At 44.4% G+C, this 72,089-nt stretch overlaps 1 protein-coding gene and 1 long non-coding RNA gene across 2 annotated transcripts; one reads left to right on the top strand and one right to left on the bottom strand.

Annotated features, from left to right (window-relative positions):
- The first annotated feature begins 36,512 nt into the window (after positions 1-36,512).
- Positions 36,513-41,065, top strand: LOC144821880 (zinc finger BED domain-containing protein 4-like). The gene is made up of 2 exons (XM_078679037.1): positions 36,513-38,600; positions 40,874-41,065. Exon 1 carries the CDS (start codon positions 36,580-36,582, stop codon positions 38,593-38,595), a length of 2,016 nt encoding a protein of 671 aa, XP_078535163.1. The 5' UTR covers positions 36,513-36,579; the 3' UTR covers positions 38,596-38,600; positions 40,874-41,065.
- Positions 39,098-41,690, bottom strand: LOC144821881 (uncharacterized). Its single transcript, XR_013608488.1, has 3 exons — positions 41,606-41,690; positions 40,224-40,354; positions 39,098-39,497 (listed from the first exon to the last, which is right to left on the bottom strand). It is a non-coding gene; the product is annotated as an uncharacterized LOC144821881 (long non-coding RNA).
- Between the last annotated feature and the right edge of the window lie 30,399 nt (positions 41,691-72,089).

The following is a 72,089-nucleotide window of genomic DNA, read 5'->3' as shown; positions in this document are numbered from 1 at the left end:
TGTCTATATATGTGTCGATCTGTTCAGGTCCTACTGTCCGCGGGAGCTTTTTGGATTGTCCATACTATCAAATACTAATGGTAACATGGGGATCTCTGAAAAATGTAGCTATAATTAATTTCTATATTAACATTCCGATAGTACATGTGGAAACCACAATTAAAAAATTGTCAGGCACCCTTAAGAGGATCGAAGACAGCTGTCCGGGGATTTGGCTCTTATGTGGGTAGGGGACTTTAATTGCGCTTTATGTCCAAGGAGTCTACAGGGTGTGTGTGGCTGGGAAGATGAAAATCTAGGGGTGTCAAGCCATTTTGCCCATACAAAATTAGGGGACATGCTAAACAACTTATTGGTGGACCATTCTATGGTATTTATTAATGAGGCTTGTTCCGTGCCTAAAATATTTACACCCACCTTTAACGCAAGAGGGGAAAAATCAATTATTGATTTCACTTTACTTTCGTCACGCTATGCTCCACTAGTCACTAAATGGGAGACACTCAGAAGTGGTATTAGTGATCATTACCCTATCTCAGTTATCTTTAAGCTAAATCTGGATGCGCCGCTCCTTAATATTGAATGTAATTACGACCTTAACCCCATTCTAGGTCAGCGTAACGGATTCTGCATTAAATGGGAGAAGTTATTACCAGTGAGCTTCCTAAAAAACGTTAGTGACCATTTCCCAAAAGGAAATTAATACGAGCTTGACTCTAGAAGAGGACGAAGAACATGTTTTGTACTCCTTCAATAAAATCTGCTGTTCAATTAAACACCTTTTGACCAGAAACCCGCGCAATATAGTCAAGAGAACCCCTGGGTGGTTTGACCCAAACTGCACAAGGGCACTGACGGAACTCAAACAAGCACTGCATGCTATCCCGCTTGATAGACCACAGGTACAAATGGCAAGGCGTAACTATCACGTCGCCTTGGCTAAAAGAAAGAAAGATATAAAAGCTGAAGCTTGGGAAGCCCTTCACGCAGCCGCAATACAAAAGCACACTGTTGCCTTTTGGAAGGCTGTGAACGCTCCCTTTTACCAAGATGACCATAGCCCTCGTTTAGATAATGCCATTACGGCTCAGGAGTGGGTGTGTCATTTCCAAGCCCTTTATGACACGCCGGTTCTACCTGTACCTTGCTCGGAAACATTAATAATTAGGGAGGTTGTAGATTTCCCGCTCCCCTTAGATATTCACTTCAAACTAGAGGAGGTCTATAAAGCTTTGGGGGAAAGTTCGGCCTCTAAAGCACCAGGACCAGACTCTGTCCCTATCGACGTGTTTAAAACACATCCAGATCTGTGGGCTCCGTTACTCACTAGAGTCCTGAACTGCATGGGCAAAAGAGGTCGGATCCCAACATGAAAGGAGGCTATCTTGGTCCCGATCTACAAAAAGGGGGACAGGAATGATCCTGCCTGCTATCGGCCCATCTCATTGTTAAATGGCTTTATGAAGATGGCAGGCAGGGTCATTCTTGCTCACATAAAGGACTGGCTTGAGGGACAGGAAGTGCTATCACCTTTCCAGTATGGGTTTAGGGGAGGACGGGGGACAATTGAGCAGGGGTTAAATCTATCCCTAACTATCTCTAAATATATACACGCAAAAAAAAAACCTATACGTGACATTTGTGGACCTCAGCTCTGCATTTGATTGCGTTTTGCACGACAATCTTTGGCAGACTTTGAGGGACATTGGGTTGGACAATAAAATAATAGACTACATTAGAGAACTTTATGTTGAGGCGGGTGCACGAGTAAGATACGGCCAGAGGGGTGAATGCACTGAGCTCTTTAGGATTAATAGAGGGGTAAGGCAAGGCTGCATATTGGCTCCCCTGCTATTTAACCTCTATATTAATGGGGTGGGAGTTTGCTTAACACAACAGTATTATGATTATCCTGTAATCAAAGGCAAACCCATTCCCCATTTTACTCTACGCTGACGATGCGGCTATCCTCTCGCAGACAAAGTTGGGTCTTCAGAAAGCCGTGCAGACCTTTACCAATTTTATGAAGAACAAGGGGTTACGTGTAAATGTCTTGAAGATGTTTACCATGTTGTGCGGCCCAAACAAACAAAGATCACCATGTCTAATCACTTTAGATGAAAGGAGGGTGGAGTTAGCCGACATCTTTTGTTATTTGGGGGTTCATTTTGATAGGCAAGGCACGTGGAAGCCTGTGGTGAATGCAAGGGCCCTTGCATTTAATAGAGCAATTGGTGCTCTTATGACCTTTGCAAAAAAAATAAGGAACAGGCCGGTCAGGGAGCTCCTCCAAATATTTAAATCGAAATGTGTGGGCTATTGGGACCTATGGGGCTGGCATTTGGGGCTGGCAGCAAGTGGAGGCGACACAGCGAATCGAGAATAGGTTCCTGCGATTTATAACAGCCACATCGAAGAGCACTCCTATATATGTCTTACATGCCGAAGTTGATCTTCTTGGAACAAGAAAGGAACTCCCTCTTGACCTATAACCACTTTATCATTGGGGAAAGCCTCCAATAATTATTTGGAGGCTTTCCCCAATGATAAAGTGGTCATAGGTCAAGAGGGAGTTCCTTTCTTGTTTCTGGTTATTTTACCCCTCAACTCTCTGACCTCAAAGTACATTTGGGAGGGGGTCCCTACTCTTATTCATGTGAAGTTGATCTTCTTCACATCACGGATATTATAAAACTAGCCCCTGTTTTACTTTGGCACAATGTCTGGACCAACCCTGCCACAGATCTGAATAGGTCTATTATAGAGGATTGCTTAAGTTGTGATGGGATGAAAAACATTAAATGGCTCAGTTACATCAAGAATTTTGTCCGCGAGATTGGTCATCCTGAATACTTTACCGACCCAGCCTCACTGGAACAGCTCTCGCGATCCATGTTCAAAAAGACTTTGTTGGAACATTTGCAATTGCAAAGGTGGAAGGGTGAAAGGAATAAAAAATCTGTCATCAGCCACGACTAAGTGACATCTCAGAGGGGCCCTCAGTTGTATCTTGTTATAGATCATCCCCTACAACATCGTAGGCTCCTGACATACTTTCGCCTGGAAACCTTTTATAGACTTGTATCATTTCCGAACTGTAATGACTGGGCGAGAGTAAAAAGGCGGTGTCCTTGTGATGACAAATCATTTCAATCAAATATACACTGCACTCTTTTCTGCACTTTATATAGCCATTCTAGACGACAAATCTTAAAACCCCTCCTGTTAACCTGGGGCCTAAGGAAAGCAAGAGACGCCTATAATAAACTCAGGTCTTTAGATGATTGTATTACCATCAGCACAGTGAGCCTCTACTTGAACACAATTTTAAGAGTAAGAAGGACCATGGTCATGGGATAGCAAGAGATAATTAAGCATTCTTAGCTACCATGTATTTTAATTGATTGCACTGTTTTATCTTTTTTAACTTCTTTTTATTAATTTTAAAAATCTATCTTTAGTAATGTTTAATCTTGATTGGAAAAGATGGAATTTTAATTGTGATTTTATTTGTATACTTTTATGAATTGTGAATTCAATTTGAATAAAGTCTTTGAACTGAACTGAACTGGAAACGTGTTAGGCCTCTGGAAAGAGTGCCACACAAATCACAAAATCAATTCGGAATCTTGGCAATATTGTAGCTTTCTTATATTTTCTTCCAGAATGGTTGAATATAAATTCACGAAACACCAAGATACTCATTCAGCTGTAATGACTATTTTGCGGATGATCTAAAAAAAATATGTATTGATCCAAGTTAATATGAATATGATACATGGGACTCCTTGTATAAACGCCTGTGTCTAAATCCCTTGTGACAGTCAGGTTGGGATGTCTCTGGTCAACTTTAATAACTAAATGGGAATTGCGAGTCCACACACAGAACTCACTTTTCAGGAATGATACCCCTGATGAAGGACATAGCCCGAAATGCATTGGGCATACCGTTATTCCGATATACCGTCATGTTGATCTAGAAATCATATATTAAAAGCTATAAAAGCAGATCATATGACACAATGAAAAAATGAGAAAAAAGAAAGACTAAAGAAACTGTTAAATGAACGTTTGATGTCATCATTCAATGACCCTTGGAATCATTTAAATTTAAGACAGAGTGCAGACTGGAGACGCTATCCTCTGCAAGAGGAACACGCCTATGTTCAGTCTAACAATCACATCTCATACTCAGGAGATAATACCAATCTACACCTGAGATATACCCACCATTTTTACATAGACACATTGTGAGTGTGCGGATCTTTCTATTAGATTGGTACCCACTTATAGCTACTCAACTGTAATATGTTATTACAGTGTAATTGTGATGCCATAATGCCTGCTAATAGAGCCAGCAGACAAGGTGAAAGGCATTTTACAGAGAATAAACTACAGCTGCAACAACATACACAGTAATTGTTTTTTATAAAATGAACTGTGATCAGCAGAAGGAAAAATTTAGAGCAACAATTATTCTATAAGTCATTAAGGGAAAGGTAGATTCTCTGCATATAATCATATAGTTTGAGCTGCAGCATTTTTCGTTTTCACTAAGCGCATTATTATTAGTTTTGATTACAAACAGGTTTTTGGTGGGTTTAATTTTGCACTACATATTCTACTTTTACTCTTCACACCTTCAATCATATTATATCTTTCATTTGAGAGAACAAGTCACCAAGAATCTAAGCAGTTTGTGCTAAGGAATATGTATTAAAGAAATAAAATACCCTCTGCCATACATTAAAAGTGTATTGCAGTTCACCTCATAAATCCGTGATCTTATAAAGGAATTTGACCTTTAGCCTGATTCCTCTGTATGAGAACTTCTTGGTGAATTGCAATATCTTTAAAATGAATGACAGGGGGTTCTTTATCCCATATATATTTAGCTTTCATGGCATATGATGTGTAGTATAAACATGTGGAATAAGGCAAATATGAAATTATGAACTGTAATGATCGTTTCACCAAGGGAATTCACTGCAAACATTTTAATACTTACATATTGTTCGGAAGCTAGCGAAACAGCAAACCCTTTTTCCTTAAATCTTACAAAAGCCACAAACAATTATTCTGCGCTTTGAACTTCTATGTGATGCATGGGATAATACGTTTTTTTTCTCTACAACTTTTATACCACAGTAGAGTGTCCCTGAGGCAAAGAACTGCCTGGTGTCAAACTTCTTACTTTCCACATACAGAGTGAGAGAAATGTCCTGTGGTTTGAGGTTTGACCTAGAATAGTTTGAGACAATGGTGCTGTATCTGTTGACTACAGAGAATCTAGAATCTTCAAAACACTTGTAAATATGCACTTTTTGCACAGGTTTAATTGTGCCTGTCTTCCACTCAGAGTGGCAGTGAATAGCTAGAGAAGGTGTGCAGTCACATACGCAAATGATTATGAGTTACAGGTGCACCACATGACGTGCAGTGTTCTTCTTATGTGTGCATAATCAGTGGCGGCTCCTCTGTTGAGGCGGAGGAGCGGTGCCCCACAAGAAAAATAAAATGATACTAACATAACGTCATTATAATTTTATTTTTACAATACTGGCACAGTTTTCATTAAGGTGCGGGCTGGGCTGTCAACCAGCAGGGGGAGGAGTGGTAGGTGCACTTAAGTGCACATGACGATTTGGGCGGCTGTCTCCGGACGGCTGAATCGGTATGCACACTGTGCATGTTTTTCATCCAGGCTGCATTATAGCCTTGATGGACAACATGCCCAGGCTCCCAGTGCCGATCTGAGCACCGAGCCACGGCACTCAGACCAATCACGACGCTCCATTGTACCGTTGTACTTGGCTCAGGGTAGCTTAGTTTCTTCCTGTTCCTGCCTTGTCTCAGGAATAAGAATGGAGGAGACCTGGAGATTCTGCTACGTTGGAGGCGGTGGCCAGCTAAGTGTACTTTTTTAAACCCTCCAATCCCCCTGCTTGCCCCCCCTTTCCCGCCTGCCTCACCACAATGGCCCCATTGCAGCCGCCACAGTGTGCATTTCTGATCTTCCAACATCAACAGCACCAGATAGATAGAATCCCTCCTCCTGCCTCCTTATCAATGTGGATTGTCTGCCCTGACTTTCTGATCTTCCCTTCCATCCCTCCATATTTTGAAGGCTACTCATGTTTGAAGATTATGATGATGAAAACATTTTATAACGTATATTGATTACCCCAAGATGGTGTCCTACTTTTGAGGAAAAATCAAGGTAACAAGAGCACGATTATACAAAAAGGCAGGTTTGATAACCTTTTTCCTACATTGTAGGTAGTTAGTGATGTTCCTAAGACTGACAATTGGGTTTGGCTACCAAGCAAGACCTAACTTCTGTCTGACTGTGGGCAATGTGAGTGGTAAATGTGAAGTTTCTGACTGATATAGACAGGACCCAATATTGTGAATAGCTCTGTGAACAAAATGTAGTGCTTAAAAGGCACTTGCTTGTCAATCGATAGACACTGAAGATCTTTTAATTGACTAGAAACAGCGGAACAAGGAGGAATATTGAGAACTAGTAGTGCAGACGCATTTTGCATGATATGGTAGGCTGTGTAGTAAAAATCTAGGCAGTCTAAAGTAGAATGAGTCCCCACAGTTCAGGTGTAAAATAATCATTACCTGAACTATGTTTTTTTCATGCTGAATCAAGAAAACAAGCTTTGGCATAGCCAATAGGTCTTGCCTTAGGGACCTTATAAGTGTTCAGCCAGAGCTATTGGCTTTGGCAATGTCTTTAAGCTATGTTGTAGCATGTTGAAAAGTTATATTAAAACGTGTTAGAACGATTTTTGTTATGTTATATGTAACCAAGAAGACATTGTGTACAACGAACGACCCTATTAAAAAAAGAATGAACATAAAACATGTCCATATTTTAATTTTTACAATGGGAAACGTATTCCTGCTCTTCTAATGTTTTTTCGTTAGAGCTTTTTTTGTGGGTTTTTCTTTGGGGGGGGGGGCAGGGCATAAACAACGTGAGGGTGGAGGTTGGGCATTGCCACCCAAGCAGCAGATGGACAATAGTGGAGAATGAACTGAAGCCAAATTCCGAGGGCACACTGCACCAATGGAGATGGGACATATTAAAAAACTGTGTAGACAGAGTCTGAAATCAGTATAATAAAATATATATAAAAGCATTAAGGTCAGAGATAGAGAATAAAACACTGGGGTAAGAGGGAGAAGGGGAAAGAAATAAACACGTTAGAACGGGAGACTGAGTTACTATGAGAGGAAGGCAACAGAATAGAAAGAATAATATCCACAGGAAGGACAAAGGGGGACTTAGAAAGAGAAACAAGAGAGAAAGAAAGAGCAAGCAATTGCTTGTGTGTATCTGCTTGAGAGAGATAGAGTAAGTGAGACAGAAAATGAGTGAAACTGAGTGGGGGAACAGATAGTGTGCGTCAGAATGAGTGACCACAGGAGAGATTAAAAGACATAAAGTGGGAGTGCCTAGGTGATGGTCAGACAGAAAAAGAGAGAAGACTGAAGTCTAGAGACAGAAAGAAATAAGAGCAGCAAAACTGCTGAGCCATCCCTCCTGAAGGCCAAGCTGGATAGACCTGAATGTGTTCTCCAATAGCTTTTGCAAACCAGATGATTGTGTCCACCCATTGGCCATGACGGTGAGGTACTGTACAGCAGCATAGGTTGGTGGTTCTGGTGCCACTGCATTCCAGTTAGAGTGCAAGATATTAGTCAGTGGGTGGTATAGTAGCAATTAACCCTATGTATGGCATAGTGGTCTACCAGAACAGCAAAGGATAGCAGATTGCCATCTGCAATTTTTTTTCTTAACTATAGAGTTGTATATTCACAGTGCTGTCACAGGCTCTGACCTCATAGCTCTATAAATATGTCTGTCACTATTACCCAGTGCGCCAGTCAAGATTCAAATCGGGGACCCTCCCCACATATGTATATATATGTATATATATATATGAAAAGTACTCCTCCAAGCAATGAAGAAGAGAGGCCACAGCAGGGGAAACAGTGGAGGCACCTTTATTTAGCAGCAACACACCCGGTATGGTGAATGCATTTCGGCGTCTGTATCGCCTTCATCAGCGCCGGGGGTAAGAATCAGGATGTGGGCTTCAATCTGGGGATAAATGCCCTGCCCCATCCTGTTAAGTAATGCACAAGTCCGCCCCCAAGGTAAGTGGTCCTTGCATGCACTTCCTGTTAGTAACCTGTTGTCTGGTTACTACAAGTCCCAGAATGCCTTTGTTTGATGTGGGCCAGTGTTGCTGGGGGTGGATGTTATGCCTGATGACCTTGGCCCCCAAATCGAGTGTATTCACCAAATATCGCTGCCTCCTCAGCTCCCCTACCGCAGCAACCCCCTTGCCGCGGGTCAAATTGCAGCGGGGGCAGGGTCAGAAGTCCAACTAGCCCAGCGTGCCTTCAATTAAAACAACACCGCCTCTTCTCTTCCCAGGCACAGTGGTGGGATTCAGTCATTCCGTTACCACGGATTTGAACAAAATTCCACCAAAGCAGAGACCAGTTGTTACTGAAGCCGACTTGAAACTGCGGGGGCCTCCCAAAGCGCAACTCTGGTACTCGCGCTGTGTATATGAAAAGAACTCCTCCAAGCAATGAAGAAGAGAGGCCACAGCAGGGGAAACAGTGAAGGTATCTTTATTTAGCATCAACACACCTGGTATGGCGAATGCATTTCGGCGTCTGTATCGCCTTCATCAGCGCCGGGGGTGAGAATCAGGATGTGGGCTTCAATCGGGGGATAAATGCCCTGCCCCATCCTGTTAAGTAATGCACAAGTCCGCCCCCAAGGTAAGTGGTCCTTGCATGCACTTCCTGTTAGTAACCTGTTGTCTGGTTACTACAAGTCCCAGAATGCCTTTGTTTGATGTGGGCCAGTGTTGTGGGGGGTGGATGTTATGCCTGATGACCTTGGCCCCCAAATCGAGTGTATTCGCCAAATATCGCCGCCTCCTCAGCTCCCCAACCGCAGCAACCCCCTTGCCGTGGGTCCAATTGCAGCTGGGGCAGGGTCGGAAGTCCAACTAGCCCAGCGTGCCTTCAATGAAAACAACACCGCCTCTTCTCTTCCCAGGCACGGAGGTGGGCTTCAGTCATTCCGTTACCACGGATTTGAACAAAATTCCACCAAAGCAGAGACCAGTTGTTACTGAAGCTGACTTGAAACTGCGGGGCCTCCCAAAGCGCAACTCTGGTACTCACGCTGTGTATATGAAAAGAACTCCTCCAAGCAATGAAGAAGAGAGGCCACAGCAGGGGAAACAGTGGAGGCACCTTTATTTAGCACCTTTATTTACCCGGTATGGCGAATGTATTTCGGCGTTTTTATCGCCTTCCTCAGCGCCGGGGGTAAGAATCAGGATGTGGGCTTCAATCTGGGGATAAATGCCCTGCCCCATCCTGTTAAGTAATGCACAAGTCCGCCCCCAAGGTAAGTGGTCCTTACATGCACTTCCTGTTAGTAACCTGTTGTCTGGTTACTACAAGTCCCAGTATATATATATATAAACACATGTATATCGTAAGTGAATGCCTTAACCAACAGAGCTTTTGTGCAAGTACAAAAAAATGGCATATTAGCAAGAAGCTCCTTAAAATTATCACTGTTTTAGAATTCCAATAGAAGCCCAGGTTAGATGTCCTGCACATCTAACCTGGGCTTCTATTGGAATTCCATAACGCATATTAGCAAGCCCATTATCGCCGTTTTGGTGGCAGTTTCCTGCAGATAAAATGGCGATAATTTTAACTAGCTTCTTGCTAATATGCCCTGTATTTCACAGATTGGTTTACCTGCCATTTATTATCATTTACGGTGTATGCATTATATATAGGTGAAAGGTAAACAAAATAGTTGACGTTTCCTTCTTTTTAGTCATCTTTCTCACCTCGCCCCTGCACTTAGTGATGACCCAAGCCATTGTACTTAGAATCAGAGTATCCATACTGTTGTAATGCACATTGACTGCCCACAGGAAGCACTATATAAATGCTAAAGATTCAGGAAATGAAAATGGTTGACATTCTTATACTTCTCCAGCTATCAACGTGATCCCTTACATTGTAAATGTAGTGCTTATATAGCGCACAAATCACCCCCGAAGGGTTCTCAAGGCGCTGTACACATACCGCTGTGGAACCCCTCCTGGCTTTCCCTGTGAAGTGTCCACTCCTGGGCACCCCCAAGGTGAAGCCAGGCATCCAAGCGCTGTTGGGGCGTTGTGGAGATTACGCAAGCTATTGCCCAGAGTTGCAGAGTGGGACCTATGATTAGAATAGGCACCGAGGCGAGAATTATCAGGTCCAGGGAAATTGAGCTCAAGACCCGCCGAGGCGGGAATTAAACCCTGGTCCGGGACAGACCTCTCTGCATCAGGGTATGCCGCTCTAACCATTGAGCCACACTTCTCCACTGAAATGCACATCCATTTTAACTATCAAAAGTAAATTACGTGATTTACATGATTACATGAAAACTTTAAAAGATAGGAGACTGGTTTAACTATTTAATGTAGTTTAGGAATATTTACCTTTTTTCATCATAACCTTAATCACACATATCAGTGTGATACATAAGGGTAGTTACTTTGGGCAATGTCTGTCACAGTTCAATACAGGCCTCCCTAGGAGAGAGCAGGAAACAAGCAAGAAGCTCTTATGTAGTCTACAAACAGGTTCATGTTGAAGCAGTCTGCATGTGCACCCTTCCCAAGCTCATCATGGATACACAACCTCCCGACAAACCCTCCCTAAAAAAAAAAAAAAACAAGGCAGTGGTGACTCTTTGCTGCTGTGCAGTTGAATATCAACGCAACACACAAACACAGCATTCGATCAGAGATCATTTTGGACAGGATACAAAACATGAAATATGCATGAATTTCTCACCATAAACCAGGTCCTGAGGCTCACATGTTCAGGGTTTGGAAAACTATTCCTTTCAAAGCAAAAATTTGCCCACTTGGAATTTTAGTTCTAATTAAAAGACAAACTGCATAACGTGTTACATTCTTCTCTATGTTTAACATTTACTTGTGTATATTTTTATATGATGCTGTGGAACACTGCTGCTCCTTAGCAACCTGTCTGTTCTATTGCTTTGGTGGAATGTGGAGAGCAGAGGGAGAGCAGTTGGACTTGGAGCACAAGGTGTTCCAGGGGTCTGTTCCTGTTTACTTAATAAACCATATTTTATACAAATGTAAGTGTCCTGCCTCTTCAAAATGAAGGAAATTCAACTAATAGACTACACAATACAATTTCCATAACTGGAAACATATTTAAAACTACTCAGTGGTTAATGTATCTCCAATACCTACATCTGAGTTGGTAAAAGCACCTGCTCTTTCAGAACTCTGTCAGAGGCTTGGTGCTTGTATTGTGTTTCCGGCTTCCTAAATGGTAAGAAAACCTATTTCTTTGGTGGGTGCAGAGGGGACAGCCAGTCCTGCTCTCGGAACAGAGTTCTGTTTAAGTGCCTATGCTGCACATCAACAGTTGAAGGGACACTATTCCAACATGATGGCATATTTTGGAAACACGAGTTTTTCACGAATTGTAAAATTCGTAACGTGATTTATGGAGTCTTTGGGAAAACGAACCAAGAAGTTCGACAGAGAATTTCCCAGCATAAGTCTAGGCTCAAGAGGAAAGTCCTTACAGCACCCTTAGTTCAACATTGGATGGAAAATGCACATGACGACAGCGACTTAAGATGGACAGTTATCTCCAAAGTTGAACCGGACTTAAGAGGAGGCGACCTAGAAGCCAAACTAAGGCAGAGGGAAGCCATGCTAATACTGAAATTCAACACTACAACAAATGGGCTGAATGAAATGTCAGAACTTTATAATCTATAATATTATATCCACTTCAGGACGATCAATATTAGGACAATGTATATGTATTCTTCCCTAATGTTGAAATTCCTCTGGGCAGTCGGAAAGATTAATAAACTCAATCCTTCCATCAAATACAATTCATGGCACACCAACCACCAGGTGCTAGCATATTTGGCAAACCGCGAAACAATTAAAAGCTCTTCCGAGCATTTGTCAATAGTCTTATTAGCCCCGAAATAATGATAATTTCCTGGATATAGGGCAATGTATATGTATTCTTCCCTAATGCTGAAACTCCTCCGGACAGTCTGATAGATCAATAAACTCAACCCTTCCATCAAATACAATTCATGGCATATCAACCACCAGGTGCTAGCAAATTCGGCAAACTGCAAAACAATTAAAAGCTATTCTAAGCGTTTTTCAATAGTCTCTATTAGCTCTGCATTAATGATATATTCCTGGACTATGATTGCAAAATACAGCTAGCCCAGAAATATGATTCTACTTCACATGCACGATGTAGAAACTACACATCCCAGCTCAGAAAGCGACAATCACAGAATCAACATTTCCAATTTCAAGCGCCAGGAACATGACGCACAAACGCAGCACCTGAGACACACGCCAAACGGGAACTCCGACAAACCGGAATAGACGGTAAGTTTCGCTCGCTGAGACATGCTTTTATCAAAGCATTTACAGGCTGCTCGACACGAAGTCGAAATACGATCAAATCCCATTCCTACTTTAAGAGCAATAGTGAGACCCGCATATCGGATCAAAAAACTAGTTTACCATTTAAAGCCTGCCCTTATACGTTTAACTATTACGCCCGCATATGGCAATGGCAGAGATTATTAAACACATGGGCACTGAAATAAATCACGATTGAGTTTGGATTTCAACCGGGCATTTTTTTAACAACCCCCCCCCCCTTTTCAAACAGGTTAAAACCAACAGACAGAAGAAGGTAAATTCCATAAACCTGGAAATCGAAGCAATCAATAGGAACAGATCATGTGCCCTCAAAAAATTGAGTAAGAATCGTCATATATGCCTTTGCTTCAAATAAATCATACATTACAGCCTTCGAGCCTGACAGAGTTTCACCTTCTTCTCCCCATAGTTTCCCTATAGACAAGATTTCAAGAAAGCCTAACAGGTACTGCAAGAGTGTGTGTTGGACTGAATGTGAAGTTGAGAGTCATTTGGTTGTGGGAACTGACTGAATGTTTTTGTGGTCTTTGTGTCTTCTAGATTGATTTCTGGCATGGTCCTGAAGAGAATCCCACGAGCCTAAGGGATTCGAAAACGCGTCGACCTTGTGACCTTGTGTCTCTCAGAATTGTTTTCTGTATTGTTTTAGGCCAATCATGATTGTAAATAATTAGAAAGTATAAAAGTATATGGTGGCCTAACTACTTAATGTAGTAAAATGAAAAAGATCTTTTTTGTCCATCTCTAGAACCCTGGATTAAAATTGTTTTAGATTTAGGCACTTCATTCTCACACAAACCTTTTTTTCACCTTTCCATCACTTTTGTCCCTTGTTTTGTATGTATGCGGTAAACATGACGTTGTACAAATCTGATGAATGAGTCTGAATTGATTGGGTTATTATATTTTTTTGTTGAACCCTTGCATTGTGTGCACATGTCTTCTTGTCACCCTTATGTATATATTCACATATTTGTCTTAATAGTAGGAGTTCTCTCTCCCTCCCTAGTGTAATTAATAAAAGGAGGTAGTATTCACTTTAAGTTGTGATACATTGATGTCGGATGTTAAAAAAGTACAAAAAGGAAAAACAATTAAAAAAATCGTCTTAAAATAGAATATGTTTTGAGATACACTTCAGGACTGAAAGAGTGGTCTACCAAGCTGAGAACGTGGCACTCAGCTTTGATGTTTTTCGTAAAAAATCGAGCAGTACTGGCAATAGAGGTGTTTTGTGAGAGCACGGAAGAAGCCTAAGGACACAAGTAACCCTACAGTGGCATCACAGTGGACAAAGCACATGCTCTTTTAGAACCTTGCTAGTGGCTCAGTGCTTGTACTGTGTTGTGCCCCAGGCTTTTAAAATGGTAACGAAGCCCAGTATTTGATGGATACAGAGGGGACAGCAATCCTGCTCTCCGAGTAGAAGGCGAAACAGAGAGGCCGATGATTACAATGACGGTCGAACTGGAGTCAGTCCACCATCGTGGTGGTGAGCGGGACCGTCCTCAATACATGCGGCGGTTCCGCACACCAAATTAGGATGCGACCGCCACCAAGGCTGTCGCATTTAGCATTTTAACATTGTGTTGGGTGATGCTGACCGCAGAACCTCCGGTGATGTCAAAATAGCATGCTGTGCATTTCACTGCACTATGTGGCAGGCACCACACGGTGCCTGCCACTTGGTGCAGTGAAATGTAGGGGAGTACCATGGGTACCACCCCCAGTGCACCTACACCTCCCCCAACACAAGGGGGGCCCACAACAGGCTCCTAAAACCAATCTCCACCAGACTTGCAAGGGCGGTTTACCCGCCATGGAAAGGCAGACTGGAGCCAGTACCGTAATTTGCCGGACAGTGCCTGCTAGGCACCGCCACCATTTCATGGATGCAGACCGCTCCACCAGGCAATCGGAACTATTGCCTGTGGTGGATGGTCTTTGCGTCCACCGCAGTCCAAAAGCGATTTCCCCAGCCCCTGTAATGTGGCAGGGAAAATTGCAGCCTGATTGCGGAAGGACCGCCTCCACATGGCTGGCATTGGCGGTCCTTCCTTAATCGTAATCTGCCCCAGAGTTCCGTGTAGGTGAAAGAGAGTTAGCACATCACACTCACTGGTGGGGAAGCCCTTCTGAGGTGTGTTGTGAGAATATCGCTGAAGCGCTAAGGACACAAGTAACTCTACAGTGGCAGAGGTGTGGTGAAATGAGTAGAGCCGCAGGAGGCTACAAGCTCACGGCATAAGGAACAGACCGAGTGGCTCTTGGCAACAGAAGACGGTTTTTCTCACAGGCCCTGTTTATTCTCTGCCAGAGGAGTGGGTACCATGTTGGACACCACTTCAATTAATAAATGGGTGACTGGCCGTAATGGTTAAAGATGCCGTGGAAATGAATGATTGAAATACTACTCCTGTTGTGTGCGATGGCCGACCACGAGGAACACGGAAGATGTGACCATCACGCGCTGTGCCAAGAGTGTGAACACAATTGGGATGGATGAACAAATCAAACAATGAGTGAAATCGCCTGGGAAGGAACCACGTGCCCCAGGAAGGACAATGCACCAATAGATAAGCAGTAGTTCCATTGCCACAACAAAGATCCAATGACAGTGTGGCTCAGGGTGATGGCTCTCGGAGTATGCAGTGAAGTCTAACGCTGCACAGGGTTGCCCCTAATGCAATGCTGCATGAGGACATGTCAGAGAGACAACGCTAACCTTGCTTGAGCAAAGAATCATGAATTCCAAAACTGCCCAAGGACAAGCCATGTGTCTCAATTAGGATCGAAGGGAAATACTGCCAAAGCACACTGAACGTTTTTCCTAAGTTGCCTTCTACTTCACACATTGACTGTTGACACAGATTAACATGTGAGACAGTGCAGAATCAGTTTCCATGAAACTTCAGTTGCTTTCAAATTCCACTTAGTAAGAACAATATGTAAATGTACAGGAATTTATATAGCGCAAATCACCAAGCGGTTTCTAAGCGCTTGCTTAGGGAACCCGTCCTGGTATTCCCCTGGCAGGGTATCCGCAAGGTGAAAGCCAGGCATCCCGCCGCGAGGGGCCGTTGTGGAGATTAAGCAAGCTATTGCCCAGAGTCGCAGAGTGTGAACCAGTGAATCAAGTAGGCACCAGAGCGAGAATTGTCGAGTCCATGGACATTTTAGGACTCAAGACCCCGCCGAGCCGGGAATTGAACCCTGGTCCCGGGCTGACCTCTGCTTCCAGGTCTGCCTCCTCTAACCAGTGAGCCACACTTCTCCACAATATGACTACAACAAGAACATCCCGTTCAAGGTCTAAACATGTGTTGTGCAAATGAGATTTTTAATTGTTCGTCCATGCGGCAACGCAGTTATCTATAAACATAAACAATGGTGGCTTGACTAACGTCTTGGCTCGGAGCAAAGATGCTTGTTGTTGTAAAAAAATAGGCATTTCCAGGTTTTGGCAAAGGAACACTTTCTGTCAATTCGGGGTCACTACATGCTGAAACCCAAGCCCAGCTGCTTGTTGAACGCACTGTGAGGATGCATATCCAGCCTGTGGTCCAAGACAGTACCCCTTCAGGTAACAGTGGTTGGATTATCCAATAGGGGATTCTTGGCAGAACACCCACACACTACTTAGACACTTAGGTTACAGAACACATAGTTGGAGTACACTATTGTTAGATATGGGGTTCTCTAGTTGGCAATGGTTATCACCTTTGTCCAAATAGGGACCCTTACTTCTAAGTCAGGATAAGGGGATTACTCTCTTTAATAACCGCTGCACACCCCCTTGGTAGCTTGGCACGAGCAGACAGGCTTATCTCAGAGGCAGTGTGTTAAGCATTTGTGAATATACACAGTAATACAGTGATAACACTACAGATGGACACAACACAGGTTTTATAAAAATAAGTATTCTTCATATAGACTTAAACACAAGACCGCAAACGACAAAAATCCACAATAGTATACTAAAGGTTACTTAAAAGATGATAAAAGTCTCTTAATTCAAGTTGATGGTAAATGCGATAAAGTTCTCAACAAAGTTCTTGGATGCGGCACGCAAAGTGGATAAAAAGGCTCGCAAAAGGGGAGATGCGTCGGTTCCGTGACCGGGGGGAACGGTTGCGTCCTTCCTCAATGCTTGCGCATAATAGGGGACTCGTCGTGAGCCTTACCGGTGCGGAGGTGATGTGAAGATTCTCGACCTGTTGCGGTGCGCAAGATGGCGCCTTGATGCGATGCAGATGCGATGATCCAGTTGCCATGCGAGAAGATGGCGCCCTTGATGCAGCGATGCGATGACGCCCTGGCAGCCTTGCGACGACTCTGTAATTTGGAGCCGTGATAGGCCCCGCGATGCGCTTCTCCGGTGATGCGATGACAGCTCTCTCGATGCGTCGCGCTTCTCCGACGATGCGACAGCAGACAGCTTCGATGAACACACGCTTCCAGGGAGATGCGACAAACTCTCGCTTCTCCGGCGTTGCGATGATTTCAGCTGCGGCGTCGACACGCTTCTTCTCGATGCGTCGCGCTTCCAGCTCCCAGCGGCACGCTAGTGACTGGAGTCTGAATTCCCAGCAAGGAAATTCAGGAGGGAGCTGGAGGTGAAGTCTTTTGGCCCTGAGACATCAACAGGAGGCAAGCACAGTTCAAGCCCCTGGAGAATATTCTGTAGATGAAAGTCCTTACAAAGTTCCTTCTCCTTTCCCTTGGCAATGAAGCAACCACTGCAGGCCAACCCAGCAAACAGCACACTGGCAGAGGGTCAGTCCAAACTCCTGCAGCTTCCTTGGTTCTTCTCCTTGGCAGAAAGGTTTCTTGTTCCAGAAGTGATCTAAAGTCTGTGGGACTGGGTCCCAATATTTATACCAAAAAATCCTTTGTTCTCTGAAGTTTAAACCAGTTCCTGAGCACTGTGTTTACATGACTCTTCTCTTCCTTTCACTGTGCAGGGCAGAAACATCAGACGCCCCACAGGAGGTGGAGCCAGCACAGGGGATGGAAGATGCAACTCTGGAGTACTCTGTTGACAAGATTCCCCCTCTCCTTTCACTGTGCAGGGCAGAGACATCAGACAAGCCACAGGGGGTGGAGCCAGCATTGTGGAGGGAATGCCCAGCCCTATTCAGGTCCCAGGTGCACCTTCCCCCTCCCATCTGTAGGTAAATCTCCCTAATCACCACTGGGCTGTCCCAGGCTGTCTCCTGGAATCTCCCCAGCCCTGTCACACACGAACCCAGACAAGGAATACACAAGTCAGCAGAGGCGGGCTCAAATGGTTAGGCAAGCAAATACCTACTTTCTAAAAGTGGTATTTGCAAACACAGAATATTAAAATAAACTTTACTATAAGATGTATTTTATTATTATGAGCTCAGGCGTACTAAACTCGAATTTCTACCATATTCTCTGAGCCAGTTAGGATTGTAGGGATGTAACAATCTTCACTGCCCATTCTAATCTATGAGAACAGGTAGCCTTCAATAGTGAAAAACGAAAATGGCTGTAATTCACTACTCAAACATGCTACACACATCAGAGCATGTCCTACCTTATGCTTACAATGCACCCTGCTCTTGGGCCTACCATAGGGGTGTCTAATATGAAGCAAAGGTAAGGTTTAGGGACTGGCAAGTGGGTGCACTTGGCCAAGTCGAGATGGTAGTCACAGACTACACACAGGCCTAGCAATGGCAGGCCGGAGACACACTTTACAAGCTGCTTCTGTGAGTGGCACAACCAGTGCTGCAAGCCCACCAGCAGCATTTACTCTACATTTACTCTACAAGCCCTGGGCCCATATGGTGCACTGTACTAGGGGCTGACAGTAGATCAAATAAACCAATCATGGAATCCAATCAGTATATCAATTTAACATGGAGAGCACTTGCACTGTAGCACTGATTAGCAGTGGCACAGGGCCCAAAACATACAACCAGCAAAAATATGTCAAAACAGAGGAGGCAATCCGTAAAAAATGGAAGGGAGACTCACGCCAATGATGTCAGGTCTAACAACTATATATTGTTTTACATGCTTGCATATATACATTGTTTTAGCAAGATGGTTGAACTATTTATTTTGTTCACTGACCTCTTACTGCCAAATACTTTTATATGATTCTATCTAGTGATCCATTTATTAATTTGGAGGTATCAGCAAGAATTGGGTGTTGTATTGATCCCCAATGCTCCTAATCAAGTTATGATGATGGCTATTCTTGGAGAAGACATTAGTGGATTAATGAGTTTCTGAAAGTTTGCAATGATCGGTTGAGACTGCTCAAAGGTTTCAAGCACAAAATCATAATTAAAAGTGTGCTAAACCAAGGGTGAACATAACAAGGAAGGAAGCCATCTTAATGATTAAGCCATTACAGGAAGAATTGGATAGACATATGCAAAGTAAAATTATTGAGGTGACAGAGTCCTCATAATGGTTGGACCCAGTGATTTTTGCTCCTAAGGTAAGTGGGGCTAAGATCTACATGTATTTTGATCATAGAGACCTCAACCAATGTATCTGGGTGAATCGCCAAAGCGTGGCAAATATCACAGAGACTCTTACTACTCTAAGAGATGCCACAGTGTTCATTGTGATAGACTTATGAGTCACATATCATCAGGTGATGCTGCACAAGTCTGTTTAGAACCTTTGCCTCACACTGTTTTAGTTCAGTGTATATAGCAACTTCCTTTAGAACACTCAGTAGGTCAAACGTTCATAACACTTTCTGTGAGCAGCATACTGGCTTCAAGTTCAACTGCAGCAGGTGTGGTTGACTATTTGGAAATGTAAGCATAACCAAAATAGCATACATTTAAAAAAAAGTATTTATTCACAGATCTACTTACTTTCTGCTAAAAATCAGACACTACCTAATTCTAGCTACCTGCTACATTTTTACAACATCCACTGAACTATGTTCATTTTTAGATTACATGAAGCACACTATTCTCATTGCCCTTCATTTTGAAAACTGTCTCATTCAGCACCGGCCTTCTCCTGTGTCCTACTTCCCTTTGCCATCAAAATGGTTAGAATGTGGATTTTAGGTCAAAGCTTTGTGTTTTGGGCCAGAGAGTGTGCTAGAAGAAGTGCCATTGACAGGGTTAAAGTGCAGTCAATTGCTGCCTTTGGTTGAAAGCATTGTGGATTCCTGACATCCAGACTTCATAATTGTGCACTGTGGTGGTAAAGACCTAAGTACACTCACTGGAGTAGGGCTGAAAATCCTAATGAAGGATCCCTTTGGTCATTTAATGCAAAACCAAAGGGTATAATGTACGGAGTGTTAAACAAGCACTCACCCCGGGTCAAATGATCTGGGTTTAATCCATCATCATTCTTTAGCTCATTCCGCCACCCCAGTACAGACATGGCCATATGCAAATCAGTCTAACCCAGTGCCTCATAGGAATAGTCCAGCTCGAACTGCCAAGCTATGTCTTCCCTGGACCGGAAACAAGCATCCTGGGACGGGTTTCCGGCTAATCAGCCGTCATGAGCCAGGCTAGCTTGAATCCAGTGGCAAAGTGAGCAAGGGATCCACGTCTGGGCCTACCCTGCCAACCCTGCCAACAGAACAAAACAAAACCAAAGGGGATGATGGACGGAGTGTTGAACAATGTAAGCACTCACCCCCAGTCAAATGATCTGGGTTTAATCCATTATCATAATTTAGCTCACTCAGCCACCCCAATTCAGATATGGCCATACGCAAAATGTTTTGATTTGTTCTGCCTTCCGTCCATCAATTGTGTATCTTTTGCTTTGGTCAATTAATGGCACTTCCACTCACACTATCTTGGTTTTCTGCAACATTTGCCAAAGGCAGAAATGGAAGTGGTCAAACAAATTCTGTCCACAGATAGAAAAAGCGAGGACACATGTCAATAAAACTGTTTCTACATTCTTTAGAGGCCATAACATGGGCTCTATTTACCACAAAATGTTACACATCGACATGGACAGTATCTATATAAGTGATGGAGTTCATTTCACAGATGAAGGAAACAGGGTGAAGGGTGTTTCTCAACAACTTAAAAAACTGCATCCTGTTTATGGGAACTTGGCATCTATTTACAATAAACATAAAGGCTCTTCTCAGAGCCACTCCATTCTAAAACACAGATTATTCTTAATTTTAAATCAGTTTTTAATTTGTTTTAAAAAATTTCAAACTTGTTGTGAATCCACAAACTAAAAGCACACATTGAATACCTACCAGCGCAGTTAGAATTTTAAACTGTGTGAGTGAATCTGTGCATGTCTCAATAGCTGTGTGAATGGGCATGGGAACAGAGAGTCAAGCTGGGTGAGTTCCTATCTTCATCCTAGCCTGTGCAGTGTGGGGTCCCACAGGGGTCGGCATTAAGTCTGACCCTCTTTAACATCTATGTGACCCCACTTGCCAGGCTTATTAGATCGTTTGGGATGGAGGTAGTCTCCTACGCTGATGACACTCAGATCTTGCTGTCTATCGCCCAGGCTGTCAGCTCCTCTGCCTCCGATTTTAGACACTGTATGGAGGCAGTTGCCCAATGGATGATTGACAATTCATTGAGGCTGAATGGCGAGAAGACAGAGATCCTAGTGTTCGGTGGGAAGGAGGACATCTGGTCCGCGGAATGGTGGCCCTCATCGCTTGGAGCTTGCCCTGTACCGACGGTCCTGGCTCGAAATCTGGGAGTCATGATTGAACCGGCCCTTGCGATGGGTCAACAAGTGAATAGGACAATCTCCACTTGTTGGTGTATTATAAAGATCCTGCGGAAGATCAAACACTATCTGTCCCTGCAAGCCCGCAAGCAAATTGTTGTCGCATTAATAGCTTCTCGGCTCGATTATTGTAATGCCTTATACGCAGGAATAAATAAGGGCCTGTTACAGCGACTACAAATTGTGCAGAACGCTGCGGCTAAGTTTGTGCTGGACGTGCCCAGACGCTCGTCAGCCACTGCCGCTAGGAAATCTCTGCACTGGCTTCCGATTGAAGCCAGGATCTCATTTAAGGTTTTCTGTTTGATTTATGGGGCCTTGACCAGAAATGGGGCGGGAGGAATAAAAGACCTGCTGGTTCCGTATGCTCCATCCAGAAACCTTCGTTCCTCCAAAAAGCTCTTGTTATCAGTCCCCCGCATTCGAAGAGCTAAGTGGGGAGGCAGGGCTTTTTCCAGTCTCGCTCCGAGATGGTGGAATACTCTGCCCTGTGAAATTAAGTCCCTGCCATCAATGCAAGCCTTTAGAAGGGCTCTGAAGACATGGCTCTTTGCCAAAGCTTACCCTTAGTTTTCTGAGATCTGACTTTTATGATTCTTTTTCTGATAGGCGCCTTGATGCCTCCGGGCTAAGTTGCGCTATATAAGTTTTCATTCATTTCATTTCATGTGAGTGCTCGAGTGCATCTCTCAGTGGGCATGAGAGTTTTTAAGTGAATCAATGAGTGGGTGTATGAGTGCCTGTGAACGGGTGTGAGAGTACCTGACTGGTTCTGTGAGTGGCTATAAGATTGAGTGGGTCAGCGTGTGGAGGCGCGTTTGCAGAGGGGTGTAAAAAGGGGCTGTAGCATCCGACCACTATCAGCAATCCAGCTGTGTTAGGCTTACTGGAGGTACCTGGTGGCCTAGATGGTCCCCGGGGACCCTCAGGAGGCAAGGGGACTTCATCCCCCAATCAAGAGCACACCAGGGGGTGCACAAAGGGGGCATCGCCTCAGTCCACCTATCAGTAATCCCACTATCTGGGGCATACTAGAGGTATCATGTAGGCTAGTTAGCCCCTGAGAATCCCCAGCAGTCAAGGGGACTTTAATCTCCATCCTAGAGCGCACAGGGTGTGCGTTTGCAGAGTGGTGGGGAAAAGGAGCGTGGCCTGCTATGACAATTTAGCAATCCAGCTGTGTGAGATTTACTGGAGGTTATAGGAGGGTTGGTAGTTTATTACCTCTATTAAGTCCCACACAGTGGGATAAATTGATACTTGTATAGCGCACTACTCACCCGCAAGGGTCTCAAGGCGCTTGTATGAATACCGCTGTGGAACCCATCCTGGCTTTCCCTCTGAGGTGTCCACTCCTGGGCACCTCCAAGGTGGAGGCCAGGCCTCCTTAGCATTGTGGGGGCCGTTGTGGAGATTAAGCAAGCTATTGCCCAGAGTTGCAGAGTGGGACTCCATGATTGGAATAGGCACCGAGGCGAGAATTACCAGGTCCGTGGAATTTTTGAGCCCAAGACCCGCCGAGGCGAGGAATTGAACTCTGGTCCCGGGCTAGACCTCTGCATCAGGGTCTGCCGCTCTAACCATTGAGCCACCTTTCTTACTAAGAGGTCTTTTTTCCACCACTCTGCAAACACGCGTCCGGTTTTGCGTGCTTGCGGAGGAAATATCTCACAAACTTACCCACGCGGTCGCAATGGGCGTGGCCATCTTTTCATTCATTGCTATGGTTCTGGGCATGCATTTCCAATCCTCCCTTAATCTTTGCAATCCTTTGTTTCTTTGAACTTTGTTTTAATTTATTTTACTCATTATCTATCTCTTTATTTTTCTACATCTATATTTTGTGTTTTTTTCTACTTTTGGTTACTTAAAACTACTTTCTTTAACTCTTTTCTTTTATTTACTTTTTCCGTATTCTTTCTTTCCTATTTTACTTTCCCTTCCTGTCCAGTATCATGGCAAAGGGAGCCGGGAAGACCATGAAGGGGAAGGGTCCCGACCCAGTACCCGGCTCCTTTGCGGGCGCTTAAGGGGGGAGGCAGTAGTAGCCCGGAAGGTCTTCAGCGCGGTGGAGGTGGCCACACTGGTTTTCTTCGTCCAGCGCCACCTCCCCAAGACCGTTGCGGCAGGCCGCAGGCCCGGTGCCTGGTACGGGCTCTGGGAGCATTGCCAGCTATGGGGGAAGATATCCCGGGCCATGTATCGGAGTCTGGGGTCCGGCGCACCTACAACCAGGCGACGCACCGTTGGTCCGTCATCCTGGACCGGGAGAAAGACCTGCTCGACCTGCTTGGAGTCGAGATCCCGGGCCTTGGTGAGTAGTAGTAGCTAGTATTTAATCACTACTTTGTTTTCTCCTGCTCTGTGTTATAATATAGAAATGTGTTTTTTCCGAAGAGCAAAAATGCTGCCGATTACATTGCAGGTAAATTATGTTTCAAAAGCTTCAGTGATTGCAGGTCCCCGCCTGCTCACTGGCGGTGCTACTATACTTACTTGTTTTCAATTTTGTGCTCATTTGGCCTGAGTGATTATGGATGAGTGAGTACTTTACTGACCTGCGTAATGCTAGACACTAGAGACTCAAGTTCAGTCCTTCCTTTGTACTCCGGCCAAGAGATAGTGGTGGCGGATTGATAGTTTAAGTAAATTATGACTGGTTATTTAGTAGGAACCTTTTTAGTGGTCTGCAATCATGACGGACTGTGTCTGTCACTTCGCGTGCTGCGGATTGCTGCCTGCCAGTCCTAGTAGAACCTTTTTGTAGTTGGTGTAGGGAGTTACATAACTTTCCAAGTAGACGGTCCGCGAATCCGGCAAAACTAATATCCTAGTAGACCACATCAGCTAGGTCAATAAATTCAGTGCAATTGTTGTCTATTTCCCCGAAATAGTTTGTTATTGGTTTTTTTAAATGTTTGATTTGGTTGACAACATTCATCCATGTTTGTGTCTTTCTTTCATGTAGTACATCAGCTGCCCCCAGGGACAAGAGGACGGAGGAGGAGGTAGCAACACCGGCGTAGCAGGAACAACATGAAGGCCAGGATAAGGGCTCCTCTGCTGGCCCCAGTAAGTTTTCCTGTTAATATTATTAATTATACTTCCCTATCTTTTAAAGCACCTATTTATTCCAAACGATCCTCATAATTCTATTATTTCCTAAATCGTCTTTGATCTTCCTGTTGACTGTTTCTAAATTCTTCTCCTGCCGCTACTATGACTCTCAGTGCTACTACTAGATTATTATTAGTCTGTCTGTGTAGCTAGCTAAGCTTGCACAGTTGGCAAAAGGTGTACTGTTAAACAAAACTCCTATTCAGCAATAGCTCTAGGCACTGAGTGCAGTCGTCTGGGTTGTCCATAATGTCTATTAAAGTCTTCTAAATGTTTATGCTTTGACAATTCCCAACAATAAAATGTCAATGGCCACTAAGAAAAAGATACTACTTTACTTTTTGATTGGATAGGAGGACATACTACTACTGTTGCGGGGACTATTCTGCACATACAAAACCATGGACAAGAAACAGGGCATTGGATATAAATTGTAATAGGCGCAGTTAGACTTTCCACATACCTCAGTCATACCAGAAGTTGAACCCCCAATCTCCTTAGTGACTAGCTAGTGTGTCAGAGAGTAATTATTTTGCTCCCGAATGCAGCGACGATCCCCCATGATTATACAACCCAGAGAACATAAGACTATGGAGTCAGAGTCCCGACCTCTCAGAGTCACGGACTCATGCTTGCAAATTGCAAACCCTTTCGCTCACTTACTCATGACCAACAACCACAGAGTCTATGTAAGTTTTAAAGCTTTATTAAAAGTGAAACAAGTAGCTCTGTGTGTACTCTGTAAAAATTTTAATTGTGCATTATATAAAAACATTTATTAAAATCAATGTCATATAACAAATGGAGAATGACTGAAAAGGGGATGATTTCACACATTAATTGTGGGAGAGCCCGCACCTGGTTGGAACTTAAAGTCTTGGCAGGGATGAATCGTTGACGACTCCGACTAAGAAATTATGATGATCTTGCTCATGTTCGTAGAAGGGAAGCATCTGTCTGTTATGAGAAGAATGGTGCATGTTAAAAAGCAAGCATTCATCAGTTGTGTCAAAAAGTGTAGCATCACATGTTATGGCTAAGCATAAATAAAAAACACCCTTCCCTGAAGAAAGGGAAATTTTTAGTTTAGACCAGAGAGTCACAAATTATTAAATTTGTTTATGTAGTACTAGTAACTTTTTTTCATTCATAGACAAAATAGGGAGTGGTGTATATGGTATCTAAAAATATTAAATGTTTTTTCTAGGCGTAACACCATCGGCACAGCCAACCACCAGTGACGGAGCCAGCGCGGAGGTAGGCACTCCGAGGTCAGATGCGGTGCCACAGCCAGCAGAAACTGCTGTGGGGGATGCCACAGTAGTGGCGGGCATTGGTAAGCTATTATATTCCTTACTTATTGAGATCACAGAGTGGGCTCTCTGCATATGTTGTACAGTACAAGTACACTTTATTGTTAAGAAGACTTACAAATTTAGAACTAAGTTTTTGTCAACCAGGTAGAAGACAGTCACCCTTGACTTCTCATTAGCAATAGCCGCAGGAGTTGACGAGTAAGCAATGGCCTCCTCTAAATTCGACTTCAACTCAGCTGTGAAAGTTTTATCGAGAAGCCAAGTCAGATCTGAGATGAATTTGATGGATGGGATGAACGAAAAGGGACAGAAGGGTGTAAATAAGGACGAGCGAGTGAAAACTAATGACTGGCAAAGAATGATACTTGTTTTTGAATGCTGCCCGAGGTTGAAGGCTGAAGCAAGGATGGGTGGAAGGAGAAAGAAAAGAAGACTGCCTGGGTGGGTGAAACAGAAACTGTATGTGTGCGCAATATATCCTTTGGTTCAAATGCAAGTCAAGCACGGATGCATGGCTGGCGTTTTACATAAAAAAAGCAAAAGGTAGTTTTTCGGTGAGAAAAAGTAAGGTTTGTCCAGTTGAGAGTCAGACATTAAGAAGAATGATTGACATTTACTTTGACTGGATGGATGCCTGCCTGCCTGGATGGTATCTTCCTCATAGTTAGCATAGGTGTATGTAGACAGAGTAGACGGTCACTGGATGAAGCGTGTTACTTTGAAGAGCACGTAACACCGCACGTCCGTGCCAGAGTTGCAAAGCCGAGGAAAGTAGAAGTTGTAATTTTTCAGAATACTACCATGACTAGTAACACTAGTTTGCAAGCACAGCATATATCCGGCGATTACGGTGACCACTCACTCACTACCTCTGTTAATAACTTTTTTACAACTCTGTCATTCATGTGTGGCCTATCGGTGTTCACTCAATCAAAAACAAAGCACATAAATGTCATCCCATATGTAAGCAAATATCCTGTGAAGGGATAGATGATCATATTATCTCTTTCATTTTCCTTTTGTAGTAGTCAGGGGCAGGGCAGGGCGAAAGTTAAATTAATTAAGCAGTAGCCCTTGTAACAGAGTATGGCCAGTGCCACCCGTAATAGAATAGTAAGAGCTTCACCACCTGCAGGCACTGGACTGGTAACAGTAACGTAAGTCTGTGTCATCATGGTTTGCGTCAGTTTTTTTCGGGTGCAAGTTGACTGCACTGACATTATGCCGGCTTCCACAAGTTTACGTACTAATTTCGGTAAACAAGAGAGAAGAAGAAGACTGGTGTACTGTCTGAGTCTAATGTAGTGAGTCCATATAGTGCTAGTAGAATTCCTGAAACTCCCACTAATGTTAGAGCAGAGGGCAATGAAGTGGGAGGTTAGATAGATATGTGCCACAAATGTTATGTACTGTGCTTGCAAGTTGCTAGTGCTACTATGACACAACTTTCTGCTGAATTATTTTGTGTTAATCTTAAAGAGCATTGGTTACAGTATGTTTTTCTTTCTTCATATAGATGCTCCTTCCAAACTAACAAGGAAAGAGTTGGCTAGACGGGCCCGGCAACGGAAGCTGAAGGCAATTGTCACCGAATATCAGCGGCTGGTGGCCCATGAGGAGGAGGACATGCAGTCGCAGTCGACATCAACATCCATGACAGCTGCATCCTCCTCCACCCACCCTGGGTCATCCGGTCAGCGCAAGCCTTCAGCGGTACGGAGCCGTGGTCCCGCAGACACCAGCCACCAGCCACCGCCAAGCAGCAAAAAAAATCAGCTGCCCCCCACAGCAGGTGCAAGGCTCGTCTCCACCCCTTTAGTGTCCAACCTTGAGCAGGAGGTGGCGAGGCTGAAAACCCTGCTCAAGGACCTCCGCAGAGAGCATCGTGACCACCTGGCCAAAGGACACCGCCGGCGGAAGTAGAGGTGAGACTGTCCCTTACCCCTTTTTTAAAGACTTTTGGGGGGGGGCGGGAATTGGGGGTTAGGGTTTTTGGACTTTTGGGGACTGATTTGATTCATGGACATTGGTTGGGGTTAGGGAGGGGGTGAGTTGGGTTGAGTCTTCTTGTGGGATAGTTTATTTTTGTTAGGGCTCCAATATTTATTTATTTATCTACTTAAACATAGCAAACACGTTTTTTTACTGTTTTGTGGGGGAGGCGGGGGTGGTTAACTGTATGTTTGTTTTCCTGAAACTTAACTGGCTGGTCGATTCAAATTGTCTAATCGCCCAAATTTGTACAAAGTGCCACTGACAGAGTTAGTGAATTTAATTGTCCGACTACTTTACTAGTACTACCGTCAGTCTCTCCTCTCCTCCTACTCCATTATTCTTCCTCCCCCAAAATGCTTATCTTGTTTGAGAATTGGGCTAGGCACAGGGCTGGGAGCATGGCAAATGGCGATTAAGGTTGGCTATGGAATCCTGGACAGATGAAATGTCATTGTTGTGGTGGTGGTAGTAGTAGTGGTTCACACTAGCTGTAGCAGCATTTGAAAAAAAGGAAATGAAACATTGAGTGGCCTGAGCGTAGCATTAGAACAGTACGATAGATAGTACAGTACACAGTAAGAATATATCCTCGGATTCCTGCACCATCCTTGAAATTGATTTTCTGTTGCTTTGACCTTATCCTTCCCAGCAAGTGTGTGGAATTATTGTTGTCATTTAGTCACACCTCAATGAAAACCACACAGCCCGGGGGAAGAGGGTTAGTGTTTAAAAATGGGATGGGAATGGGGTTTTTGGGAAAGTTTTGTGGAGAGTGCGGAAAACAAAACACAAACAACAAATGAAGAAAAACAAATCTTTGGATACGAAGATATCCATAAATCTTTTAAGGGACATAAAGGAAGTGCACTACTGCATGCATGAAGTTGTTTGCTAAATGGATGGTTAGGTTACTGAAAAGTAGTACTTACTACAACTTACTAACTATGAAGAAACATTATTTGACAGTACAGGGCTGTAGTAATTACGCAATTTCACTTGCCTATCTGCCCTCAGAGAGAATAAACACTTTTTAGTACATTAAATTAATTTTAGAAATAGCAAAGAAACTTATCAAATAGCTGAAGGGATGAATTTGAAGCAGAGAGCAAACAAACGCACAGAGTCACACTCATAGAAGTTCACAACAATAACATTATTTAAAAGATAAGGAGAAGTGAAGAGGATACTGTAACTGTATGTTGTATTTGTCCTGTTCAATTTGGGAAGTTTTATGCATCCAGCCATTCCTCTTATTCGCGGTACTCCTCCATTCCATCTGACGCTCCGTCGATCAGTCTTGGTGACCAGACAGACACACTGTCCACTGCCTGCCTGGCGGACGCGGAACTGCGGATCGCTAACGGTAAGCCTGAGTTAATCGTTTTTCCATTAGCACAGGGTAAAAGCCGGCCTGAAATTGTTGATGGAAAAACAGGAAGTGATGTTAAAAAACACCACGGAGAAAAAAATATAAGGTACGGTGTGTAGTGCAAAAATAACACTTTCAGTTTCAGAGGCGACAGTATTACATACAAGCATCATTTCTAAAGTGCGTACTCTGAGTCTCCTTTTCAAGGATAGTAATTAGCACACAGCAGGCCAGGGCCATGCAGACGGTCAAGGCAGGCACCACTGAGTGAAGCAACCTGATGGAGCATACCTCTTTGACACAGACAGACAAAGCATATCTAATTGCATGCAGCAAGCCACATAGCCACAATTTTACATGAACTGCTGTAGTTGTTGTTGACTGGTTTACCTGTTTGCCACTCACGAAATAGACATATTTCTTCCGTAAACCGACGATGATGATCCATCCATCCCAGTGAGTGACTGTAAAGAAAGAAGATATTATGTAAGTTTGATCATCAAGACTCATCATCATCATGGTATATTGGCAAACTCAATGTTGTTCATGCTGTCGCAGTCTACACACACAGTGAGTCCAAGGACATTTTGCATATTAAAAAAATGCAACGTAGTGGCCCCTGCAGTAGAAGTACAATTTGAATTAAACAAGGTAAAAAAAACAGAGTAGACTTGAGTTACATTTAGTGTGTAAAAGATTAAATAATACCAGAAGACATATGATTCATTTCATGCACAACAAACAAACACCAATGGCTTTCATCAGAGCCAGACAGCCAGTGCTGTCCACTGCATGCCATCTCATTATTCATTACCTCTTGCACTTTTTGTCCGTATGTTGTTGTTCTTAAAGTGAAGGCCAACAGGGCAGCCTTTCGTGTCACTGTCAATTTCAAAAGTAACTGTCAGCAATCAGCATATAGTCAGTAATTCCAGTCCCACTTCTTTTGAGGGGACTCGTCTATGAAGCGACAGTTTCTTCATTCTATGTAATCCAGCCATCTGCCTTGAGGGAAATGGATAAGGGGAGTCTGGAGGAGGAGGATAGAGGAGCAATACTGAGTTGTGAACTTCAGGATTGCAGACAGCAGCACCTTCAATAAGTAAATAAGATGAAGACAGTGCTGCTGATGGATTTGTTGTGATTAGAGTTTTGTTGTGGTAAAAGTTGCAAAACAAAGAAAGACACACAGGAGTAAAAGTGAATAAGGAGTCAGGAGGAAAAAAAAAGGAAGTCAGGTTCAGGCCTAGGTGTCAGAGAAGTAGCGCTCGTCCTCAAACTCTGTGAATTGAGACAGGAGTAGGTCAGCTAACAGAGAAGAACTTCCGTCACCTAAGTTGGAGTCCTCTTCTTCCTGCGTGGATTCACGTATTTTGTGATCTGGTGGTATGAAGTGCTGATTCATCTTGGAGCGATTGTTGCGCGATATAAATGGGCAATTACATTACATTACATTACATCTTGTCAGTTGTTAACCTCTCCACATTTTTGGGCGAGAGGCGGGTCCTTTGTGAAGTTACAATGGCACCAGCAGCACTGAAAACACGTTCAGAAGACACGCTTGCGAGTGGGTAAGATAAATAATTTAGAGCCAGCTTGGTGATCAGTGGCCATTGACCCCTTTTCCCAAACCAATACAGCAATGGGTTGTGATCAATGTAGACCTCTGTTGGGTCATCCAGATAGGCCTGCACCATCCACTCAAGGTCATCCAGGGCTGCTCCACTTTGCATACCATCTGTGGCCTTTGCATCAGCACTGGAACGAGCAAATCCTTGATGAGTTATCCAATCCGCTTCCGACAATATTATGTCTTGGTCTGGTGCAGGTGAGGATGATGATACCGTTGCCGGTGTAGGTAACGGCTGTGAGGGAAAGTGACTGCCTTCGGCCACAGAAGTGGACCTTGATGCCGGATGGCCTGCTGATGCAGTAGTACTTCTGCCGGTTCCTTCAATTTCCTACCGTTCTTTTTCGAACCGAGTGGCTGACAGAGCTAGCCAATGTTTGTTCTTTGAAACATCTGCTTCAGTAAAAGGAATGAATGCTTTGCTGGCCAGTGCCTTTTTGTACCGTGGATCCAGAATAGTGGCACAAATGTAATGTTGTTCTGTATGTATTTTTTTAAGCCTTTCATTGTCAACTAGGCGGGTTAATAAGCTCTCCACCAACGGATATGCGTCTTGCTTGTCAGTATTATCTTTTAACGTTGAAGACACCGCCTTCAGTTGGTGCTCTAGCATGCGCAACAATGGGATAGCTTTGCCCAAAGTACAGTCCTCCCTGCTGACTTCACGTGTGAAGACCTCAAAAGGACGAAGCATGTCTGTCAATCTTTTAACTAGGTCCCATTCCTCCAACTCTAGCCTCATGTATTTCATAGAAGAACCCAGTGCAAAGACATACTCATTGATTACCAAGCACTGCTCAGACAGACGCTCAAGCATGTAGAAGGTTGAGTTCCAACGTGTTACCACCTCCTGGATGAGTTCTCTGACTGGCACTCTACGGTCATGTTGAAGTTTCCTCAGCTGCTTCCGGGCCTTAAAAGAGTGGCTGAAATGTGTGCAGATTCTTCGGCAGGTGGTCAGTAATAACCCTGGGCGAAGAACTACGCTCCGTTCGCGGAGCTTGCGGAGTTTCGGCAGCTCCGCGTTCCGCGGAGAACGCGTAGCTGTCGATAACTCCGCGATCCGGTGCGTAGCGTAGTTCTCGCGCGCTGAATAACATTATCGCGTGCGCGGCAATGGCTTACCTTCGCGTGCGACTGTGCGAACGCGATAACGTCATTTTGATGCGAGATAGCGTCATAAGGATGCGCGAGGATGCTTTTTGGTAAGATCGAGTTGCCGAACACGCAGAAACTGCATTCTTGCACAGAATAACTCGCGAGCATGTTAAAACCATAATAAATTACCATTTTGGTTAGGAAAAAAAAGCAAAAAACCTTAAAGTTGTACCTTTGGCTTTATTTTTAGGGGGGAAGGACCCCTCTTTTTGTTTCTACTCTTGTTTTGCAGAGTAAGGAGGAAGGGCTCTTGAGTTTACAACTTCCTGTTCCTGTCCACCAGGCTCCTCCCAGTGCTTTGTCCATGTGGTGCTCACTTTCCTTTGGATTTTGAGCTGGAAGGATCACTTTCTGTCTGTGTTGGCTGCATTACTGATTTACCTTGGATTTAATGAGGACTTTTTGAATTGGAATTCTCTTTTTCAAGTAAGTTTGTGTAATGTATGAGTGATGTAGACTTGTGCTTGTTTGATTTGATTTTTTTTTTAACTACAGTATTCAATCCTGGAATGAAATTATTGATGGAGGCCTGTACTTTCATGAGGTCCCAAATTGTAATTTTTTTCTAACATTGCATTTTGTGGAATTTAAAATGTTTCAAATTTTTAAGCCAATATCTGACCCTAGTACCCCATGTAGTTAGTGTGTAGGCATGCATGAGTTCATTGTATTAACTTTCTGTGGTTGGCCTGGCCATGTGTTGGCGGCCATTTAATGTTTCCAGCCACTTTGCTCTTGCCATAGGCCTCCAACCTTGTGGCCTACTCTGGCAGTAGGCCATAGGTACTACTCATAGGGTCATGAAAGTTAATCAACTGTTTTTGTGGTGTACCCTTAATGTGAAAATCATGGATGGCTTGGATTGATATAGAAAATCTTATTTTTATGTGTGGGGTATTTCTGGTTTTGGGTGTGTTTAAACTTTAAATACTCTGTCAATTTCTGCCATTAGGTAACCCTAGGAATACAGCTTGGGTAGTTTTGGTAACTTCGCACAGTGTGAGCACGTGAACTTACATTTTTTGTCTTGTTCGCGCACTCAATGTACTTGCTCGGGAACGCGAACACGACTTTTTATTCCATTCGCGCTGCCGAACATGCCGATTTAGCATTCTCGCGGACAATATGTCCCGAGTTGCATAAAAGTTTCTCAAAAATGTTGCAGGTGTTTCTTGTGCACCTAAAAAGTCCTCATTTATGTTATGTTGTCATTTTGGTTGTAGTTTTCTCTTTTTGGAGCATGGACCACTTCCATTTTCTGTCTTCTATGTAATTTTTTTTTTTTTTTTGGGGTGGGGTGACCAATTTGGGCGGTGGTGTGGTGTGTCCATTTTCTGAAGCAAAGCATTGTCCCTTTGCCATAGGCATTATTGTCTGTCTTCTCTTTCTTGTCATGTTGTTGTTGGTGGCCAGGCCATGTGGTGGCGGCCATTTTGGGTATGCTTCCTTTGTGATTTATTTTGCCATGTTGTTGTTGGTGGCCAGGCCATGTGGTGGAGGCCATTTTGTAAAGTTGTCCATGTTGTTATTGGTGGCCAGGCCCTATGGTGGTGATCTTTTTGTGTATGCTTCCTTTGTGATTTATTTTGCCATGTTGTTGTTGGTGGCCAGGCCATGTGGTGGAGGCCATTTTGTGTATACATCCTTTGTGATTTTGCCATGTTGTTGTTGGTGGCCAGGCCATGTGGTGGCGGCCATTTTGTGTATGCTTCCTTTGTGATTTATTTTGCCATGTTGTTGTTGGTGGCCAGGCCATGTGGTGGAGGCCATTTTGTAAAGTTGTCCATGTTGTTGTTGGTGGCCAGGCCCTATGGTGGTGATCTTTTTGTGTATGCTTCCTTTGTGATTTATTTTGCCATGTTGTTGTTGGTGGCCAGGCCATGTGGTGGAGGCCATTTTGTGTATACATCCTTTGTGATTTTGCCATGTTGTTGTTGGTGGCCAGGCCATGTGGTGGCGGCCATTTTGTGTATGCTTCCTTTGTGATTTATTTTGCCATGTTGTTGTTGGTGGCCAGGCCATGTGGTGGAGGCCATTTTGTGTATACATCCTTTGTGATTTTGCCATGTTGTTGTTGGTGGCCAGGCCCTATGTCGGCGGCCATTTTGTGTGTCCTTCCTTTGTGCTTTTGCCATAGGCATAGGCCTCCAACCTTGTGGCCTACTCTGGCAGTAGGCCATAGGTACTACTCATAGTAGGGTCATGAAAGTTAATCAACTGTTTTTGTGGTGTACCCTTAATGTGAAAATCATGGATGTCTTGGATTGATATAGAAAATCTTATTTTTATGTGTGGGGTATTTCTGGTTTTGGGTGTGTTTAAACTTTAAATACTCTGTCAATTTCTGCCATTAGGTAACCCTCGGAATACAGCTTGGGTAGTTTTGGTAACTTCGCACAGTGTGAGCACGTGAACTTACATTTTTTGTCTTGTTCGCGCACTCAATGTACTTGCTCGGGAACGCGAACACGACTTTTTATTCCGTTCGCGCTGCCGAACATGCCGATTTAGCATTCTCGCGGACAATATGTCCCGAGTTGCATAAAAGTTTCTCAAAAATGTTGCAGGTCTTTCTTGTGCACCCAAAAAAACAGAATTTGTCATTTGGTTGTTGTTTTGGGAGCCTGGGCAGGGGTTTCTTTGTATGTGTTTTTGCAGTGTTAGGTTTACAACCTCTGTCTTAGCCATGGGCTATTTATTCCTTGCACATTAACCTGTCATGTGCAGCAGGCATCCTCGTTTTTCTGTCCATATTGGTATCTATAGGCCTGCTTGACTTTATTGGTTCTTTCTGGACTTCATGTGGCCTTTGAGCTGTGGTGCTGCTGGACTGGTATTATTAGTCTTCTGTTTTGTCTTTTATACATTGACCTGTGTGTCTTTCAATTGTTCATGTTGCCTTACTGCTTGTTTGACTGATGTTGTTCTGCCTTCTTTACTTGTAGGTGCACAAAAAAGACTGAGGAGGTGCTGGTTGTTTTTTCATCCATCGCTCGTTCTACTGCCAGACGGACGTCCTTCAGTTGTACGCCACGTGTGGTGTGTGACTCATCTGACCAGACATCTCTGCAATTTGTGCTGCTGTGAGCTGACTGACATCAGAAGAAGATGGGCCCTAAGAAAGCTACCAGGTCCTCCACCACAAAGAAAGTTGCTGCGAAGAAGGAACAGCAGAAGGAAGTGTCACTTAAGTCTGGTATGGACCCCAAAACCTTTTTTGGCACCCCAAAAGGTACGCCTGCAGCAGCGGGGTCTGGGGTGCAAGCTGGGACCAGCACATCTGCATTAGTGGGGGCAAGCCAGCATCCCAGGGCCAAGCACATGATGAGGGTCGAAGAGGTAGCCAGCCTTCTGCTTGCGAGCAGTGATACTGAGCCAGAACTAAACTTATCGCTGTCTCAAAGTAGTACACAATCCACGCAAGATGGAAGTGCTCAACAACCACCGCCAGCAGTAGATGTTCAACAACCACAACCACCGCCCGCAATAGGAGTTGTTCACCCACAACCACAACCACTTCCCGCAACAGTTGTTGAACAACCACAACCACCGCCCGCAACAGTTGTTGTTGAAAAACCCCAGCCCGCAATAGTACTTCATCAAGAACAACAACCACCATCTCCGCACCAAATAGTAGTAGTTGTTCCTCCCGAAGTCGGGGCAGTTCAGGAAGTAGAGCCTCCTTCCGAGCAAGAAGAAGAGGAAGCCACTTCTGTAGGTGATCTATTTCCTTTGAATTCACCAAGGGAAAGGAGGGTTAGTGCATCGAGTTCTTCGCAAAGCATCCCTTCCGATGACCTTGATACGGATTGGCAGCCACAACTATCTGCGCATTCAAAGGAGAGACATCCCAAGAAGACCATGCTAGGAAAAAGGAAGTTTCCAGGCAGGCTTGAACTTATGGAGGTCGATGTAGGTGAGCAGGATACTGCTGGTGATAAAGACGGGTCTGACACTGTCATCATCACAAGCGTTATTCCTGGTGCAGAGGATGTAGAGACCAACATTTTCACCCTATCCAGAAATGCTGCAATGACTGATGAGCAGGTACCACGCATAACTCCTACACACTCAACACCCACAGTAACACCAGCTCCAATTTTTTCAACAGCGAAGGCCCGGCAGCATCCGACATCCAGCAGAAGCGCCACTTCAACAGAAGGAGGTAGTGGCAGTACTAGGACTGAGCTGTCCCATAGTGAAATTCCACAATCCTCCAGTCCATCCGGCATTGGCAGTGGGTCCTCCTCTTCCTATGGCAGGAGACAAAAGTTTACCTCCCCAGTGTGGGACTTCTTTACGGTTCACCCAGTTCAGGAGAACATTGCTGTATGCACCATTTGTCATGTCAATGTTAGTCGTGGTAAGCTTGGTACAAACTATGGGACTGGAGGCCAAACGACCCATTTGAAAAAAACACACGTGATCAGGTGGGAGAACCACCTTGCAAGCTTAAAAAATGTTAGCACTCGTGTTGGTGGGGATACAGTGGTACAAGGTCCACTCATGGTTGACCAGGAGGTAGAAGAAGAGGGAGACGATGACCTTCTATCTAGGAGTGGTACACAATGGACCCCTGTCGCCAGCACTGGAGTGGAAAAGTCCACATCCTCCGCATCTGCAACTTCTCAGTGGCACCAGAGTCAGCTGGAAACACCAAGGAGTGCAAAGTCTGCGATGCAAGGTGGTCCGTCTAGCACAACTCAAAGACATGCAAAGCAGCTTACCATTCCTAGCATGTTAAGGCAGGAGGGAAAGTACGAGCGGAACCACCCAGTAGCACGTTTATACAATGCCAAACTTGCGAAAATGTTAGCACTGGACCTTCTCCCATTTTCATTTGTTGAGGCTGTTGGATTTCTGGAATTAGTGGCAACCCTCTGCCCAAAATGGAACGTTCCCAGTCGCTACTATTTTGCCCGAGTGGCTGTTCCAGCACTACACCACGATGTGCTGGAATTGATTGGGAAAGCCTTACAACAGAGTGTTGTCCATTGTATCCACCTGACAACAGACATGTGGAGCAGTTGCGATGCTACAGATTTCATGTGCATCACCGCACACTGGATCTCTTTTGCAGGTGTTAAAGACAAGTTAACTTCAGGCCTCCGTGACGTTGCTGGAATTTTTAATGATACGCGCAGACATGCAACTATAGCCATGTTTGGTATGGACAAAAGTCATACTGCTGAAAACATTTTGTCTGACTTTAACGACAAGGTCTTTGAATGGCTGAAACCAAGAGGCCTTAAGATTGGTTTTGTTTCCACCGACAATGGCAGTAATGTAGTGAAGGCAATGAGAGAAGGACATTATTTCAGGGTACCCTGTTTGGCACACTGCATAAACTTAGTCGTGCAAGACTTTCTGAAAAATGAAGCCAAAGTCAGCAACATAATGGCCATCTGCAGAAGAATATGCACGCACTTTAACCATTCTTTCAAAGGACGGAAGCTGCTACGGGTCATTCAGCAAGAGCATAGGTTGCCAGTCAAAGCACTGATCCAGGAGGTCCCAACACGTTGGAACTCAACTTATTTCATGCTTGAGCGTCTCTTTGAGCAGTACATCCCACTGAATGCTTATGTCATGTCAAGAAGATTAGGGGATCCTACTGTTAATCTTAAAGCCCTGACCATTGAGATGTGGCAGTGGGACCTCATTAAATGCATCACAGAGATGCTACAACCCTTTGAGGTCTTCACACGTGCAGTTAGCAGGGAGGACTGTACTATGGGCCAAGCCATCCCATTGTTGTACATGCTTGAGCAACAGGTGAAGGAGGTCTGTCAAACATACGAAGGTGACGAACAAAAAGTTGATGCATATACCTTAGCCAAGGGCTTAGTCAACCGCTTGTGTGAAAATGTAAGGCTCAACAATATTGTGTCAGGTGAACATTACATAACTGCAACAATCTTGGATCCACGGTACAAATTATTTGTCAGCAGTAACGAAGTAATTCCATTTTCAGATGAGGATGTTGACAAGTACAAAACTTCCATAGCTGCGGAAGCTAATGAGTTAGAAACTGAACGGCTGTTACTTAAAGGCCTGCCACTGCCAGCCCAGGCCAGTCCAAGTACTCCTGACGCAAGTTCTTCACAGCGTGAGAGCAGTGCGTCTGCTTTCCAGCAGGCACCAACAGTACCAAAAGCAGCACCTACACGATCTGATTCAGCAGACCCAACCAAAAGCATAACTGCTTTTTTTCTACAGAAAGGGATGGGTAAGTCCGTTGCTGTTGCAAAGGGAAAAGAGGACCAGCAAAGCCGAGCACCAATGAACATTGAGCGGATGGTTCAGGCCTATCTGGATGACACAACAGAGGTGTTCATGGAGCAAAGCCCATTGGTCTATTGGTATGAAAGAAGGAGACAGTGGCCAGTGCTGAGCAGGCTGGCGATAAAGTATCTGGCTTGTCCTGTAGCCAGTGTCTCCTCTGAGCGGGTTTTCAGTGCTGCTGGTGCCATTGTCACATCGAAAAGGACTAGTCTCTCCCCCAAAAGCGTGGAGCGGCTGACAATGATAAAAATGAATCAACGCTTCATACCACCAGACTATCAAGTACGTGAATCACCGCCGGATGAAGAAAGCGAGTGTGAAGAAGACGTCCTCACTACTGGGTTACATGACCTACTTCTGTCTGAACGCACAGAGTTTGAGGACGAGCTCCTCTTCCCTGACAACTAGGACAGGTATATTAAAGGAATGATGCAATGCATTGCATAGGATTGTTTAGCCGACTCTGAGCAAATGTGCATGGAATTAAAGTATACTAGTAGTAACTTCAGACTCACGTGATGGGCAATTTTCCCATGTTATTTAATAATATAAATTATTTATGCACTTGTGACCCTACTACTACAGGTGCAGTCAGTACTTAATTTATCGTTCGTAGTTCATGTTCATGTTGCACAACGTACATTATTTGGTGAAACAGTCCCCCCTCCACCCCCCCAACAAACACAAATGAACTTCAAATGTTTTCTTGTGAAAATATCTTTGTTTTATTTTTATATTTTCATAATGATAATAGAAAAATAAAATATATAACAAATGTAACCCCCTGACCCAGAGCTGTCCCTACCCTCCCCTAACCCCAAGCAAATTTCAACCCAAATGTACACCCCAACTCCCACATCCCACCCACCAACAAAAGGATTAAAAAAGGGGCAAAAAACAGGGTCCATTTCAAAGCCGGCGGGCTTTCAGGTGTTTGTCCACCATTATCTTCACACGCTCCTCTAGACCGTCCTCCAGCTTCTTCCGCTCCTCCTCCAACTTCGCTACCCGGCGGAGAATCTTTGCTTTGAAATCACGGCACCTACACTTGCATGCATGTTGTTGTTGTTGTGGGGGGGCCGCCGAAGATGTAACAATGCGGCGGCGGGCGGCTGCCTGACCACGGCGACGTAGTCCTGCAGGCTTGGGGCCCGGGGCATTGGAAGAGGCAGCAGCTGCTGCCGCCGCCTCCTCCTCCTCCTCCTCGGCCTGATCCACCAGCCGGCGGTAGGCCTCTACAATTGCCTGCAGTTTCCGCTGCCGGGCCCGGACTGCCAACTCCTTCCTTGTTGGTTTTTGGGAAGGAGTAACTATAAAGAAAGAAACAGAATTGTTGTAATCCAAACTCCCCGCAAATCAAGAACACAACATTGATTCAACACATAGTGGGCGGCACAGTAGCACTAGCAAGCAAGCTGAGTACCAGAAATTGTGTTGCGTCTATCTTGAACATTCTACAGCCTCTATTAATTTTTTGGACTTTTTGGCACGGCATTATGCCTGCCCTATTAGCATGGGTGTACTTCAACGGTCACACACATTAGAACGAACACCTGTCTTTTTCATATCTCCTTTTGTATTATATACTCTGATTCCGGGAAGGCGGGAACACTCTCAAAGTAACATTAATTAACAGGGGGCAGCTAGTAGCACATGTCTAGTAAAGACTATAATACTTTATACCACGCAACAAACCTTATTTGGTTTGTGTTTCACCAGCAACGACCCATGCACCCAGTCGTCCCCTCCTTCCCTTGCCTTTGGGTTTGCCCAAAACACCGCTGCTGCTGAGACTATCCACTAACCACCGGTATTGGGTGTGTCTCCCAACCACGCTGGCAGCTGTGTTTTCCCCTTTACATGCTTTAACAACAACCCATGCATCCGACTGCTATCAGCCACTTGCATTACTGTAGTGGTAATGCTTAGCATGCTAATGACAAGTAAAGGTAACATCATATATTTTCCAGTAGAGTACAGTGAGAAAGTTTTCCCCTCCCACCAAGTAATGCAGATCACTATTGAATGTAACTTACCATCGCCCGCCGCTGTTGGCTCCCCCCCACTGCTGCTGGTGTAGGTGCCTCTGTTCCTCCTGTCCCCGCCGGGATCGCTGAAGCTGCGCCGCTGTCCCCGTCGGCACTGGTCGATGGTAAGGGTTCTGCACCTATAAAAATAAGTACACCTTTTTAGATGGATGCTGGATACTTGTTTTAGATGGATGGATACTTGTTCACCAAGAATGGAGTTCTTCAAAACAGTTAAGTACAACGTACGTAATCAGTATGAGTCCACATTGCATAGTACAGCAGAGTCACTACACATATTAGCATTCATTGTTATGGTATGGTACCCAAGCTCATCTCATCTGTCCTGCTACTCTAGTCCTTGGAAATTGGAAGTGAACTATGTAACCTTTGTACATCAATGTATCCAGTTTTGCGCATGTTAACTCGCAGCTTGTTGCGCAGTACGAGAAGACGCTCTGGGGCAACACATCATTGTTCAATGCATACACCTGAAGAGGTGGGAAAGTAAAAGGGCCCGTATTTAAGTTTTCTATGTGGATTGTGGAATAGAGTTTGCTTACAGGTTACAACTTCTTTTTAGCATGGCTGCATAAAACTGGCAAAAATGTATTTCATACTGTCTAACGTGCACCACTTTTGTCATTATTTTTCGGCAGGTGAGAAGATTGCCTTCTACGAAGCGGACATTTCCATAGCTTACAAAAAAAGAGGAATATCTGACCAGTATACGTTGGTGAGAGGTCTCCGATAGTTGCCACATTTCCCTATTGTGCACTAGTAGCTGTACAAATGTTGATTACTTTATTATGCCTGTTTTAACTCTGGATTTTTTCTGGTGGGCCCTTCAACGTATTTGACGGAACAACTTAAAAACATTGATGTTACTTACTTACTTCTAACAAAATAAAGCTTTTGAATGACCACTTTGACTCTGAAGTTTATTTTCAGTGTCTGTTGTCTTAGAGACTCACACGAGTGAGTGAGCAAAAGGGGGTTTCTTAGGTAACGGTTTGTGTCCTAAAAGCATTCGGCATCTTGGTATTGGGGTTCAGGAGTGTGAATTGAATAATTGACCAATGACTCAGGCCATATAGGCTGACGTTCAGTGAATTGTGCGTTCCTCTGAGTTCTGTGACTGAGGTGTAAGTAAGGTCCAACCTGCCTATCAGTACCAACAACATCCAATTTTCGTGTGCATAGTTACATAGTTGTGTAATATGTATATAACTCCATAGGAGATAGAAGAATACCCACAAGACTAGTAGTGGTATACTAACGTTTACAAAAATACTAGACAAACATCATTCTGGATGCATACTTGGTTGCTGTCAATTGCCAAAGCACTGCAGACACATTACAGAGGAAAAAACAAGCACTGTTGGACTTACTGGGGACAGCAGCAGGATCCTCAGTAGAGGAGCTCTGTGTAACTGGTGGTTCACCCGCCGACTCGGTCCCTGTATTCTGCTTGCCCCTGGGTTCTGTGGTTCATGTAAAAATTAAAATAATAAACAAAGAGAAAAACATTGAGTGCTGTGAAACATAGACATCATTGCAAAAAACACTGCTACAGTGGAACAGAGCCGGAGGCAACAAATCCATGCCAGGGGCCGCAACGCAAATATGTATCCATCCTTAGAGTATTATTAAATTAAGGATATCTATTGGTGCGGTGGCCCCTGAAGTTTGGTGCCCCTGTGCAGTTGCACAGCTTGCACATGTCCCCTAGAGCCGGCCCTGGCTGAGGTAAGAAGAACAAAGTAACGTTAGCATTCTTTGCAAGAAAAGGATTCGATTCATGCAGAAGAGAAGGCCGTGAAAAAAATGCTACAATATGCAAACAACGTACAATTATCCATCCACCGCTATTTCACTGACGGACAAAGGAAGGACAAGACTCTATTAATAGCATTAACTAACTTCAGTTCTCAACAATAAAGAAAATCTCACATCAATAAACAGCAACAGCTAGCGCCAAGTTGAAACAACACGCAAGAGCCAGTGAAGAAGAAGAACACTGTCATACAATGACAGTAGATATACCGGAATACATCGCAAATGTAACTAGGGGCAACAGTCATCGCGTTACTTATTCAGCCAATATTTACAAAGATACAATAACAATATTTATACAACTATATATATATATATATATATATATATATATATATATATATATATATATATATATATATATATATATATATATATATATATATATATATATATGTATATAACTATATATATATATATATACATATATATATATATATATACACACTTTATTTTTGGGGTAGCCACTCACCAAGACCCACAACCTCCACACCAAGCAGGTCCAACAGGTCCTGCTCCCGGTCCAAAATGTCGGCCCAGCGGTGGGACAGCTGATGGTGGGTACGCCGGATACCGGAGCAGCGGAAGACTGCACGGCGCACCTTCGCCCACCGCCGGAGACGCTCTTCAATGCGCTGGTAGCCGGAGCCGGGCCTGCCGCCTGCTGCCAAAGTCAAGGGGAGGTGACGTTGGATAACAAAGACCAGGGCGGCCACCTCCTCCTCCCCAAAAAGTTGGCGGGGCGTCAGTGTAACTTGCTAACTGTGTTTTCTTTTTTCAAAAAATCTTGAACAATAATGATAATGCTGTGCGCCAAACACGGCACTCTGAAATAGCCACCATCAGACATGGCCTTAACTATATTACTGCCATTATCCGTGGAAACATAACAAATCATGCGCTTTCTTGGCAGCAGCCATTGAAAGACCTTAGTGTTAAACTCCTTCAAAATGTTTACTGCAGTATGAGATTTCTCCATGGCAAACATGGTTACTGTAGCATGTTTCCGAGTAGCTTGAAAATGTGTGACACTGTCAACACCTGCAGCAATCTTCTCTCTAACCCCCGCAAAAGAGACCCAGTGTGCAGTGATGCACATGTAATCAACGGCTTGGCAACTGGTCCACATGTCTGTTGTCAGGTGGATAGTGTGAACAGCACTCTTCAGCAAAGCTGCCCCAATCACGTCCAGCACATCTTGATGTAGTGCTGGAACCGCAACTCTGGCAAAAAAGGACCGGCTAGGAACCTTTCATTTAGGGCAGACTGTTGCCACAAACTCTAGAAAACCCACCCCTTCCACGAAAGAAAAAGGGAGAAGGTCCAGCGCTAACATTTTAGCCAGCATTGCTTTATACTGACCTGCCGTTGGGAGGTTGCGTTGGAATGGCGCCTCCGACCAAAACATGCTTTTATTGGTGCTCTGGACCGTTTTCATATGTGATGATGATCCAGACTTCTTCAACCCAGTTAGGCTCATTGATGTACTTTTTCGCATTGGTGTCTCTGCCAGACTCTTACTGTGCCACCTAGATGTTTCTGGGGTAGAGGGTGTGGGCACTACCACTGCAGTGCTGCTGCCAGGGGTACTGTGTGTACCAGAAAAAATGTCTCTCGTTTCTTCACCCCCCCCCCCTGCACGATCAGCTCCTCGTCATCAGATGTAATATCAATGACTACATTCGGATTTCTACTTTTGGCTTTCCGGATGCGCCTCCCACTGGATGCTGTGGTGTTTTTGGAGATGACCTCTCTGGCCTCCGGTACCATAGTTGGTACCAAGCTTACCCCGACTAACTACTTGTTTACAAATCGAACAAATAACTTGGTTTCCCACCTTTTTGCTAATACTAAAGAAGTCCCAAACTGGGGAGTTGAGATTTCTGGTGGTGGTGGTGGAGGTGTCACTTTCAATGCCAGATGAAGTGGAGGATGGGCGTGGTGGAATTTGACTTTGTTGTGCACTTACAGCACCACTACTTGGGGTAATGGAGGTCGAGCTGCATGGATGTCCCTGCCGGCCCTTCTGAAGAGAAAATATGGAAGCTGTAGGTCGTGTTGGTGTAGTAGTTGCCTTTGTTGGTGGTGGTAACAGTGCCACGCCGCCCACATCCTGCACAGCAGCATTTCGGGATAGGGTAAAAATGTCTGTCTGCTGCATGCCTACTGGGGCTGGAGTGACAACTGTGATGACTGGGTCGTCATCATCAGACTGTTCATCAGCAGCAGAATACACCACTTCTACTTCTTCTTCGTCATCACCCATAATTAAAAGCCTATCGGGAACCTTCCTTTTACCTAGATTTGTTGGCTCATGGCGTGCCTCCCTCTGGTGGGTGCCAATCAAGATCTAGATCATCAGAAGGAAGGGTACTTGAAGAAGAAGTTGTACTAGCCCTCCTTAACCTTTCCCTTGCTGGGGATCTGGAAGACAATGGATCATCAGGAGTGGCTTGCTCGGCCGATACCTCCGCATGAATATCGATTTCCTGATGTGCCCCTACTTCTGGAGGAACAAGTATTGTGGGCAGTTGTGCCTCTCCTTGTGCCTCTCCTTGTGCCTCTCCATGCGCCTCTCCTTGTGCCTCTCCTTGCGCCTCTCCTTGCCCCTCTCCTTGCACCTCTCCCTGCGCCTCTCCTTGTGCCTCTCCTTGCGCCTCTCCTTGTTGCACCTGTGGTTGTCTTTGCGGCTGTGGTTGAACACTCGTCAGATGAGTTACACCCTGCGTTGATTGGATGCTACTTTGCGATGAGTCAACGCCAACATCACTGGTCGATGGTGAAAGAGTAATTAAAGTGGCTGCCTCTGCGGCACTCATGGGCTTGGGCCTAACTTGGCGTGGTGGCACTGAGACCAATGAAGCGGAGGTGCTGTTCCCAGCTTGGTCCCCGGTGGACACCGGTGCTGCAGGCGTAGTTTTTTTTTTTCCCCAAGAAAGTGTCGGTCGGCACACCAGTCTCCTTGGTAAGTGGCGCCACTTGCTTCTTCTGCTCCTTCTTACTGGCAGTGGCACTGGCACCTTTCTTGGTAGAGGAGCTAAATCCACCTTTCTTTGGGCCCATCTTCTTCAGATGTCAGAACAGCAGGACGCAGTTGCACGAGTTGCAGGGTTGTCTGTGGCCACCACACGTGACGTCACGTGACGGTGTGCACACCCGCAGAAGGACTTCTTCCTAGCACTACAACAAGTGATGATGATGAGGATGATTCCTTGTTCTCAGTCTTTGTGCACCTAAAAGCAAAGAAGCCAGAGGAAAATCAGTTAAATATATGTTGCATATGTCGTGCTTCAAATTAATACTATTGCAACTAGGCATTTATTATTATTAACTCAACACACCCGAAAACAGAAAGACCCAAAATAAAAATTGCAATTCTAATCAAAAATGGATGTTTAAATCTTAAATTAATAGAAGAAAGACCACACAGAGAGAGTTGTTTCTTGCACCCATTCATAACCCTAGGCCTACTGGCCCGCAAGCTTGCCGGCCTATGGCAAAAACTGCCTGGCTTCAATATCTCCCCCACCCACATGGCCAGGCCCTGGACCAGGCCCCAACAACACCCAAAAAATCGAAATACACACAAAAATCACCTCAATCCAATGCCATCCATGCTCTAAATGATGTTTCTTTAAATTCAAGAGACCGCAAAGAAAGTATTGGTCCATGCACCACTGAGAACCCCTGGGCATAATGGATGAAAGCAAGGCAGACTGGGTGAAGGCCTATGGCACAAAGCACACTGCCTGGCTTAAAAATGGCCCCTAGACCCCCACCCACATGGCCAGGCCCTGGAGTGGACCAGGCCTCAAAATGGCCCCCACCCACATGGCCAGGCCCTGGACCAGGCCCCAACAACACCCAAAAAATCAAAATACACACAAAAATCACCCCAATCCAATGCCATCCATGCCCTAAATTATGCTTTAATTCAAGAGACCCCACAGAAAGACTTGGTCCATGCACCACTGAGTACCCCTGTGCATAATGGATGAAAGCAAGGCAGACTGGGTGCAGGCCTATGGTACAAAGCACACTGCCTGGCTTCGAAAAATGGCCCCTAGACCCCCATCCACATGGTCAGGCCCTGGACCAGGCCTCAAAATGGCCCTCACCCACATGGCCAGGCCCTGGACCAGGCCCCAACAACACCCAAAAAATCAAAATACACACAAAAATCACCCCAATCCAATGCCATCCATGCCCTAAATTATGCTTTAATTCAAGAAACCCCACAGAAAGACTTGGTCCATGCACCACTGAGTACCCCTGTGCATAATGGATGAAAGCAAGGCAGACTGGGTGCAGGCCTATGGCACAAAGCACACTGCCTGGCTTCGAAATGGCCCCTAGACCCCCATCCACATGGTCAGGCCCTGGACCAGGCCTCAAAATGGCCCCACCCACATGACCAGGCCCTGGACCAGGCCCCAACAACACCCAAAAAATCGAAATACACACAGAAATCACCCCAATCCAATGCCATCCATGCCCTAAATTATGTTTTAATTCAAGAGACCCCACAGAAAGACTTGGTCCATGCACCACTGAGTACCCCTGGGCATAATGGATGAAAGCAAGGCAGACTGGGTGCAGGCCTACTGCACAAAGCACACTGCCTGGCTTCAAAATGGCCCCTAGAACCCCACCCACATGGCCAGGCCCTGGACCAGTCGTCAAAATGGCCCCCACCCACATGGCCAGGCCCTGGACCAGGCCCCAACAACACCCAAAAAATCAAAATACACACAAAATCACCCCAATCCAATCCCATCCATGCCCTAAATGATGTTTTCATTCAAGAGACCCCACAGAAAGACTTGATCCATGCACCACTGAGTACCCCTGTGCATAATGGATGAAAGCAAGGCAGACTGGGTGCAGGCCTATGGCACAAAGCACACTGCCTGGCTTCGAAATGGCCCCTAGACCCCCATCCACATGGTCAGGCCCTGGACCAGGCCTCAAAATGGCTCCACCCACATGACCAGGCCCTGGACCAGGCCCCAACAACACCCAAAAAATCGAAATACACACAGAAATCACCCCAATCCAATGCCATCCATGCCCTAAATTATGTTTTAATTCAAGAGACCCCACAGAAAGACTTGGTCCATGCACCACTGAGTACCCCTGGGCATAATGGATGAAAGCAAGGCAGACTGGGTGCAGGCCTACTGCACAAAGCACACTGCCTGGCTTCAAAATGGCCCCTAGACCCCCACCCACATGGCCAGGCCCTGGACCAGGCATCAAAATGGCCCCCACCCACATGGCCAGGCCCTGGACCAGACCCCAACAACACCCAAAAAATCGAAATACACACAAAAATCACCCCAATCCAATGACATCCATGCCTTAAATGATGTTTAAATTCAAGAGACGCCACAGAAAGATTTGGTCCATGCACCACTGACTACCCCTGGGCCTACTGGCTAGTGTGGCTTTAACACGCACCACAAAATTAAAAAAAACTTCCACATATAACAGTGAGCTATTCAATTTCATGCCATCCATGCCGTAAATGATATTTAAGTTCAAAAAAACTCACAAAAACAGTTGTATCATGCACCCATGACTAACCCTTGGCCTACTGGATACTGTTGCTAACCACAATATATTTTTTTTAAAGTTGTGAAAAAGTTTATAAATTGTAGTTGCAGCAACTGCAATGCCCCAAACAAACAACACCAACTTACTTGTTAAATCTCAAATCCAAAAGTGATCCAAACAAAAAGTCCTCAAATACAAATATCCAGCAGCAGCCACAGAGAGTAATCCTTCCACCACCAGATCCAAATGAAAAGTGACCAGGACATGGACAAAGCACTGGAAGGAGCCTGCTGGACAGGAACAGGAAGTTGGAGACTCTGGGGCACTTCCTTCCTCCCACCCTCCCAAAAATAGACTCCTTGCACAAAAAAGTGCAGCCAAATGTCAATCTGAGGAATTATTCTGATCCAAATCATCATTTTCAGAAGGTTTATGCTGCCTGCGATAGATTTCTTGTGCAGATTTGCAATTTTTTGCGACTTCGGGAAAGCGAGCTGTTCAAATCTCCCGCCGGATGTCAGCTGCCCGTCGCATCTACGTATTCGCTATTGTTTACTCTTGCGATGCGTGATCGCGGGCCCTTATGACGCATTCGCGTTCTGAAAGTCTCGCAGTGCAAAATGGCGGGACTCCATGACCTACTCGCGGTCGAAAAGTCTTGCGCGATCACGCAGCCAGATCCAAAATGGCGCAGCGCACGAAAAACTGGGAGGAAAACAACTCGGCGAACTCAGAATCACGGTAAGTCAACAGCGCGCACGCGAGATTGTATTTTTGAAGCACGACCAAGCAAAAAAAAATCCACGAACTTGCGAATTGCCAATTCTTTGACAATTTCGCACAATTCACGGACTGCAACATTGCCAAAAATGCACAAATTCCGCGAGCGGAACAAATTTTCAGCCCATGCTTAATGCAATTACGCAAATTCCGCCCACCCCTAGTCCTGGGAAGGGAATGCTGACTAACATTCCTTGAGGGAACTTAGTCAAGATTTGAGGGAGCTCGAGCGGAAGAAGGAGTCTTGGTGTGCTGGCCAGCAGCTCCCTCTTTACTGTCTGTAGTGTCAAAGACATTCTTTCAATATGTCCTCATGGTGTATGGTATGTGACTGTTCCTCATGATCATGGACTGTGTTATACCCTACTTACTTGTATAACATGTACTCTAGCCCTGCTGCCTCGAGCTGCTCAGCCAGAGTGTGAGTTGGCCATTGGAATGTTGGTGTGCCTGTGATGTGTGGAATGCCTGGGTGTCTGAGTGGGATGAATGTTGGCAGTTAGAGATGGGCTGAGCGGCTAGGCAGGCTGCTCCTGGTGGGGCTGGTACCACACTAGGCTGGCTGGACTCAAGACAGATGTAACCTGAACTGGAGACTTAATAAAGAAGACCTAAATATACATCCTGGTTCCTGGTGTCTTTCTACATAGGACACAACAGACTGCATCTAAACATCTGCCACAGCTGCATGTGAGGCACAAGTTGTGTTACATACCACCTCCAACTCAACTTGAGTTTGTGGAAGGCTGGCTCCTTGGCCCTTGTAGAAACCAGTGCTGTGTTTGAGCTGGAATGAGATGCTGTCATCGATACTTTTTTTTTTTTTTTTGAGTTTTATATAGCACAAACTAGACCGAGGCCATCGGGTAACAGAGCACTTTACATGAGCACCAGTTTCGTTACAGAAAAACACATTCATTTTTGTTAGGCAGGGGGAGATTAAGTAATTTGCCAGAATCACAGGATGTGGAGCGTCCTTGCCGAGACTCGAACCCGGCTCCCCAGCTGCGAGGTCGACTGCTGTAGCCATAAGGCTAAATCCTCTCCCCGAATCTTACGAATGCCCGAATTCATTTGGACATGGTATTTGGGTTCAATCCATGTCCTGACATTTTCTGCCCTTTGCTAAACAAATCCTTAAAATAACCCCTGTATACTCTGGCAGCAGCACAGTGTACTATATGGGAAACAGCAATTACAACGCAACTAAAACAACGCACCACCATTACAACGAAACTTTTACAATGCAGGATCCATTACAACGCATGCCATTACAACGCAGCTGCTATTACAACGCATGCCATTACAACATAAGTATGGGTAAGTATTTAATTAAATTTTAACCCCTACGCCATCCAACACTTACCCTACTATTATGCCCCCCTGGAGTTAGAATAGTAATTTTCACCCCTACACTATCCAACACTTACCCTACTATTTCACCCCGGGAGTTAGAATAGTAATTTTAACCCCTACACTACCCAACACTTACACTATTATTACATTCCCATTAATTTAAAAAATATATTTACCCATACTTACGTTGTAATGGAATGCGTTGTAATAGCAGCTGTGTTGTAATGGCATGCGTTGTAATGGATCCTGCGTTGTAAAAGTTTTGTTGTAATGGTATGCGTTGTGAATGTATGCGTTGTAACGTCATACATCCGTACTATATACATATTCAAATTGTTCACCAATAGGTGATCCAATTCATAAAAAGACTAGTATTAATAATATGTTGATTTGCAACAAATTAATTTGAATTCCTCTGGGCTTGCCTTCAGAAATGATTCGTTCTGGTTTTTCAACCTTTAGCAGGATACCATTACACTGGCAGAAGGGTATATAGAGAAAATGACACTGCCAGCAAATCCGAAATAGCAACTTGTCCATAAGATTTCCCAGATCTGTGAACTTTTATAACATGGATACTCTTTGTATTTTCATTAGAGTTAAGTCAAGCAAAGTGAATAGTCAGGCAGTGTAACAGTTACCTCTGTCTGAAGGAAGATAACACGCTTTGTTTTTCTGATGCAATCTTTCTATGTATAATGTATTTCGCTATGACAATTATTTTCTTCTCAAAAGTATATCTGCTTCGTTAAGATGTATTGATTTCTGCTAAGACTTGATTACGCCGATAATGCCCCTCGTCTTCATATCGACAATATTACCACTGACGCGGTTCGAGGAAACGTTTCCCTTTCTGAGAATTGGGAGAAATTGAACATATGGAGGTTTTACTTGTAACCGTGTTAAGGACTGGCCGTTCCCTTTTGGTCTATCATTGAATTTGGCAATACATGACCTGACTCTCTGTATTCAGTTTGGAGTCGATAAGCTAAAACAAAAGTTCTCTGGAACACAACCTGCTAACATTATGAACTTGTGAACACGATTTCGAGAAACACTTAAACATTCGATAAAAAGAATAGACGTGACAGAGAAAAATGTCCTTATCATCACATAATTACAATTTGAAAAACACAGATCGAAATGTCCATTATCATGTATCTGCTTCGCCCAAAGGCTTTATTTTACAGTTAATGCCACAGTGAGTGACTCAGAAGAGATATTACAGATAATGACTGCAGATTCTTTAATTTTACTCCTGAGGCTTGCCTTATTTGCATACATCTAATTACTCATTCCACAATCCCTCGTCTAATGTGTTTTATTGTAGTGCTGGAGCATTTCACAGCTAATAAAGATGCCGAATTTAGAAGTACTATGGGGGAGATAAAAGATAGCCGTGTTTATGCATTAAAACAAATATTTATAACTTTTTTAAATGCCAGATGCACACTAACAGGAAATTCTAAAAATGTTCAGAAAATATAAATTTGAGGATTGCAATGCATCAAAACCCTAAATAATGGTTTTCATCTCATTTGAAATACAGAGTTAAAGGCCCAGCTTTACACAGTTACAAAGAGACTCAGGGGCATATTTACAAGCCCCTGAGCCTGACAGGAACGTCACTTTTTATAACGTTCCCGTGGCGATAGGGGCTTCGCCTCCTTTACAAGGCAGCATTAGGCCACTCAGTGTGGCTTAACACTGCCTTGTAAATAAAGCCCACTTTCACACTATACTTTGTTTGAAAGGGGAGGGCAAGCACGTGTTGCTTTGGGCGTCCCACTGCAACGCCCACTGGTTCTGACGCTCCCTCCTATTTACAAGGGCACTGTAAATAGGAGGCAGCTACCAGAATTAAGACCAGGAAAAATCTGGTCTTACCCTAGCACAATGAGGAGAAATGTAAAAGAAAATTCGACTTTTTGCAGCACACATGAAAACAGCAAAGGCCAGTGATTGTTTATGTGCAGGAAGGTCCCCCTTCCTGCACATAAGCAATACTCATTTTTAAATGCCATTTTTCAACTTCTGTGTGTACTGACTGAAGCAGCACACATAGAAATTACAAAACGGCATTTAAAAATTGTTCATGTGCAGGAAGGGGGACTTTCCTACATATTAACAATCTTCCCTTTCACGCAGACACCATTGCACTGTGGTGCAGGGGTACCTGCGTTGGTACTAGGCTGCTAAGTGTAGGGCCAGCGCAGGGGGAAACTCAGGGCTGCATCATATTTTTGTAACTATGGTGCAGCCCTCCATTTCTGAAGGGGTGGAGTGAGGCGTTAAGCCAGGAAGGCTAACACCTCACTCCGCCACTTCCCTTGTGCATATGCCCATCAATGTGGTGCAAAGCCACAGTGACCTATTTTGCACTGGAAAGATGTCCATTTCTAAGCAGAAAAAATATATTGCGCTGCTGCTTGTATTGCTTTGCAGCAAGGAGGCATTAGAGGGGTTTTATTTAACCCTGGGCGAAGCACTACGCTACGCTCGCGTAGTTCGCGAAGTTTGCGCAACTTTGCACTACGCGAGCTGCACGTAGCACAGTGCGAACACGCGTAGCGCAGCGTAGCGTAGTGCAGCGGTCATTTTTTACTTGTTCGCGGTCCTCAACGTCATGTTCTCGACCGCGAGCAAGCAAAATGACATCCCGGCGAGGCTCTCAATGCGGGGAGGTCAGGTTTCTCATTGCGAGTGGTCGTGCATGCTCGCGACCGCTCGTGATGAGAAACTACCAGTTCGCGTTGAAAAAGCTGCCACTCAAGTAAAAATCTACTCGAGCGGCAGAAAACTACAGCTCGCACTGCGCAAGATGCCGTTTTCAATGATTGCACAGTGCCGCATGCTTGTTCGCACTGTGCAATCATTGAAAATGCATCTTGCACAGTGCGAACATGCTACTACTCAGTTCGCGTAGTGCTACGTGAAGTTCGCATAGTCTGAAGTGCACTTCGCGTAGCTTCGCGTAGCGCTACTTCGCGAACTACGCCCACCCTTAGTTTTATTGGGATCAGTGCAAACACCCATAGGTTTTGAAGCAACGCTCAATCTACTAAGAGAGCCAGTACAGGTTTTGCAACAAAAAGTAATGCCTTCTTGTAGCAGGGGGGAAAGCTTTCCAAAAAACCTAGGGGCATATTACCAAGGGTCATATCGCCGCTTCAGCGGGAATTTTTCCCGCTAAAGCAGCGATAATTTTATCGCCCTATTACCTAGCTGTCGCTAACACCAGTTAGCGACAGCTAATAGGCGATAGCGGGCATTTAGGGGCTCACTTTGCATGTCAGCGATAATTATCGCTAATGACATGCAAAGTGGGCGTGCCAAGATGTTAGCGACTGGAAACAGTCGCTAACATCGCTATCCCCTATTACCAACTTTTGGAAATAATCTCGCTAAGCGCGATTATCTCCAAAAGCTAACGCCTGCCCAGAGCAGTTCTTAGCCATGTTGTCCAAAGGTAGGTGGATAACATGGCTAAGAGCATTTGCTCGGTAATGCATGAATATTGCTGACTTTTCAGCGATATTCATGCATTTCGGCCGATTTTTATCGCTTAGGAGATAAACCTTGATAATATCAAGGCTCCTAAACGATAAAAATAGGCGAAGCTCGGCGATATAATTTTGGCCGCTAACCAAGCTTAGCGATATTTATCGCTATAGCTTGGTAATATGCCCCCAAGTCATCGCATGGGTGCTCAAGTGTACTGCACACATCCAATTCATGGGATCCATGGCAATATGGAATTGGTATGCTTCCAGTAAAAATCTTAAGTTACAAAGAGTACACTAACCTAATTAAAACACCAATGTGGGGGGGCAACACACGCATCAAGCCAATCTTAGTAGATTCGGATCTATGCTGTGTTTTACTTGCACCATGCAGAACAGAAAATTTATGCGCTACATTGCATGAATTTTTAAATCTGCCCCAGAGTGTACAAAACATTTGAAATCTGCACCTGTAAGTTTTCAAGCAGATTTGGGATCAGATTTGAAGGGTTAAATGTGCATTACAGGGGTACTCCAGGAAATGTTTTTCAATTTTGCAGTTACACCCATGTGAATGCAGTTCTACAAACATAATTATGCATAGTGCGAAATTTGCATATGAAAATGTGAATTGCCTTTGTCTTAGAGAATTAGATTTTGTATGTTTTTTTTGGATTGAAAAAATATTTTTCTCCTTTGAGAAATCTCTTCCGGTACACCTGCAACAATTCTGTGAGTTTTTACCATGATATTTATTTTCATCTGCCCTTGACAGCAGTAAATATCTGTTTCCAGATAGTGAATGAGTCATAGAGAGGTTTTTGAAGCCCACAATCTGTTGATTTACACATACATTTAAGCTCATACTGTTTGTAAAACTATCACTGCATATCCTTTTAGGAAGATGGAAGTATGCGTAATATTTGATCATTCTGGGTCAATATAACACAGAGGTAAATGCCTTTACAAATGTGCATTCACTTTTTGTGAAATTTAAAAGAAAGTTTGCTCTTATAAGTCCAGTCCCTTGTGCATGTAACTGGAATTTACAAATGAAAATGAGTTTGTGGACCTGGAACTGGCCCCATCTGGTGTACTGAGTTTGTGTAATGTACAGTTACTTGCAAAGTGGTGATCTTTAATGCTACAGTTGTTTTCCATCTCCCTATGCCATGTAATCCTGGCCACCTAGGATTTATCTCCTTGTGCTATTAATTCTACCTCACCAGAGCTGTGCTAGGTGACCTTCCCAGGTCCTGTGCTGTGTTTAACTGTTCTATGAAGAGCACTTCAGTTGTACTTCTATTGTGATGTCTATTCTATAAATACAAATATTTCTAACAATAAAAAAAAATTGCATTTGAAAGAATATTAAGTTTAAATTAGTGTTTGGTGATAAATTCGACTTGAATTTTAGCCATTATCCATTACGCTTTTAACTCGGATTTCTGACCAAACTTGGCAAACAGCTGCATGGCAACATTTTTTCTAACTCAGGGCTCACCAACCATAAGTTGGCGAGTGGGAATTGACTTTCCCTAGCACCATTTCACAGGCCCAAGGAGAGCACCGGACAACATTTTCCCTACACAGGCAATCCCAACCATTTGCAATGAGAAAGCTGTAGCTCAACTAGAAAATCCACTGGAGTGTCAGCAAAACCAACTTGAGAAGCAGCACCCTCTGGCAGGCTGCTGCTGGCGTTGAGCTGATTTTTCAGCATGAATAAGCTCCCAGCGCTCATGTAACTCTGCGGAATTCATGAACACCATTCACTCCGGATCTCCGTCAGAACCAGGCCCACACCACATCTTCAACAAAGCAAGCACATCCATCGCACCCCATCTCCGGAAAGTCATCAACACCTCCTTCGAGACAGGAACCTTCACAGAGAGCTGGAAGCATGCAGAGATCAACGCCTTACTCAAGAAACCCAAGGCTGACCCCAAGGACCTCAAGAACTTCTGGCCCATCACCCTGCTCCCGTTCCCAGCAAAGGTCATTGAGAAGACCGTCAACGAACAATTGAACCGCTACCTTGAGGAGAACAACATCCTGGACCCTTCCCAGTCCGGGTTCTAAAGCAACGACAGCACGGAGACTGCCCTCATCGCCGCCACCGATGACATCAAGTCCCTGCTGGACAACAGAGAAACGGCGGCCCTCATCCTGCTTGACCTGTCAGCCGCCTTCGACACGTTCTGCCACCACACACTACAAACACGCCTCCACAATGCCTCAATCCAAGAGAAGACCCTGGACTGGACCACCTCCTTCCTTTCCAACAGAACACAGAGCATCCTCCTTCCCCTTCTGCTCCTAGGCGACCGAGATTACCAGCAGCGTACCCCAGGGCTCATCCCTCAGCCCAACTCAGTTTAACATCTACGTGGCACCGCTCGCCCACGTCGCCCGTCGGCACGACCTCAACATCATCTCCAACGCCAATGACACCCAGCTGATCCTCTCCCTCACCAAGGACCCCCACATCACCAAAACCAACCTTCACGAAGGAATGAAGGCCGTCGCTGAATGGATGAGGAACAGCCGACTGAAGCTGAACTCGGACAAGACAGAGGTCCTCATCCTCGGATCCACCCCTTCGGCCTCTGAAGACTCCTGGTGGCCGACCGCACTGGGAACCGCTCCAACACCCACCGACCACGCACGCAACCTAGGGGTCATCCTCGACTCCACCCCCTCCATGACTAAACAAGTGAACGCCGTCTCCGCCTCCTGCTTCAATGCCCTCTGCATGCTCCGCAGGATCTACAAGTGGATCCCCATTGAAACGAGAAGAACGGTCACCCAGGCCCTCGTCAGCAGCGGGTTGGACTACACCCTCTACGCAGGAGCCTCGGCCAAACTCCTGAGACGGCTCCAACGCATCCAGAACGCCTCTGCACACCTGATCCTCGACATCCCTCACTGCAGCCACATCACACCCCACCTGAGAGACCTGCAATGGCTCCCGGTCAACAAGAGGATAAACTTCAAGCTTCTCTCCCACGCACACAAGTCACTCCACAACCCTGGACCAACTCTCGGGTCCGGGGTAGATGGGAAGCCGGGAGGCAGAAGGTAATGGACGAGCCAGATTTTAAGTGCCTTCTCCTAAACGCCAGATCTTTAGTTAAACACAGCACTGAGTGTGCCCTGCTCATTGAGGAACATGATGTTAAGATGGCCTTTATCACTGAGGCCTGGACTGACAGTTCATCAGGGCCGGACATTATCAAGGCTTCCCCCCAGATTTTCTCTGCCATAGGCCAGACAGACCATTACGGAAAGGAGGGTGTCTTGCAGTTATCTATCACAAGAGCCTTAGGCCCTCATTTGTGGCCGCTTCTAACGCAGACTGTAAGGCATTATCAGTTAGTGCGAGGCTCGCGCCTCAAGATACGTTTAAAACCATGCTTATCTACCGTCCACCAGGCCCCAGGGGTGGTTTTCTGGAATCATTGAGTTTACACTCCTGGAGGAGGGTTTCTGCGCCAAAACTTTTACCATTTTGGGCGACTTTAACTTCCCTCTTGAAGCCTACTCTGACCCAGATACCACAAGATTGCTGGAAATAATGGAGGGAGGGGATCTGTGACAATGGGTGGAAGGCCCAACACATAAGGCGGGCCACACCTTAGATGAATCTTCACCAACTCCCCTAGTCTTTCTGTTCGGGCCATATTGCCACTCCCTTGGTCAGACCATGCTGGAATTGTTTTCGCCATTGTTCGGCCTCTTACCAAACTACCCTGTTCAAAGGGTAGGGAGAAGATAGCTACTCAAGCCTGGAAGAATATAAACAGGACCAGCTTGGATAAAACGCTGTCAGACACGATTCCTAACCTTTCTACCAACTTAGAGGAAGCCACTAGGGCTTTTGAGGGGTGGATTGACTCTGCCTGTCAGAAACTAGCACCTGTCAAATGGTGCTCTCCCAGACGTTGTTCCCCCTCCACCCCCTGGTTTCTCCCAGAGTCTACAGGATCTAAAATCTGAGTGTAAGAGGCTGGAGCGTCTCTGGAGAAATGGTTACAGCACGACCAATAAAAAAGCCTACAAAGATAGTCTTATTGAACGTATTTCTCTTAACAGATTGCTGGTGCAAAATCCTCAGTGAAGGAACTATTTAGAAAAGTTTCTAATCTTATGACTCCCCCTGAACCTATTACTCTCAGTAGCCCAGAATTCTGTGACTCTCTAGCTTCATTCTTTCTAAATAAAGTTGAAGCTATTTTTACCTCCTTTTGTCACAATCAAGATGAGACCAGTAGGGAGGCATTCAGGTCTAATGAAACAAACCACTCTTCTATGTTTAACAAGTTTAGCCCTTTGGAGATTAATGCGGTTAATAACCTCTTGATGGGCTGTAGATCCGGCTCTCCTATTGACCCGTGTCCGGCGGCGATAATGAAAATGTCATCATTCACAATCTCCAACACCTTCACCCCCTTACGTAACCAGATATTGGGGGCTGGGCATTATCCGGTAGCCTGGAAAACTGCCTCCATTCTGCCACTTATAAAAAAAAACGAATTTAGATCGCAGTGATCCCAACAACTACAGACCCATCTCCCGCCTCCCATTACCGGCCAAAATTCTGGAGAGAGCCATGAACACGCAATTAAGCCTGTTCTTGGGGAACAACAACATTCTGGATCCCTCTCAATACAGGTTCTGTTCAGGTCACAGTACGGAGTCCGCCCTGATTAAAGCTACGGAGGAGGTACGTGAGGCGATGGATCAGGGAGGCTCTGCCATTTTGATCATGCTGGATCTGTTGGCCGCCTTCGATACGGTCCATCATGAGATTCTGATGGATCGTTTATCGAAGGCGGGGGTCGGGGGTGAAGCCTGAAACTTGTTAAGATCTTTCTTGGCCAACAGAGTACAATCTGTAGAGCTTGGGGAGCAAGATCTAAACCATTCTCTCTTCCCTGTGGGGTTTCCCAGTGTTCCTCACTTAGCCCAACACTCTTTAATGTGTATGTAAGATCTTTGGCTACCATCATAAGATCCTTTGGGTTATTGTTAACCTCATACGCTGATGACACTCAGATCGTGTTATCTTTGCAGAGAGGCAAAGAAGTTGATAAGGCCCCAAGCTGCCACAATTGGATGGTGGCAATAACCAGCTGGAAGGCGGAAAATTGCTTGAAATTGAATGCCAACAAAACAGAGGTGATGATCTTTGTGAATAATCCCAACCTTTGGTCCCCAGCTTTGTGGCCCAGCGATATGGGCCCTCCGCCCCCACCAGTCCAGAAGGTCAAAAACCTGGGATTGATTGTGGATAACACCCTCTCCTTTGGCGATCAGGTTAATAGCATGGTATCTACTAGCTTCTTTATACTGAGAACACTTAAGAAAATAAAACCTCTCCTCGCAGATGAAACCTTCAGAACAGTAATATCAGTTCTCGTTCTTTCTCGCCTGGATTATTGCAACAGCTTGTATCTGACCATCTCCAAGAAACATCTTAATAGGCTACAGATGGTACAGAATGCGGTGGCCAGGCTGCTCACAGGCACCTCGAGGTTTCAGTCGGTTAAAAATGGGTTGCTTCAACTTCATTGGCTCCTGGTTAAACAACGGGCCCAATTCAAAGCCCTCTGTATGGTGTTTAAAGCCCTGAGGGGGAAGGGCCCGGCAGATCTAACAAAACGTATCCAATGGTATGTCCCAGGAAGAGCACTGCGCTCAATGGATGCAAAGAGGGATGCCGTCCCAAAGACAAAAAAGGCAAACTGGGGCGGGAAGAGCTTTGTTTTCAGATCCATTTCGGCATGGAATGAGCTTCCGCTCTTTCAAAGGTCCGCCATGGAATTTCTACCGTTTCGAAAAGGCCTGAAAACATGATTGTTCCCAGTTTAGCTATGGGTCCGGTGCAAGTTTTAGACGCCCCCCAGGCAATAGTGCACAGCGCCAGGACACCTTCGGGTAGCAGCGCGCTTTATAAGCTGATATAACATAACATAACATAACGTACCTCAACAGACGACTCAGCTTCTACACCCCCACCCACCAGCTCTGCCGACCTCGCTCTCGCCACAGTCCCTCACTTCCGAAGAGCGACCTCCGGCAGCAGATCGTTCTCCCACCTCGCCGCCAAGACCTGGACACCCTCCCCATCCACCTACGGCAGACCCAAGACCTGCTGACCTTCAGAAAACTCCTCAAGACCTGGCTTTTCGAGCAGTAGCAGCACAACCCCAGCGCCTTGAGACTCTCATGGGTGAGTAGTGCGCTTTACAAATGATATGATTGATTGATTGGAGTGAAACTCTGTGAGTTCCGCCCACCTCTAGTTTAAATCCATGTTTATCTGACCAGGATTAGGCTCACAAGAGAAGGATGGGTGTGAGGTATCCTACAGTCAAGACACCCAATCTAATCACATCATAGATTTCCATGCATGCTCCTCCTTAAACAGAGCCATCCAGCAGATTTGTATATCAACACATTTAACTTTGCTAAACCCTCTTGTTCTAAGCTGAGAAAAGATTTTTTTTTCTCTATACCCCAAAGAAGTATCTGGATATTTGAATATGTTGTTGATTCACAGTTTGCAAGTCTGAGAAAGAGGTTGCTGACACTAAAAAGGCAGGTGTGCAAATATTGTATGACTTTATTGCTGTTGTAGTAACATTTATCCCGGTTTATATTTTTGTGAAAATTAATAATGAGGAAGAATGATTTTCTGATGGACCCTTTACACAAATGCTGAATTAATATGATTGCAGTTGAAACGAGTTTCATACGACATATAGAAGTGTGTTTATTAAAGTGACTCAGTTGTTCTACATTTTATATGAAACTCTATCTTGGATAAAATGGATGCTGTTCTTTTCGTGCTGTTTTCCACTCCTGTATTCATCCCCTCCCATCTGTTTCCCCTGCACATCTTTTCTCCCTACAGCTCTGTAGCGACGAAGACAAGTTCATCTAGTTTTCCTCTATTGTGCTCTGGATTAACTTTATCGTGTTCCTAATTATAACTTTGTTCAATGCCCTTACGGTGTAGTTCTAATAATGGCGTCGGGAGTGGGATCTGAATATAAATTATTATTAAAATATATTTAGAAAAATTGGTCAAGAGCCATCCCTGGAGCCCACTGTCAACTCTTTTTCCGGGAGGTTGCCTGCTGTTGCCTCTTTACATGTTTGCTGTGCAACAGAGACAGCTTCCTTCACAGGATTTCCAGGGAACCCCTGAACATTGCTGGTATTGTATGGCTATTTAATGCACTGGACCTAATTTGAAAGGGCCTCATTTATGAAAAGTGACGCATCGCTGCGTGAAAACAGTGATGCGTCACTTTTCAATGCGCCCTCCTTGCGACATCAATGATGCGTCATATTTACAGTATGACGCATCATTGCGCAGGGAGTTACAGATACGTCAGTATTTCTGATGTATCTGTAGGCGCAAACGTTACGCATTGCTGGAGTGTGTCACAAAAGGGATGCAACCCCAGCAATGTGTCCCATGTGAAAGGGCCTGCTTCAGTCTTACGCCTGCTGTGAGGCCGGCGCAAGATTTTGACGCATTTGAGTCCTAGAAGTGGCGCAGTGAAATCTCATAGATTTCACTGCGTCACTTCCATGACCCTTTCTTGCGTCAATACGCCCCCCCTTGCATACATTATACCTGGCGCAGGTATAATGTGGTACAGGGGTTTACAAAGTGACGCATCTACCTAGATGCGTCACTTTGTAAATATGGTGCAACAAGGCGCATTTTTTACGCCACAAAAGGTGGCGTAAAAGTGACCCACAGCCTCATAAATGAGGCCCTTACTGTTTACTCTATGGCGCACTGTTCCTTCCACTGGTCAACGTGCGTCAATTGGTATTTGATTCTGGCCAGCGCACGAGCAGTGGCACACATCTATGCACATGCTTTGGAATTCTTGTTTGACCGCATGTGCGTTCAAACTCCTCCTCATGTGACACAAGCACGCATTTACGTGGTGGCCATCTTAATTATGTCACATTTCAATACTGAGCTATTACTTTTTCTAAATATACTCACCACACCCTACTGCTTTGCCTGTTGTCTCCTGGATTTCAACAGATAGCCATATGATGTTTGTTTTCGTTCTGAAACAAAAGCCTTTCAACTTATCAACTTCCTTCAAGGAGGTATGTGCTGTTTGCAGTAAACATACTTTGCTATTTTTGGGCTCATTTCTGGGTGCATTTTATAACACCATGTAAATCTTACACAGTTGGTGCAGATACAGCCCTTCCTACAACATCCAAGTAAACTGGAAGAAATGGTTTATATCATTTGCAAACTACTTAATTGAGTTGGAGGCAGATACGTTCTCTCCCAGGAGAAAAGCAGAACTTCTCTTTAGTCATTTGGACATTGAAGGACAACAAGTATTTGATGACTTGCTGCAAATGTTAACTCCTCAGCATTATGATTACTAGAATGAGTAAATTGAGGCTGTTGCGAGACTGGAGCAAATGTTTACAGAACAACCCAGTGTGCTTCTGGAATGCTTTAATTTCTTTATAGAAAAAACGAGCACTGGCGAAACATAGAACAATACATTGCTTTTTTTTTTGTTTAAGAAGTTTTTATTTGGATTTTCAATAACAAGAAATACAAGTACAAATAGGGACAATAAAATGGAAAAAATCATAATATATACAGCATATTTTAACACATAGCTATACAAAATAGTATAATGGTTTAATATAATCATAACATTAAGGAAATAAGAGGAAGGAAAGAAGAAGAAAGAGATAGGAAAAATAGAAAAGAAAGAAAGACAGAGAGACAGAAAAATATGAAAAGTCTAACATTTTTTGTAGAAGAATGAAAACAAAAAGAAGAGAAAGAGAAAAGAGAGGATCAGTGTACAAGAGTATGAGTAGAGAGATATGATGAAAAGGGAAGCCAAAGAAGATCAGATTTAATTTTGTGAGAGATAGAAATGGAGGAAACAGTAGCAATTCTCTGCTTGTCACAAATACAATTCCATCAGGTTAATAAAGATGGTTTAGAATTATCTTTCCAGGGCGATAAAATACCTTTAAATGCTAATGCAATAAAAAGATCAAATAACAAGGTAACAGTAGATGAATCATCAACATCAGGTGAAGAGGAGCCTAGGAATACATTCTGTAGTGTTACTAGAAGATCACACTTAAAAATCTTCATGCATATAGACCAAACGGATTTCCAAAACATAAATACATTAGAACAATCATAAAGTTCATGCCTCAATGTACCAGTATCAGTAGAACAGGACCAGCATAAAGGAGAAGAAGAGGGAGAGAACTTGGAAATAGCAACATGAGTTATAACAGCTCTACTGTAAATGAAATATAAAGATTGGGTAATACGAGCAGCAGCAGAAACGTTAAAAAGCTTAGACCACAGTTTATCCCAAGTTGTAATGGGGAAAGAAACAGACAAGTCAGTTTCCCATGCAATTTCAGTAGGGGATTTAGGTCTCTCAGTAACGTTTGATAACAGTAACTTATATACAAGAGCAGCTTTAGGGCTGTGTGTGGGAAACAGAGGAATTAAAGGCGAGAATGGGGTAAGAGAAGGTGCAACAGCGGGAAGGTCAAAAGTAGCTAATTGTAATTGTAAGACGTTGGAAATGATAATATATTCTTGAATACATGAGTCAGGATGTGATATTGTATTCGTAGATCAGAAAAAGGAATAACAGAACTCTGCAAAACCAATTGGTAAACATATATAATTCCCTCCTCTTTCCAGAATTTATAGTAGAAAGATTTGCCTTTATATCTAAGATATTTGTTATACCAAATTGTGGAGGATAGAAAACATTGAAAGGGAGTGAAACCATTAGAAAATGTATTATATAAAAAACTCTGAGAATATTGTAAAATAGGGTTATGTGACAGAAAAGTGCTGTTGGACATAAAAAGTACATTTTGAAAAGAAGAGTCTTTTAGTAAAGAGCATTCAAAAATAACCCAACAGAGTATAGGGGTATCAGCAAAATCATGAGATAAAGCAAAGGTTTGCTTGATTAGGAAAGCAGAATGATATGCTCTAAAATTAGGAAAACGCACACCACCCACAGTTTTAGGGCGTATAAGCCTGGTGAGAGCAATACGTGGGTGTTTCTTGTTCCACAAAAATGTTATACAAGTGGAGTTAAATTGAGAAAAAAAAGATAGGGGAATTCGAAAAGGTAACATAGATAATGTGTAGAGAACATGAGGTACAATCATCATTTTAATAGTATCTAGCCTACCCCACCAGGAAAGATATAGGGGAGTCCAAGTATGAAGAAGCCTTTGAATTTTAGTGAGAAGCGAATTAAACGTGTATTTAACCCCTTCGATGCTTGTGACGGAACCATTCCGTCATCAGTCACGGCAGAGCTGTGCTGATGACGGAATGGTTCCGTCACGACCGCACCCTGTTCTGGAATGTCCAGCACAGGGGCGGAATCAACACCGCACGGAAGCGGTTAAGTGCGGCAGATAGTGAGGAGAAAAACCAAATACCAAGGTATTTGATTTTAGTGGGACACCAAGTAAAATTAGTATCATGAAACATAAACTGATAACAAATGGAATTTAAAGGTAAAACTTCTGTCTTTGAGAGGTTTAATTTATAACCGGAAATACTAGAGTATAATTGGACCTCTTCTAGAAAGCGCGGGAGGGATTCAGTAGGGTTTGACATGTAAATTAAGATATCATCTGCATAAGCAGATAATTTGGTTTCCGTGGAGTTATGCATAAAGCCAGAAATATGCGAGTTGACACGGATACGCTCCAGGTAAGGTTCAAGGCATAGGACAAAAAGTAAAGGTGAAATTGGGCAACCCTGTCTTGCCCCCTTGGGTAAAGGAAAATATTTAGAAAAATGATTGTTAGCAAAAATACTAGCCGCTCGCAGCCTTTGGGGAACATTCCTGTGGAACTTTGCTCGTTTTAGACCTTTTTAGCTTGCTGGTTAATTTTCCCTGTTCCTGAACAACGAGGACTGGGGACCAAAGCGGACGCTGCCGGGACTGCGAGAGCCAGGGTGCACAGCGCTTGTAGATCCCAGCGCACCTGGTGTCTCTTCCCGCCCCCAGCCCTCCGCCCTTGATTGCTTTTCACCAGCTACTTAAGGCTCGCGGCCCCCGCTCCGCGGGTGCCGCTCGCAGCCTTTGGGGAACATTCCTGTGGAACTTTGCTCGTTTTAGACCTTTTTAGCTTGCTGGTTAATTTTCCCTGTTCCTGAACAACGAGGACTGGGGACCAAAGCGGACGCTACCGGGGCCGGGACTGCGAGAGCCAGGGTGCACAGCGCTTGAAGATCCCAGTGCACCTGGTGTCTCTTCCCGCCCCCAGCCCTCCGCCCTTGATTGCTTTTCACCAGCTACTTAAGGCTCGCGGCCCCCGCTCCGCGGGTGCCGCTCGCAGCCTTTGGGGAACATTCCTGTGGAACTTTGCTTGTTTTAGACCTTTTTAGCTTGCTGGTTAATTTTCCCTGTTCCTGAACAACGAGGACTGGGGACCAAAGCGGACGCTACCGGGGCCGGGACTGCGAGAGCCAGGGTGCACAGCGCTTGAAGATCCCAGCGCACCTGGTGTCTCTTCCCGCCCCCAGCCCTCCGCCCTTGATTGCTTTTCACCAGCTACTTAAGGCTCGCGGCCCCCGCTCCGCGGGCGCCGCTCGCAGCCTTTGGGGAACATTCCTGTGGAACTTTGCTCGTTTTAGACCTTTTTAGCTTGCTGGTTAATTTTCCCTGTTCCTGAACAACGAGGACTGGGGACCAAAGCGGACGCTACCGGGGCCGGGACTGCGAGAGCCAGGGTGCACAGCGCTTGAAGATCCCAGCGCACCTGGTGTCTCTTCCCGCCCCCAACCCTCCTATTTTAACGCACTGGTGAGCGCGCACGCGGGACGCGCGCGGGACATAGCCCGGGGCTAAGCCCGGGCAAAGGGCGGGCCCTCTGAGGCCCTCCGAGGACCAAAAGGACTGGACTGGCCGCAACCCCTAGCAAGGTTATTAGACTATTGTTGCTGTTATTGACGCTTTATATTTGTATGGGTCATTTTGTTTAGTCCTTGGCACTACTAGTGCATTGGTTTTATTTTAGGAATATTTCACTTTACGGGGGTTAGTATCAAAGCAGCGGTCTCCCACCATTTTGTCTAGAGTACCACCTGATAGTAAATTGTTGGAGTCGAACAATGTCTTCAAGGACAACTCGAAGTCAGGCGGTGGTAGGGATAAAAAATATAAAAACTAAAAAACTCACTAATACCCTGGATAGTTTTATCCTTCGTACTAACACCTTAATCGATGAGGGTATCATATTGATGGAACGGAGGGTTTCCCAAGACTTACTGCACGCTAAAAGATCATCATTGGGTAATATAGCTTTGGCTCGTACTCCGAATAAAGATCTGCCCCTATCAGACACGCCACATTTAATATCTACTCATGTGACACCAGTACTGACTATGGCCCAGCCTCAATGTATAAATAACCCCCCGGTATCCATATTACCCGTATCCCCAATTGAGTCCGTTACCCCTACTACTCCAATGGTTACCGATGTTATTATACACACAGATCCTCTAGAGTTACAAGGGCTCCCTGTAGAAGGTACAATATCCTCCCCAAAATCATCCGTCCCTGAGGTGCCTAGTGATATTGTAGATAAATGCAATATTTTACCTTGTTTGGAGAATATAGCTGGTATGGGAATTGGTGCAAAGGAGGGAGGGTCAAGTGTGGATGCTTCAGTTGATTCTGTTAGGATACATCGTGTATCGCACCCCCTGCCCCTAGAGTTGCCTGATGTAACTGTATCGGATTCTAGCTTAGATAGTATTCTTAATAAGGGAAGTCCTGATGTGTCTGTAGAGAGTGAAGAGGATGCAGATGCGCCCTTTTTCGATTCTCTAGCGGACCTTATTAGGTCCTTGCTTTCGCCCCTGGAAGTTAGACTCCGGGGTATAGAACATCAACTCGGAATTATATCAAAGGAGTTGAAATGTAAGGGGGGGAAAGAATCTCATGTAATTCAGAAAAATACCCCCGGTACATCGGGAACTTTACTGCCAGTGGTTAAGAATCCTTCAGTAGCACCTACCCAGCAAACTACGACCTGTCCAACTGTTACAACTGTAGAGAAGGTTGGTAAAGTGGTCACTAAACCAGTCTCTGCAGAAGTTAAAAAATCTCTGGGGAAAGCTGATTCTACCGCTCCCAGCGCTATTCCTCTCCTACCCCCTGTGAAGACACCAAGGGCACGGCGGAATATTAGTTTACCATCTGACGCCTGCCCATTTGTGATTGTGCTAACTGGTGTCCCTGAGCTTACCCCAGACACCTCTGAATCATTTTGGGGCCTTAAAAATAAAGTTTGTCATTGGTTGGCCAGGAACTTTCCACCCCCTCCAAATATTAATAAAAATATTCTTATGGTAGAGAGAGCACCTTGGGTGGGAGAGAAAAAGAAACATCTCAAAGGAGATTGTGTGGTGATTACATTTGAAGACCCTTGCATAGTAGAGTTTATTTGCTCAGGGCACTGCCGTAACAATGACTCTGAGATTCTTGTCAAACCCTTGTCATATTTTTATATGCCTGTGGGGAACCATGATAATAGATGGAGTTGGCTGAGGGCTACCACGCATGAAACCGGTTGGAGGAGACCTGAAACCCATGGGAATCAGCGTTACAATAATTGGGGAGGGTCTGCTAGTGGTGACTGGCAAGAAGTCCGTAGAGGGAGAGGTAGGACTTATACCTGAGGAAATAGGCTCAGGGAGGGATGGTCGGGCCCACAGTTGGATTATCCTATCCAATGTTACAATCGCTTCAATGGCCTGGAGGAAGTCGATTGACTTACTAACCGGCCCATTGAGCGGTTGGGTAGTGGGGTGTTGCAACCTTCGCCGGGTGATCAAGCAAATCTGCCTGTAGATATAATGGCTAACGCTGGCCTCACTAGTGTAAGTACAGATACAATTGAATCCTTGGTAGTAGTTGGTAACTGTACGCAGGATATAGTCTCTACAGGCCATTTGGAAATTAAGGCTCCGGGTTCTTCTATTAATATTTTATCATGGAATATTGCAGGTTTAAAGAAAAATTTAGCAAATCCTGATTGGAACACTTTTATTAACAAATATGACATTTGTATGTTTCAAGAAACGTGGAGCCTACTTCCCGAATACATGAATGGTTATTCTACATTTTATGTTCCAGCTGTTTCATTGGGGAGAGGGCGCCCTTCTGGCGGGTTACTCATCTGGGTGAAAATATCTCTGAATTGTAGTGTCATCTCTAACAAGTATGTTTCTAATGACATCTTGCACATTACTTTAAAGAACAGTATAGGGGGTTATAGTTATGAAATTTTCTGTATTTACGCTAGAGGTCTCCAGGGAGGGCTTGCTTCTCCAGTATTAGAATTGTTGGATGAGAAGTTGTCCAACCTCCCGGCCAGATCTAAAATAATGGTCGGGGGAGACTTCAACTGCACGTTCGAACCGTTAGATATGGAAGAAGAATTAGGACCCAATGCAGTGGAGGGAAGACTAATCATACCCCCCCTAACTCTTAGCCCTATTAAGAAATGGTCATCCAGGGTTATTCAGTTGAATGCCCTGGTGTTAGATCATAATCTTTGGGCTCTTAATGGCCGTACAAACTCTGATCGTGAAGGAGCGATGACTTTTAATAGGCTGGGGTGCCCCTCTTGCATCGACTACATCCTTTTAAATGAATACTCCTGGCCTGATCTAATCGATATGGTGGTTAGGGAGTCTTCCTATAGTGACCACAACCCCTTATGTATGCAACTTAAGTGGGTAAGTGGCCGGGATCCTAGACAGGAAATAGAGATGATAACCAAAGAAGTTTCCCTGTAAATAACAATCGGAAGCTAAAATGGAATGTGGTCAAATGTGATGAGGGGAAGCTACAAAATATCAAAGATCTGGTTTCTAATGAAAGTAGTAGATTGGCAGCCTTAGAGTCTGTTTCAGTTAATCCAGTCGATCCTAGTTTGGCGGTCTCTTATAGTAATTTAATAGGTAAATTGGGAGCCCACTTTTGTAAGAAGCAAACGGAAAAACCCCGCCTTAACGGTATTAAACCTAAAAATAATCCATGGTATACCAGTAATTGTAGAAGTAAAAGGGAAGCAATTACTAAAGCAATACGAAGTAAGGACTCTGTGGCCGTTCGGTTAGCCAGGAAAGATTATGCGAGCAGTATAAAATCTGCTAAAAGAGAATGGGAGGAAGAGCATTGGCAACAGCTGAAGGAAGCAGCACGTGGGAAAAATAGTGTTGCTTTTTGGAAATTAATTAACGCTCTAGATAGAAAGGGAGCAGGACCCATTTTAAATCATATTACGGATCAGGAATGGTATTCCCATTTTTTAAAACTGTATTGCGAGGAGAGTGTGGATAGCTCGATATTATTATCAGCTACTACCCCTGAAAGTATGCCTTGTGGAAATTTTATTTACAACACAGATCCATTTACCCAGAGAGAAGTATTAGATGCTATCTCTAAATTATTGCCCGGGAAGGCCCCAGGCCAGGATGGTCTTCCAGGGGACTTGTTAAAGTACGAACCAAATGTGTGGGCTAAATACATATCAAGTCTGATGAATTTGATCCAGGCTGGTCACCCTGTTCCCGACTCCTGGAAAGGTGCTGAGGTAATAACCATTTATAAAAAGGGCGAAAGGGATGACTCTTCCAATTACAGACCGATAAGTCTGATAGACATTATCCAGAAGGTGGTTGGAAGGGTGATCATAAACCGTACAGAAGCATGGCTTGTGGATAAAGGTATCTTGTCCCATTTCCAGGCCGGGTTTAGAAGTAATATAGGTGCAATAGATCAGGTATTTAGATTCTGTGCAGTCTGTTGGAAGTCAGTGTTAATCACTAAGGGTAGTCTATACCTGGCTTTCATAGACTTGAAGACAGCATTTGATGTGATTCCACGAAATAAGCTCTGGTCGGTCTTATCCGATATGGGTTTTCCTAGTTACCTCCTACAATTTATTATTAAACTCCATGAGGGGAACTATGCCAGGATCCGTTGGGGATCCCAGGGCCAACTGACTGAGAAGATTCCGGTAAATAGGGGAGTGAGACAAGGGTGTGTGATGGCCCCAACTTTGTTCTCCCTCTTCATTAATGGGGTTGTAGCCCATTTGAGGGAGGATCCTGCTGACGCCCCCGTCCTTGCAGGAGAGAAAACACCCACTCTCCTCTTTGCCGATGATACCCTTCTCATGTCAAAATCCCCCATGGGTTTGCAAAAACTACTCGATCGTTTTTGCAGTTTTTGTATAGACAGGGGGTTGACAATAAACACTTCAAAAACAAAGTTGATGGTGTTAACTAACAAAAAGAAACACAGGAAGGTAAACCTCTTGCTGAATGGCACCCCGCTGGAGGTGGTAAAAGAATTTGATTACCTCGGAGTGAGACTTTGTAATAACCTGAGCTGGTCTGCCCATATCGCCAAAATGGTTTTAAATCTCAAAAGGGTTGCAGGAGTAATTCTTAAGAACCAGCGACGATCTTTCAGTAGACCTATAGCCCCCACCTTGGCAATTTATGAAGGGAAAGCATTGGCAGCGGCAGTTTATGGTTCAGAACTTTGGGGGGCGGAAAATACAAAAGCTCTAGTAGTGGCGGAAAATAAGTTTATTAGAGATATGGTTTCGCTACCCTTATCGTCCCCACTGAAACCTCTATTTCTTGACATGGGCAAAAAATCGATTGTTGATCTGGTGCAAATTCGCCCCCTGTTATTTTGGGTTCGTCTTAGAAGGACCCCAGAACTTTATAATTACGCACAGGTTTTGGATGAGTTGATTAGCCTGAATGTAGCTAATAAAATTAAATGGCTCAACAATTTAAAGCGGCTTGTGAAATCTATAGGTTTGGAGGAGAGTTGGATTTCGCAATTGCCACCCCCAAAATCAATTGTCAAAAAACTTTATTGGGATTGGGTTGTTGCTAAAGAACACAGGAATCCTAACTGGGGCCATCTAACTATTACTTTCCTTGACCACAAGCCCCTTAGGAAGTTAGAGCCTTTTTTGGACTTTATCCAGGTCCCTCGCGATAGAACACTGTTTCTGAAACTCAGATATGGTATTTTACCCCTCAACACATTCAAAGTAGGTTGGAAGGGATATAGAGGATCAGAGTTCAAATGCCCAGGTTGTTCCTGCCCGAAAGAATCTCTGGGCCACTTCCTATTTGCATGTGTAGCCTACAAAAAACCACGAGGAAGGTGGTTGAAACCTGTCTGTAGGAATCTAGGGGTGAGGGATCATAGATTAGCCATGCGTATTATTCTAACAGATGTCACTTCAATGTACATGGTTTGTGGGGTGGCGAAATATGTGGCGAATGCTTGGTTTATCAGGTCAAAACTTGTACCCATTGTCTGAATTGTTTTATGTACAGTTTATTACGGATATTGTATATGTACTTTTATGAAATTTTGTTTCGAATAAAGTATTTCAAACAAAAAAAAAAATACTAGCGCGAGGACAGGAGTATAATAATTTAAAATAAGAAACCAAAGTAGGGCAAAAACCAAACCATTTAAGAGTTTTAAACATAAATTGCCAGTTAATGCGATCAAATGCCTTTTCAGCATCCAATGACAATATTGCAAGGGGAGATTTGTATTTTTTAGCAAATGAAATAATATTTGCCAACATTCGTGCATTATCTGATGCTAATCTACCCTTCACGAATCCGACTTGATCAGTTTTGACCAATAGAGGAATAAGTGTTTCCAGTCTTGATGCAAGAATCTTGGCAAATATTTTACAGTCATAATTTATTAAAGATATAGGACGAAAATGTTTACTTTGAGAATGGTCTCATTCTGGTTTTGGGATAATAATAATCAAGGCGTCCATAAAAGATCCGGAGGCTTTGGCATCCTTAATAAAATAATTGAAAAGTGCTAAGAGATGAGGGACAAAAATGGAGGAAAAAGTAGCATAAAATTAAACGGATAGACCATCAGGGCCAGGGGCCTTGGATTTTTTTAAGGATTTAATAGCGTTAATTATTTCTTGAGAAGTGATCTCTCTTTCCAATGCATTAAATTCATCAGGAAGAGACAGGGGAAGGGAAGCCCGAGAAGAAGGTATCTACATTTTGAGTAGAAGGAAAAGTGTCATCCGAATAAAGAGATCTATAAAACTCATGAAAAACCTCTGCGATATCTTCATCTGATGACACCATTTTTTTTAGTGGATTCATTAAACTGATAGTTTTGCGTTCAGATTTAATTTTCAGATAATTGGCAAGCATTTTACCCGCTTTATTTTGACCACCATGATATTTAGATTTAATTTTGAGAAGAATGTTACAAGCTTCAATCGTTGCTAATTTATTGAGTTCACATTTGGCCTTAATTAATTCACTAAGGGTAGAAGTTGATTTGTCGGTGAATGAAGTATGTTCTTGTAATTTGATATTGTGTAATTGGTCAGCATACTTTTTCCGCATGGCCTTCTTTTTAGAGGAAACATATGAAATAGTGAAGGCACGAAAAGAGGCATTGAAGGCATCCCAATTGTTGGAGATAGAGGTATCCAAAGGATTATTGAATTAAAAAAATTCATTAATAAAAGTGGTTGCTTTCTTAATGTAAACAGTGTCAGAAAGGAGGCTGTTTCCTCACAACTACGTGCACCGCCCTTGGAAGCAGGAACCCGGAGCAGCGACGCTGGATAGGAACCACGAGGAAAGAGAGGTAAGGGGTTGGCACTTGGGGTGGGGGGTTACTTTTGTAGGGTTTATGGTAGTGTTGTAATATTTGTGTTGTGTGGG

This window comes from Lissotriton helveticus, chromosome 2_2 (genome assembly GCF_964261635.1).
Source record: "Lissotriton helveticus chromosome 2_2, aLisHel1.1, whole genome shotgun sequence".
NCBI lineage: Eukaryota > Metazoa > Chordata > Amphibia > Caudata > Salamandridae > Lissotriton > Lissotriton helveticus.
This window is presented reverse-complemented; position numbering and strand designations above follow the sequence as displayed.

Coding starts and splice junctions, on each gene's coding strand:
- LOC144821880 (XM_078679037.1), top strand. CDS start 36,580: ATGCAAGGTGGTCCGTCTAGCACAACTCAAAGACATGCAAAGCAGCTT.